Source organism: Balaenoptera physalus (assembly GCF_965194825.1).
Source record: "Balaenoptera physalus genome assembly, chromosome: X".
Taxonomy (NCBI): Eukaryota; Metazoa; Chordata; class Mammalia; order Artiodactyla; family Balaenopteridae; genus Balaenoptera; species Balaenoptera physalus.
The window spans coordinates 39676291-39748379 of NC_138903.1; the positions used below are offsets into that span (position 1 = coordinate 39676291).

The window sequence follows — 72089 nt, forward strand, 5'->3', positions numbered from 1 at the left end:
GCCACAAGTGACACTTCAGACCCCCAGGACGAATCCCCAACCACTGATGTTTGAGGCAAGGGAATGCAAGCCCTCTGCCCCTCATATGACCACACCCTCCCAATGCAATGTCCCCTCTACCCAGTCTTTCATCTGGGTGCAAAGTTTTGGCCAAATCTCTTCATCTATGAAAGATATCTGATGATTAGCAGGGCCATAATATTCTAAAGAAATGGAAATGGTACAATTGTATAGAAAAGAAAAAGAAAGAGAACTTTGACTCTTACTTCACTCCATTCACACACAAAAAACTTTTTGGGGATGTATTATAAGCATAAATGTAAAACCTAGAACTATAAAGCTTCCAGAAGAGGACCTAAGAGGATATTTTCACCACTTTGGGACAGGCAGATTTCGCACACAGGACAGAAAAAGCCTTAACCACAAAGGTTTGGGGTTGTTTAGGTTGTTCATTTAAATAGTTCTTTTATTCTGCCACACTGGTAAGTGTTATATGATATACTTGCCAAGCTGATATTTGAAATTCGATATTTGATACAGTCCCTTTCATTTCTAAAACCCCCAAATCTTAAAAAGTTCATACTTATTAACATCACCAGAAATGTTATCCTAGTGGATCCTGGATCAGAGGAAAAAAAAAATTGTTATAAAGGATACCATTCAGATAATTGCTGAAATTTGAGTATGGAGTGTATAATTTTACTCAGGTCATGTAAGAGAATGTCCTTATTCTTATGAAATGCATGATGAAATATTTAGGAATATAGGGATATTTATATGCCATTTACTTTCATATGATTCAGGGAAAAAATACGTATGAGAGAGAAAGAGTGAGAGAGAGAGAGACAGACAGAAACAGAGAGAGACGGTGAGCAAATGTGGCAAAATATTAACAACTGAGGAATCTAGGTAAACAGCATATGAGTGTTTTTTGTACTTTTCTTGCAACTCTTCTGTAAGCTAGAGTTTTTTTTTTTTTAATTTTAAAAACTAAAAAAAAAAAGTTCTTGCTGAAATTGAATTGAATCCTGTCCCCCAAAGACTCCCATCTCTTTGGATCTAATTCTGTCCCTTATGTGATCTTTCTGGACAAACTGATGTCTTTCCACTATGATAGCATTTCAGACATCAGAATGATGGTATCATGACTCTCCCCAACTTTTTCTCACCTGGTAATCTGGATGGGAACTTCACTTCCTTCCTGACCTTTACCCTGCCCTGCTCCCTAGATCTTCTTTCTGCTCCACTCAGGGCAGATATAAACACACATGTACACACACACAAACACACATACCCACAAGTATATATACTAAGTGTGGCGTCCTACTTTGGGAACCTCTGTCAGCTCCCACATGTGCAGAGCCGTCCATGGGAATGCACAAGGAGTTATTTTCTTCCTTGCATAAAAAACCTCAACAACGTCAAAGGTTTCTCAATGCGACCGTGACACAGCCTGTCACCCGCTGCATTGGCAAAGAAAAACTGGAGAGCGGAGCATTGTCTCTTTTGGCAGGACCATGAGACAAATGGAGCCTCAGGAACTCACAATGTGTAGAAAAGAGAAGAAATGACATAAAAGCCTGCCGTAGAAAGGTTGCTATGGTGTGATGTGTTTTTTCCCCCACCCTTCTTTTCAGAGCCAGAAAAAAAAAAAGAATGATGGTAGGTTTCACCAGTTCTTTCTTAAGTGAATGAATGAGGCTTTCCCGAAGAAAACTGTCTCACAACATGAATGGCTCCATCACACAATCTGGCGACACAATCAGACATTCGAAACCGAGATCGTTATAAGCTCTAGTCAATGCACGAAGACACAAGATGAATCTGAATTCTGAGGATGTAGATTCGCATTTGAAGTATTGACTGATGGCATGGATTGCGCGAGACCTGCCTAGAGTAGTCCGGGACATTTAGCATGACCCAAACCTTGCTATAGCAATGAACACCCCAGAAATGTATTGTTACCAAGATACCTCAAAACGTGTTTGCGAGGGTGTTCCCAGGGTCCTGGCAAAGGAGGTTTGAAATATAGCCAGATTCTTGAGGTCCCTTCCACCTCCTTGATTCTGAGCATAAAGGGTTCTTGCAGACTCTGTGTTAATAGTAGAACATGAGCACCATCTAAAGGCTACGTACCAGATGTCTTGCCAGTGTGAACGTTGCTTGAAATGCTGTTTGCTGTGATATATGATGCTTTGGGGGATTGACACCGAAAAATTTTGCCTACCTAGAATGAAGCAGTGGGCCACTATCACATGCTATGTGTCTGGGATGGTTATATTTCTGGAGAGGTACATGTTATCTGTAGTGCTTGCCTGTTTGAAAGAGTAGGCCACGGTTGGTTTGGTTTTTTTTAAAATTTTTATTGAAATATAGTTGATTTACAATGTTGTGTTAGTTTCAGGTGTACAATAAAGTGATTCAGTTATACATATATATATAAACATATATATATATATATATATATATATATTTTTTTACATTCTCGTCCCTTAAGGGTTATTACAAGATATTGAGTAGAGTTCCCTGTGCTGTACAGTAGACCCTTGTCGTTTATCTGTTTTATATATAGTAGTGTGTATATTTTAATCCCAAACTCCTAATTTACCCCTCTCCCCCCTTCCCAAGAGTAGGCCATGTTTATCAGAAGCTCTATTGGCTTGCTGTATTGTAGGTACCTGTTATTCCTTAACTCAGACGGCCAGTGGGTCTAGTCTGAACTTGGCCATTGGTGCAGTGGGGGAGGAGGCTGAAGGGAGGGGAGAATTAGGCAGTTATCCAACAGCCATCAGCCTTGGTGGGAGAGATGGGGGCTCCAGTCCTGCTTTGCTGTTTGCTAGGTTTCTGGCCTTAACCTCTCTGATCCTCTCATGCATAAAACAAGTCTGTTCAACTAGATTATCTTTAGGAACCTCTCCTATTTTACCATCAGTGTGGCCCTGGGTTCTGGGAAGGTGATGTAGACGACCTGGTCCCATACCTCTATTTTATATCATTGCAGGGAGCAAAAGAAAATGATCCAGGCAGGTTTCTGTTGTGTTAAACCCAGTTGAGTTTTACCCAAATCCTTTGTATTCAAAGCCAAGTGAAGTCTGACTTAAAGTTTCTTTGGGAAGTTTCCAGGGCTCCGGTGGTAAGCTGGAGTCCCCAGATTACCTAGAAGTTACTAAGGACCTATTAGAAATAGGAGCTGGTCTTAAAAAGACTTGAGTGGTAGGAGGTTTTTAAAATAGATTGACCTTAGATCCTGACCCTCTGATACAGTCCTCCAATGCGAACGTGACTTCTGAGGGTCAAACCTTGGTGGGTGCGGGGACAGAGAATGGATGGAGCAAAAAGAAAAAGAATCTTAAGCTTAATAGACAGAGATCTGTGGTTAGTTTGCCTCTGCCCCTTAACTGGTTGTGAGACTCAGGGCAAATCACTCAACCTCTCTAAGCTTTGGTTTCCCTGTCTGTAAAATGCACCTACCAACCAAGTTGTTGAGAGGATTAAATTAGAGATTGTACTCATCCGTGTCTAGCCCAATACTGGATGCAGCATAAATATTCCACGAATGATGTCATGGGCTTATTATTTTAAAATCAGACTCTCCTGTTTGAGGCAACACAGTGAACAAAGAAAGGCCTAAGGTTCTCGTGCATTAGCACGGGGCCCCAGCAATAGAATCGGAGTCTCAGATCTAACAATGCCCACCAGGTTCCTCTGACACACAGCCCAGGCTCTATGCTTTTGTCTTTCAAAATGGCCTCTCTGCTCAGTGCTTCCTTAGTGTCTGCCATCGGCTCATGCCTTTCCCCTGCACGATCTTGCTTCTGCTTTTAGCACAGGTGGTTTTGCTGTCAGGGTGTTTGAAGTTTTCCTTTGATGGCCCTGCAACTAAGCAACTTAATTACGAATGGGCACTCTGCCTAAAAGCCTGTATCGCTCCGCTCTCTTTTTTCCTCAAATACCCCTGGCATATAGCCAGGGCCTCGATACACAAAAGCAAAGGGATGGCTGACCCACCCTCCCACCACTGAACGACCCCCATCCCTTCCCATACATCTGCTGCTTGCTGCCTTTGTTAGAAGGGAAGAGAGGAAGAGTGAGCTAGGAGGAAAGGATCACGAAAATGTAATACATTTTTCATGAACTGTAACATGTTTAACCTTTTTAAAAAAAGTTCTCAAAATGAATGATGCATTATCAGCAATTCATTCTGTTCCGAGATGGGTCAAAGCAATATTTTAATGAGCTTACTTCTAGTTTTTGCTTTTTTTAAATTAATTTTTATTGGACTATAGTTGATTTACAATGTTGTGTTAATTTCTGCTGTACAGCAAAGTGAATCATTTATACATCTACATCTATCCACTCTTTTTTAGGTTCTTTTCACATATGGGTCATTACAGAGTATTCGGTAGAGTTCCCTGTGCTATACAGTAGGTTGAGCTTACTTCTATTTTTAATCACTTATATAAAATATCACCCATGTACAACTCTTGAAAAGAAGAAAAGGAAACATGGATAAGCTCAATAAGTAAAAATATCAGGTTTCTTAGTGGTGAAAGTACAACAGAAACAGACTGTTTAGAAGTAACTTTACCTTGAGAATAGGTGAGTGTTAGAGCAGGGCTCTGTGTGTGTGTGTGTGTGTGTGTGTGTGTGTGTGTGTAAAGAATATTCATGATATGGGAAGAGATCTTCATAATCTGGTCTACAAAACTGAGTATTGGAAAACGTAAGTGACTCACTCTGGATCACACAGCTGGTTGGTGGTGGAGCCAGGAGTGCATTTGGGTTTCCTGACCCCTAGGATACTGTTGAGCAAAGCCACGTGGACAGTAAAGTCTCTTAAATGTCCAAGTAACTATTGTTTGTGAGGCTCTAAACCAATTCAACCACAATTTGTTGCCTCAACCTCTTTGATCTTGTTCTTAGACTTGTCCACCATATTTGCCCTTTTTTTCACAGGGATTTCAGTACATATATTTCCAAAATAACGTATGGTTGGAATTGACATGCACTATGACTATAAAATAAGCACCAGATTTCAAAGACTTGTTGTAACAAAAAGAATGTGAACGATCTCAGTAATAAATTTGCATATTGATTACATGTTGAAACGATAACATTTGGGATAGATTCGATGGAGTAAAATATGTTGTTAAAATTAATTTTACCTGTTTAAAAAATTTTTTTTTAGTGTGGCTACTATGAAATTAAAAATGATTTATGTGGGGAATTCCCTGGTGGTCCAGTGGTTAAGACTGTGCTTCCAATGCAGGGAACATGGGTTCGATCCCTGGTTAGGGAACTAAGATCCCACATGCCATGCGGTGTGGCCAAAAAAACCCACAAACAAACAAGAAATGATTTACGTGGCTCACATTACAGCTTCAGTCATATAGAATTGGAATTTTCCAATTTTAAGTAGATATTCTACTCTTTGCTCAAATCTAATATTTGCAACAAAGGTTTCTGGCTCTGGGTAAATGACTGCTGTTTTGGCAAAATAGAAATTAATGTAAGAGATAGATGATTTAGATACACTAAGCTGTGCTAATCAATAATTGTGCTGTTTTGGGAAAATGTATAAATTGTGATAATCTGTAGGTGTACTATTCTGGAAAAGTAGAAATTAATGTAAGGAATAAATGATTTAGATGCATTAATTTGTACTATTTAATATAATTCTCCCTTCCTTGTGGTGGAACATATAGTCCGTGACTCTCTGGTGTCCTTAAATTTAAATTTAACCAAAAATGTGCCTTCATGAAGTTCTTCCAGCAGGCCACTACTCAGAACATACTTCAGAATAGGCTCGTTAACTCACAGCTGCAAGAGTTATTATTAAAGGGGGGTGTGAAGCAGGGGGAGAGAAGACAGCGTTTTAGAGAATAATTGAATGATGGGAGGAAGAGAAGGCTGTACATTATTTTAGAGTAAATTAATTTCCCAGAAAAATATTTAAAAACTTGCACATTTCATTGCTTTAGTTGTTTTCATCTAAGCCTGATTCATGCATGGAGGAGGGCAAATAAAATGATCTAATAAGTGTCTTCTGCCACTAGAATGAATGTAATTTTAAGGCAGAATACACAAGCTAAAAATTAAGCTGTAAAATAACAACCAGCTCTGATTTATTTCTAACAATTTAGTACTATAACCTTAAAAATGAAAACTTTTTATCGTATAGTAATGTAACAAGAAATGTTAAGAATGGATACATTTTTGCTGGGGAAAAATATGGATAAGAATAATGTTCGGCTTAACCAAAGCTCTATTAGAGAAGTTACAACTTGTTTGAACTCTGAATGCATAATGCAAATGGTTACTAATACTTGTGAGTGCTACTCAGTGCCAGACATGGTTCTGGGTTTCTACACATCAGGTATTAACTCATTTAATCCTCATAATAGAACCATGAAGTCTATACATAGACTCATCCTATCTTACAGATGGGAAATCCAAGGCACAGAAAGGCCCAATGGCTTGCCCAGGAGTCACATGGCTAATAAACATCCGAGCAAGGGTGTGAATTCAGGCAGCCTGGCCCCAGAGTTCATGCTCTTAACATGCAATGATACGTGTGCTGAGCACTATGAATTAGCGGGTAAAAGTGGGCAAACAGTTATTAAGAAGGTCTTAGAATGTTGGTTTCAACAGCAATAGTGAGAAATTCATTTTCATGGTTCATGGGAGACTGTGATGCAAGAAGAATCAAGAATAGAGCACTGGCCAATGGCATGAGCATTGGTTGAAAATTCAGGAGACACAAGATCAAAAACCTCTATAGAATGAGAGAGTTGGATGACATGCCTTCCATGTTCCTTTTTTGGACCACTGATTCCGTTAGCTATGGTTTCTCATGGCTTCTTCCAATGACAGTTACCTAAAAAGTCATGAATCACAAATGAAGCTGTGGAGTTTAATAAGGGCAGGCAAAGGAGACTGTCCCAGTGTGAAGAGGAAAGAATTGGATGGTAGTATTATGGAAAAAAACACACAGCTGGTGTAGAACAAAATTGAAGAGGACACATTGTTAAGAATTTAGTTATTTATAACCATATGCAGGGGGCTTCCCTGGTGGCACAGTGGTTGGGAATCCAACTGCCAATGCAGGGGACACATGTTCGAGCCCTGCTCCAGGAAGATCCCACATGCCGTGGAGCAACTAAGCCCTTGCGCTACAACTACTGAGCCTGCGCTCTAGAGCCCGCGAGCCACAACTACTGAAGCCCGCGCGCCTAGAGTCCGTGCTCCACAACAAGAGAAGCCACCGCAACGAGAAGCCCGCGTACTGCAACGAAGAGTAGCCCCCCGCTCTGCGCAACTAGAGAAAGCCCGCGCACAGCAATGAAGACCCAACACAGCCAAAAATAATAAATAAAATAAATAAATAAATAAATAACCCAAAACATACGCAGGGTTTGGAATGTCAGCTCTTACAAGGAAAGCTCTTTGCCTCTTTTTATTTCCACTGCGCATATGCATGGACAGTTACTTTACATACACTTTGCGATTATGATGGCAATATTAGGTTTGGTGATCATTTTGAAGATAATGAAGAATTCTAGGATACCAAAAAAGAAAGTCCGAGTGATTAGAAACCATAAGAATTTATTCATACTATCTGTGAAGTGGGGACAATATTAACCTCAAGGTCTGTTGGGAGGATTAAGTGAGATAAAGCAGAGAAAAGTGCTAAGCACGATGTCTGCTTCATTACACTCTGTTAATCAAGGTTAAAAATGATGCTGGTGCTGAAGACGACAATGATGAGGACAACCATGATGATGACAGTGACATGCCACACAAGTCAAACTGCTCCCAGGGAGCCGTGTCTAACTCTGAACAATTTTAAAATAAACCATTCAATTTACCATGTATGTATAACACTAGGATATTGAAGCTATTCAAAAGATTACAGCCAAATACAAAAGGGTTTTAAACTCACAAGCACAGCTTTGGTTTCATATATAATTTGAAACATATTTATTTTCTGCAGAAGTTTGTATTTGAATAGTACATTCGCTAAAGTTCTATTGGGTCAGGGCCCTGTATGCTTTGTGTCAACAAGCTCTTCACATTCCGGAATCGTAGTTTACTAATGAGAACTGACAGATACCAACACAAGATGGTTTGGTGGTCTTTTCCTTCTGTCTTCAATCTTTAGAAAAAAGAAAATGAAGGTGTTTGGGAATCGCAAAGAAAGCACAGACTTTAAGATCAGAAGACAGCCTCTGGTTTCTTATCCATGAGATTTTTGTAATAATTAACTTACCTCATAAGGATGAGATACCATCTGTGCAAGTGCTGTACCAATATAATGTTATTATTGAAAATCATAGCTCCTTACTTTTAAAGTGGCCACCTTAAAACCAAACACACAAGATTGTCGGCTTTGTGGATTATCTCTGTATATCACCAGTGCACTTATTATAGTCATCTCTCACCCTCTCTAGGTTGTGCACATATGAAAATCAAAGTTACGGCTTTTTCACCACAGTATCTCCAGCATTTAGCATTCTAGTTGGCACATAGTAGGTGCTGGTACATATGTTTAAGCTATGCATTTAGAGGAAGCAGAAACATTGATTTGAACCCTAAATATTATTGGCCACTTAAAAAGACAAGATGGCGTAGATACAATCGCTTCCTTTTACAGGTCAATAAAATATGTAAAAGTTACTGTTGCAGGTTTGGTTCCCAAGAGTCAGAGGCTGAGATGGAACTTGTGATGCAGGGTATTTATTAGGGGTCAGCACCTGTGGAACACAAGGAGGGAAGCAAGTGCGGGCAGGAAGAGAGATAGAGCTGACACGCCTCAGCCAACCCAGTTGGATGGCTCTGGAGAGAGAATTGCCCGCTAGAGTTGTCTTTCATCAGACTAAGATAGCCAGCCTCTTATTACCCCACCTACATATCAGTCATTGGATGTGAGAGCCACCCCTGGCAGAGGATGCCCTTGGGCAAGGTGACTCTGCAGCTGAGGCAGACCTGGAAAGGATTGACAGCTGAGGCAACAAATCCTTCCCTGGTGCAGGCATGTCCATGTTCACCATGGTCGCCAGATTTTAAATGTTCTGTCTACCACGTGAGAAGATGGCATTAATATTTGAGGGCACAGCATGTCTTTAATCAATGAGAAATTTGGAATTACATTCATAATTGAGTTAAAGAAATTACCCACGTTTTCATAGATTTATGGTAGAATATACCAAAATATTTCATTAATATAGTGAAGACTTACGGGCAAACATTGATTTGTTGGCATATGATGTCATTTTCTCATGAACTATTGTCCTTCAGCAAGTAGTTGCTGGGTACCTGTTAGCACACTGAAACAGGCTTAGTAATGCCTGTTTCAATGTGCAAATCGTCCTCCTGGGGTGTAATGATACAGCTAGGGGCAGAACCTCTCTTCCCAGATCCAAGTCTCTCCATTATTCTAGCTCAGGAAGGGAATGAGCTTGTCTGTCTACCAGGATGTGGCTCTGCCCTGGGGTCATGAAGAAGGCAGCATCAGCAGGATATGGCTTCCCTTTCCCATCTAAGCCTTCCCAAACCCCTGTCCCCCAGGCATTTGGCGTTCCATCTTGCGTAGCTCTCTTGCTCGAGTGTGTATGTTTCAACGGGGCCTGAAGAAGCGACCAAAAGCAAATCTGTACCTTAATTTCTCCAACGTCACAAAGAAGAAATCAACTTCCTCAAACAGTTCCCCAGTCATAATGTGTAGGCAGCCTGTTCTACCTAATACAAAATAATGTGTTGAGTGGATTAGCAAACACTTGAGTTTAGCAGAAAGCCAACTGCTATTTCCTCAGGACCAGGCACAGTTGATCTGTCCTTCATTCTAAACTTCTGGGGAAAGTTCAGGAGGTTACATGAATAAAACTGAAGTGATTGGTCTGGGAAACTGAGATCCCAAGAAAATCAGTTCAGTCCATAAACTTCTCCATTTTCCACTATACTATTAACTCATTATTATTAAATGCCTATGAATTATGAGAGCAAGATCAGTTTACAAGAGGCTTGCCCTGCACCATTGTGGATTATCACACAGATTTTTAAGATGTAAGCTACTGAGATTATAAGATATTTTAATTTCCCTTTATTCATACAGAGCAAAGGGGGAAGACATTCCTTAGGCATTCCACAAGTAGTGTTTTTAAATGATCAATGTTTTCATTTGGTTCTCTCTCAATCCTTAGGGGTAGACATTAACATAAGGCTAAATATGTTTAATTTTTTAAAGATATAATGCAAATTCCATAGTAACTTAATATCCAATAATGTCTAAATTCTCTCAGTTCCCAGGGCTATTTTTAGGTCTTTAGGAAAACTATAACTCTTTTTCCTCCTTCTCAGCCTTGATATGCCCCCATTAAATTTTTTTTAAAATAAATTTATTTACTTATTTTTGGCTGCTTTGGGTCTTCGTTGCTGGGCACGGGCTTCCTCTAGTTGTGGTGAGCGGGGGCTACTCTTCGTTGCAGTGCGCGGGCTTCTCATTGCGGTGGCTTCTCTTGTTGCGGAGCACGGGCTCTAGGCGCACGGGCTTCAGTAGTTGTGGCTCGTGGGCTCAGTAGTTGTGGCTCACGGGCTCTAGAGCGCAGGTTCAGTAGTTGTGGCACACAGGCTTAGCTGCTCCACGGCCTGTGGGATCTTCCCGGACCAGGGATCAAACCCGTGTCCCCTGCATTGGCAGGCAGATTCTCAACCACTGTGCCATCAGGGAAGCCCTGCCCCCATTAAATTTTACTCTCTCTCACTGTACTCTTTTCCAGCCCATTCACCATAATCAGCATGCAAGATCCTGAGAAAAGCGGGGCTCCTTTCACTGGCAAGGGGAAGGGAAGAACCCATGGCTGCAGAGAGCAGGAAGTCTGGGTTCTAGTTCCAAAGCCAAGATGACGTGTGTGACTCTGGGCAAGTTCCTGGATTTCTGCAGGTCTACATTTGCTCATCTATTTAGCGAGAGAGGAGAATGGAAGCTTTTTAATGGCCCTCCCAATGCCACCATTCTATGATTCTCTAATGTCCCAAGCATATTCTGCTTTTTGCCATGGGGGAAACTGTGACAATAGACCACATAAAAGAATTTGAAGGGAACACTTTCTATGGCTTCAAGAGAATTTGGAAAATAGTGACTAATATAGCTGCCCCCCTCCAGTCCCAAACTGGTAGTAAGGAAATAAAGACTGGAGTTTGGGGCATATGACTCTCAAAGCAAATCGAGATTTCAAAGCCAGGAAGAGATATTTTAAGACTAGAAGTATTATTTTCGCTTTTTGATTAGTGACATGAAAGAATAGCTATGAATGTGACCAGCAGTTAATACTTTCATTATTGGTTAAGAACTATAACCATTTAAATTTAGGTATTAAATTTAATTCTTTTTTTTATGGCAAAATTTCTCTTCATGTAATGGTCCAAATTACCATTTCACATTTGCCTTCAGAATGGGGAGAACTTCCAATTTAGTGGACTGGCTGGCTCTGTCACTATGAAGGTTAAGATCAAGGTCAAGGTTTAATAGTATTCGTTTCATTGCGTTCCAAAGCCACAAATATAAATTTAACCCCAGAGATGATGGTGTGTGAATTAATTTCCCACAGGTTGGCTGTACTAACAGTGGGGTGCACCATCACCTCTGGTGAACCAAGACAGCATGGTGTCAAGGTTGCCTTGGAAACTGAGTTGCCAGTCTGGGTTAGTGTTGAGGTGCCTGAAGTGGATATAGCACTATGCTAGCACCATGAGTATTCTTGCAAATGCTCATGCGTACCATTGGCCCTGGATCCCTGGACGGTCAATGACACAGAAACCATTGTTTGTGAACTATTTGTTTTCCTTCTGGTTCTTCAGACTTCATTTATGGATACTTATTTTCTTCTGAGAATAGTGGCTAAGGGAGCCAGAATGCATCAGATTTTGTGCTCATTCAGCAAGCTGAATTCTGAGACTAAAGGCCACATTTCATAAGCCCCCCCCCACCCTAGTACATTGATTTCAAAAAAATGCCTCCACCGTGCATTCTGAAACCCGATCTCCTTCTATTTCTGGATCCCCCCCCACACACACCATAGGGGATGCGCTCTAGTAGGATGTTGAGTAGGAAAAAACAATCCTTACACCGTCAAAATTTTGAAGATACTCTCTTTTTATTTCAAAACATGGGAATAACTCAAATTTTGAGCCTCAAGGACCAAAATATATTTGAATCAAATGTTCAGAAGACGAGCCAGGCCACCATTTTCGGCAGCAAGCTTCCCACGGACAAGTGGATATTAGAGAATGATGCCCACGACATGGCTAAAGCTATAGCACACCCACAAATAGATTCGTACTTGGTTGTCTAATTTGCATGCACGAGTATAGAGCATTCTCCATGCCACTAGTACATATATGCCTTTTTCAAAGTCAGTGCAGGATCCGTATTTGTGCAGGTCTTTAAAAGTCTGCTCCCTTACAACATGTTAACATAATTTATCTGAGAGAGCCTCAAGATGACAAATTCTTTAAGCCACTTTTACTTCCCCAAAGTCATTTCTGAATAATAATGATGGCTATCAGGAGTTCCAGCATCACATAGGAGAATCTGTTTGTTAGTGATTTTAATGTCAGTTAGCTGGCTGCGAATGAACCTGGCTAAACATATCCACATGCTTGGTGCCTGGAATTTGAAATTGGTAACCTTTAGCAACAATGGCAACCTTAGACCAAATGACAAGATTAAAAAAAAAAAAAAAAAAAAGCCAGAGGATGTCCCAGAAAGAATTGGGCTTTCCTGCTTTCGAAAGCAAATGCTTCCCTAATCTGCACCAAACAGTGACAGCCTGACCCACTCTTGCATGGGGGCCTACTTTTCCCACTAATGCTGAATTGTTGGAAACCCAAACAGCATTCAGCGCCAAGGGGGAAATTGCCTGAATCTGAAAAGGAACCAAAAGAAATTGTACCAGGGAAAGGAGATGGGAATGGAAAACAAGTTCCCAGAGTATCTCTGTCAACAAGCATGTAGAGTCTTTATTACTAGAATACGCAGAATCCCGTGGGAATTGCTACATACATATATATATATATATATATATATATATATATATATATATATATTTTTTTTTTTTTTTTTTTTTTTTTTTGCCTTAACTCTTCCCTTGCCAGTCCTTCCCTGGCTGGTTGAACTGCTTCAGCGAGGGGGAGGGACTGTCCCATCCAGAAGCCACTCAACAGCAGGCCTCAGGAGCTGCACTCCTCGCAGTGACAGGAGAGGATGTACCGGTAGGTGGCCGTGAGTCGCATGCCCCCAGAGCAGCGCAGCCGCAGTGCCTTCAGCTTGGACGTCTGGGGCCGGCAGCAGTGACAGGAGGAACGGAAGGGCTGCTTGAGGACAGTGCTGAAGGAGACCAAGGGCTCGGAGCGTGACGCCTGGCTGCAGTGCCCCTCGCACCGGGCCAGGAGTACCATCTGGGGAGAGAAAAGAAGTGGTTACCCCCACTGGGGAAGCCAAAACTTCAGCCAGGTCCCGCAGCATCCTTTAAAAGGCCCTAACACTCCCGGCTGGATGAGTTCCTGCTGGAGAAGACCAGTGGCTCTCAACCCTGGTCACACATTGGAATCACCTGGCAAATTTGCTTTTCTTTTATTTTTTTCCATGATTTTAAAGTTTACTTTAAAAAGGTAAATGTCTCTCAATATTTAACAGGTAAAGAAAATATGATATTGGTTTATTTTATGTGGTTGTTATATTTTATTTTCCAAGTAATACCGCTTAAGAATATTTATACACCTACTTTTAAGTCCACAGTTTAGCACTCTTATTTGTATGGCTTTAAAAGTTATAGCACAAGATCTTTACAGTAAGGATTGGAGAAAAAGATTCATTCAAAACAAAGCCTGATATAATATAAACATGTTTTTCTCTGTACTTTATTTTAAATACATTAATTTTTTTAAAAAATTAATTATTTATTATTTTTGGCTGTGTTGGGTCTTCGTTTTTTCTGTGCGAGGGCCTTCTCTAGTTGTGGCAAGCGGGGGCCACTCTTCATCGCGGTGCGCGGGCCTCTCACTATCGCGGCCTCTCTTGTTGCGGAGCACAGGCTCCAGACGCGCAGGCTCAGTAGTTGTGGCTCACGGGCCTAGTTGCTCCGTGGCATGTGGGATCTTCCCAGACCAGGGCTCGAACCCGTGTCCCCTGCATTGGCAGGCAGATTCTCAACCACTGCGCCACCAGGGAAGCCCAAATACATTAATTTTTAAATGATGCTCATCTGTTTTTCCATCTGGTGGTAAAATACTAGTGCAAATTTTTATCAAGATAAAGTTTACCACAGATATAAATAAATTTTTCCAGTTGAAAATGGCCCTTCAGCTGCCATTAAATGAAATTTCCCAACTTAAGTGAAAAAGAATTGGTAGCTGTCATTATAAGCAAAAATATAAAGTACTATAGCATCACCTACATTGCTGCAAATTCGCTTTTAAAGTGTCAACACCCAGGCCCCATCTCAGACCAAGTGAGTTAAAATCCTTTGGAGTTGAGCCCAGGCTTTCGTGGTTTTCCAAGCTCTTTAGGTGATTCCAAAGTGTGCTGAGGGTTTAGAACCACTGGACACGGCCCACCACCACGATGTGCAAATAAAAACCAAAGAACAAAAGAAATTTCTACTGACAGGTGGTAGTCTACCGTTGGACCCATGCCAGTTCTATTAGTCTGAAAATGTAGAAAGTCATTCCAAATTGCCATCAGGGGGTAAATAAAGAATGACTACAGAGAAAAGGAATTTGCTATGTGCAGAGAATTACTAAAGAAAAGGAATATGGTTTCTGAAGAAGAAAAAGAGGATAAGTTAGTGATACTTAGGAAGAAATATTCTGGGCACCACAACTTGAAACAAGAGAGTGAAATAGAAAAAGGGTATGTTTTGGGACCTGGAATCACACTTCTGGGCTTATACACTGAAGGATCCTGAGATTTGTGCAATTGAGTTTTCAGTCATTTAGGGCAAATACTAGGATGCATTCCTTCTGACCATCTCCATTTCCAAATGTAAGTTAGGATGATAATAAAGCTTGGGTTGAAGTAGCAGAGGTTGCATGTTCTTTATAGTGGCTCTTAGTGTGGCTATAGTAAACAGATCCTTTAAGAATCTGGTGCAAACTACCAAAGGTATCCCCCAAACAATGGACATAAGCACACACTTTATATTTTGCATATAGATTAAAGGGATGGAGCAGAGGCTCATTTATGCATCCCATACATAAATGGTATCCTGGGAGTGGCAGTCATGGGGGGGTAGGGTGGGCAGCTTGATTCATTAAGCTATACAACCCTATACATTGAGGCACAGAAGGTGGGGGGAAACCTGAGGTTATTGGTGTATGTTTATGTGGGAGGGTCTTGCTTGGTGAACTTCATATTAAGTGATAGAGAAAAAGTTGCCCTATAATTCCAGAACCCACAACAAGAACATAAAAAGTAGAACTACTCAAATAAAAGATTAAAAGATACATAAATATGCATGAAACTTTTTGACATTTACCTCATGGTATTTTAGGAATTAGCAATTATTATTGAAACTCACCAGCTATTAAGTCTGATATCATCCTATAGGATAGAATTTAATGCCCAAGAATTAAAAGTAGGAAATGGCCTGCCCATCTCTCCAAAAGGAAGAGAAGATGACTTCTGGTAATTATAGATCATTAACATCATTATCTGAAAAGATGCTGGGATGAATCCAACAATCTCTTAACAACAAACAAGACAATATGAGATATTAGGAAACGACTAGCAGGGCTTGGTGAAGAATAAGTTGGACTAGACCTACTGATTTATTTTCTCTGAGAGGCCACAGAGCCAGGGAGAAAATGGTAGCTGTAAGTCATTTTGATTTTATTAAAGCTTCAATTCTATCCTGCCTGCCCTTCACATGGATAGGGAAAACAGACATGATCTGAAATGGGTTTTGAGAGATTATGCCATAGGTCTATATTACACAGGCCAGTTCTTGGTGCCCGCCCCATCCCTCTAATGAGAGAGAGAGTTCGAGGTCTTCCCAGTCCCTTCTCACCCTTTCTAGTATGTGGAAATAGTTCCTTGACATCTCACTTTGGAGTAATGTTAAATTTGCTCATCTCTAATGTGGATTATATATTAGGCAGATTAAGCGGTTCTTCAAAGAATCACCTCCCCAAATGGAGTCTTTAGAGATTCAATTTCAGTCTGGATGGGTATATCTAACCTGTGCCAACAGACTTCATTCAGAAGGGCAGAGACATGGCAGTGCATCGTACCCAAATGATACACGTACAGGTGAACCAAATGCTGACCTTGAATGACCAGGCAACTAGCACTGTCCATAATATGACCAAGTCAGCAATCTAGGGCCATTTGTAGAACTAACCTAATAGTGATTTCACTAAAAGTCTTCACGGTCTCAAGCTCTGCCTTCAGCTCATCCTGAAGGACAAGAACTCCAGCACTGAAGACTCTGGGGCCACCTCCAGTGGGTCCCTCTTCCTCAGGAGCTGGACTTTCTGGGCAAGGAGAATGCAGAGACATGTACAATAAACACCTTCAGTGGCTGCCACCAGCCTTCAGAATAAAATCCAAAATCCTGGACAGGCATTAAGGCCCTCCATGACCTGGATTTCACATATCTTTCCAATCTCACCAACAACTGTTCTCATTCTCATCACCCACTCTCTATTTGGATCAAGCTTAATTACTTAGGAGTCCATGGAACTGCCCTGAATTTCCCTGCCTCTTGCCTTTGCCTTTCCTCTCTCAGGAATGTCCTTTTCTCCTGGCTGTACTTAATGAAATACCAACTATCCTCCACTGCCAAATTCAAATGCCCTCTCCTCCAAGAAGACACCATGAAATGATTATCTGGCCCTTGACGTTCTCAACATACATGCAAATCCCCTCTCTGGGAGATTCCCAGTACAGTTGACCCTTGAATAACATGGGGAGTCAAGGGCACCAACCCTCCGTGTATTCCCAAATCTGCATATAATTTACACTTGGCCGTCCCTATCTGCGGTTCCACATCCGAGGATTCAACCAGCCACAGATCGTGTACTGTGGCAATATTTCCTATTGAAAAAAAATCCGCATGTAAGTGGACCTGTGCAGTTCAAAGCCATGTTGTTCAAAGTTCAACTGTATATAGATGCCAGCTCTATCTAGCCCTGTTTTGTGTGTGTGTGTTGCAGGAGTCAAGCAGGGAGTTTGGAAGATAAACATCCATGAATGAGTGTCGTTAGGAACGGAAGGTATAAATACCTGCTTCCCAGATTCACTCCTTTTTTAAAAAATGTATCCATACATATATATGAATCATTTTTTAAAATTAATTATTAATTTATTTATTTTTGGCTGCGTTGGGTCTTTGTTGCTGCACGCGGGCTTTCTCTAGTTGCGGCGAGCGGGGGCTACTCTTCATTGCGGTGCATGGGCTTCTCATTGCGGTGGCTTCTCTTGTTGTGGAGCATGGGCTCTAGGCACGCGGGCTCAGTAGTTGTGGCACAAGGGCTTAAGTTGCTCCACGGCATGTGAGATCTTCCTGGAGCAGGGCTCGAACCAGTGTCCCCTGCATCGGCAGGTGGACTCCCAACCACTGCGCCACCAGGGAAGTCCCCAGATTCACTCTTGATATTCACATTTTAGTCTTGGCCACGCCTCACCTGTATTACAGATTTAATGAACAACTTCTGACCTCTTCCAGACCAGAGCTTCTCAAACTGTAATGGGCATGTAAATCAGCTGAGGATCTTGTTAAAATGCAGATTGTGCTTGACTAGTTCTGAGTGAGGCCAGAGATTCTGCGTTTCTTGTAAGATTCTGGTTGATGTCGGTACTGCTGTGCTAACGTCCACACTTTGAGTAGCAAGGCTCTGGACCTGTTAAAGTTTGAGAGGCTCTGCTCTAGATACATCACTAGATAGTGATCATTTCGCTAATAATAATGATGGCAGCCAACATTTATTGAGTGCTTACAACATTTAATCTCATTTAATTCTCATAACAATCCTATGTGAAAGGTACTATTATTATCTGTACTGTTATTACAGATGAGGAAACTGAGGCTTTAGAGAATTTGAGTAAATTGCCCAAACTCACATATCTGGTAAAACACAACACTGAAATCAAACCCAGGTCTGTCTAAAACCAAACCCCTGGTCTAAACCACTATAATATCCTGCTTCCTGATATTAAGGTGCTTGCCTGAGGCATGTGCCAACTCACACCCTACTCTAATCTTCTTTGACCTGCCTCTGGGAGTTGTAACCATATCATAACCACACGAGTCTGACCCTTTTCTTATGGGCTTCTTGGGACACATCATCACCACCTCCAAACTTAAGCAGAGCTGAATCTTCTAAGAACCATGGCAGTCCTAAATAATATCTCCTCCACTGTCAAGACCCTCGCCCGTTGCTCCATCCCCCAGGGATCTGAGGACTCCCAGGGACTCCCAGCAGTTCATTGGATGATACCACATACTCTCTAACTCCTTAACCAATTCATCCTTCAGTTCAATAAAACTTTGACACCTTCAGACATCTGTTCACCTGCCAAAACACATTGGCCCCCAGTTTATGGTCAATGCACATTCCTCATACGTGGGTGACTTGGCTGTATTTATTAGCTGCTCTGAATTTTGCACTGCGCTTAACTGCTCTTAATGAAGAGCATACACGCTACTCCACTATCAAATCAAGAAATGAATATTTTTGGACAAAGAACCCACATGGAGCTCCACCACTAAAAGAGTGTGTTCAATAGGTGGTTATTGCTCATACAAACTTCTATTGAGGGGCTTCCCTGGTGGCGCAGTGGTTAAGAATCCGCCTGCCAATGCAGAGGACATGGGTTCGAGCCCTGGTCCAGGAAGATCCCACATGCCATGGAGCAACTAAGCTCGTGCGCCACGGCTGCTGAGTCTGCGCTCTAGAGCCCGTGAGCCACAACTACTGAGCCCGCGTGCTGCAACTACTGAAGCCTGCGCGCCTAGAGCCCGTGCTCCACAACAAGAGAAGTCACCATGATGAGAAGCCCGTGCACCGCAATGAGGAGTGGCCCCGCTCGCCGCAACTAGAGAAAGCCCGTGTGCAGCAACGAAGACCCAACACAGCCAAATAAATAAATAAATAAATAAATAAAATAAATAAATAGAAAAAACAAAAACAAAAAAAACCTATTGGGCTTCCCTGGTGGCGCAGTGGTTGAGAATCTGCCTGCTAATGCAGGGGACGCGAGTTCGAGCCCTGGTCTGGGAAGATCCCACATGCCGCGGAGCAGCTGGGCCCGTGAGCCACAATTACTGAGCCTGCGTGTCTGGAGCCTGTGTTCCGCAACAAGAGAGGCCGCGATAGTGAGAGGCCCGCGCACAGCGATGAAGAGTGGCTCCCACTTGCCACAACTAGAGAAAGCCCTCGCACAGAAACGAAGACCCAACATAGCCATAAATTAAAAATAAATAAATAAATAAATAAAAAATTAAAAAAAAAAAAAAAAAAACCTATTGACTTTTCACGACTCAGGTGGGTGACAGATACACGTTATCTGCTTTTGGTCCAGTTTAATTTTTGCTATCTTATGTTTCCCCCCCAACAACTGGCTTGATGTTAGGAAGCTAGGCAACTTCTCCAGCAGCCCTTTTGTATCCCCCCAACCCTGGAGTCACTTGGCTCCAGCTGGATATGATACCTAGTTCCTTCTAACACGAACAGAGCTGCTGGGTTCAGGGTATTAGCTCAAGGATAGACTCTTTCGCGTTCAATCTGATTTCCATGTGCTGAGGTTAAGAGTAATGGAAGGTCCTTGGGTAATAATTAAGGAATAGTAATGATGATGATATGTAACATGTATTGAACGTTTACTAGGCTCCAGGCACTGTGCCAAGCCCTTCACAGGCAAGTTAATACTTAACAACTGTTTCAAAAGGTAAACTCTCCCCACTTTACAAATTAAGAAATTCAAAGGCAGAGGATAAGTTACCGGCCTGAAGTCACATAGCTGTACAATGGAGGGCCAAGATTCTGAACCGAGACAGCCAGATTCCTGAGCTCTCTCTCCTAACCACGGTGCTATACTATTAGGCCATGAGAGTCAGCCTTTCAAGCCTTCGAGTTTCATAAGATGCTAAAGTCGGTCAAGGGCAAGTTCAGGCTACACTGTGAGGGTTGTAGCCAGCTGTGATTCCTGGGTCCAGACCAAGGACTGCACCCGGAGACCTCAGGCTCCTTCTCTCTCTGGGGACCTACCACAGTTCTTAGACAGTCAGGCCTTTTGATGCAATACACAACTGTCTTCTGAGTGAGAGAAAATCCAAACACAGATGGTTTTCATCACCCCTTGTTGAAAGACTTGCCATCTCCAAAGCCACTTTCCTTTCCTGTCACGTGGGGCCCCTGTGAATTCCTGGCTCAGGCCATGGTCTCCATCAATATCAGAATAAAGACCCACCTGTCCCATCCTAGAATAGAGCTTTGGCTATTTCACCTCAATCGAGTGAGAAACATATTTTGCCTTTTTCTCAACAGTGAATACTGTGCATCCCTTATTCCATGGCACCCCTTGAAGCACCCGCCTTTCTCCTCAGGAACATGATTCACCTCTGCTTCTCCCATTCCTCACTTCACCAGCACCCTCAATAAATGACTGTTCAGCTCATCTCCAGAGAGCCAGGTCAACCTGCAGCTAGAAGCCGGTCCCTTCACTCTGGTTACAACTCAAACTGACCTGAAGAGACCTTTGCACCCAGAATGCTTCCCTTCCCTCTCTCCTCCATTTACTTGGAAGCTTTATGAGGGCTCAGCCCTGCGCATGACAGGTCCCCTTTCCTCAGGGAATTTCCCCAGGCTTTGTGCCCCGAACCCTCTTCCTCCTTCTCCTCTGGGGCCACCCCCCTAGCTGCTCCTGTGGCCCTTCAGGGTTCAGACAACCGTATGCCTTGGTTCTTCGCTCTCCTGGCTCGGGGCCACCATCTGCTACTCCTCACCCAACTCAGACTTCACAGGCCTGCCCAGCTGGCTCACTTTCCCAGTCTCGGTTCCTGAAAACCCCTCCTTGGCCTGAATCCAGAACGCACCCCTTCCAATCCCTCCTTCCTCCTCTCACGTGGGAAGGGAGGTCAGACAGCAGGATCTGTTTCTCTCTGCCTTTGATCCCCCCTTTTAGCACCCAGCACAGTGGCTTACATTTACTTTGCCCTTCTGCGTGCTCCCCCAGCCCTGCCAGGTTTCTGTGTTTAACGAGAACCTCAGTGAGGTTCATTTTCCTAATCCTTTAAGGCTATAGGAGATCCCAATAGTTATTGAGGTTTCAGTGGTTGACTAAAATAGAAAAGTGAGTCTAAACACCTGTCCACTTTATAACTTCATCATCAAGATCATACTATCATCTATTAATGTCTATTATATGCCGAACACTAGGCTGGATGCGTTACAAATATTATCACCAATACCCATACCCACACTTTTAGGGAGACAGCATTAGCTCCATTTCACATGGGAAGAAACTGAGGCACTAAAGAATGACTTCACTTCCCCCTAAGTCACCCATTTGGCCAACTGTGGAGCTGGAATTTGAAACCAGGTCTCTCTCACTTCAAAGCCTGGGATCTCAGTTCCCTTGAAGATTCCCCAGATATCTCATTTCCACTAACCACTGACCCTTTGCTTGTTTGCTTTACCACCTTTACTAAAAAATTCAGTGAAGATTGTCAATGAAGCTGCCACTCCCAGAATCTTTTGTACCCACTCCTAGGAGGTGTTACCACTGAAAGCCACCAGGCGCATCCTAATCTGTGGCCACACTGACCTCCTTCGTGGACCACTGTGGCCAGTCTTTTCTGCCTGACTCCATCTCAGCCCTTTCCTGAACTGCTGGGAGATGGGCGACAGGTCCCCGGCTCTGGCCAGATGCAAGTTCAGATAGTCTCATGGAAGGCTCCCAGAAAAGCTTTCACTACTATTTTTATTTTTCTACAAAGATTGCTGAGTGTAAATCATGATTTTTCAACAGACTGGAAGTTGAGCCTGAACTTCTAAATAGTGGCTCCCATTTGCAGCAACATGAATGGACCTAGAGATTATCATATTAAGTGATGTAAGTCAGAAAGAGAAAGACAAATATCATATGGTATCACTTATATGTGGAATCTTAAATACGACAAAGGAACACATCTATGAAAACAGAAACAGACTCAGATATAAGAACAGACTTGTGGTAGCCAAGGGGGAGGGGGTTGGGGGAGGGAAGGATTGGGAGTTTGGGGTTAGCAGAGGCAAACCATTATATATAGAATGGATAAACAACAAGGTCCTACTGTATAGCACAGGGAACTATATTTAATATCCTGTGACAAACCATAGTGGAAAAGAATATATATATATATATATATATATATATATATATATATATATATATATATATATGTATAACTGAGTCACTTTGCCATACAGAAGAAATTAACACAACATTGTAAATCAACTATACTTCAATAAAATTTAAAAAAATCATAATAAAAAATAAGTGATGGCTCCTACATTCTATTTGCATTCCTCCAGTAGGAAGAGCCAAGTGAAAGATGAATGAATTGAATGAAATGAATGAAAGATGAATTGAAAGATGCATGCTCTGAGGCAGACATTGCCACTCCTGGGCTAAATGACATCGAACAATCTACTTAATTCTTCTTTCAGGTTTCAGTTTTCCTTACCAATAAAACGGGAATGATAACGCTTTCCATCACAGGTTTGTCAGCAACGACTAGATCATACAGTATGAGGTGCCTGACACCTATTACGTGTTCAAGCAGATGCTTTCCCTTCCCTGAGCCTGGGTCACATTCTCGCCTTTATCTGTCTTCCCGAGACCAGACACTGGATAAATGGGAGTCGGGAAGCATTAACAACTGACAGGCAAACAGTAGTAAATAATGGGCTTTGAACCTCACGTTGAGGGGAGAATTTTTGCAGAGAGGAAAAATCTACCCTAGTCTCCTCTTTGCAAAAATCCCCATTGGTCGTTTCTGAGGCACAGGCTACATGTTTTACATCCCAAGTCTGTAAAGATGAACAATTTTTCTAAGTGAAACCCATTAGAGAGAAAACCAGCCTGAGTCTGGGAGAATTAAGAATTATAGAATATCTCAAAATGAAAAACAGTTTTTGTTCCCGGCTACATAGAGAAAATCTAATCCAGAAAAGGTCTGGGTAGTTGAGATTCTGCCAGGCATATTTTATGGCCAAGGAAGAAAGGTTTATAATTGCAAGCACCATTTACATAAAACTATTGCTATATTTGGGATAGTTTGGGATGTTTGAAAACAGATTGTTCCCATGAAATTACAAACATTTCTCTACAATCACAATTTTGCTCTATTTATCATGGTATTCTGGAAGAAACAGAGGTGAACAAAGGTAAACTAAAGTCTGTTTGTAGGACTCATGCTCAAGCACTGTGGGTTTGTTGCGTTTGAGTTAAGGCTATATCTTCTTTGACCTTTCCTTAACTAATGTGATAATTGCTAAGGCGCTCCTCCATCTTTTCATCAAATCTTTCCAGATTGTTCTTTAGTTTTCAGAGATGCTCCAATTTTCCTGTTCCTTCCTATCACCACATGAACACTTTCTTTGAAATAATTTTATTTCCTTTCTTTTTTAAACATTTTATTTATTTTTGGCCAGGCCGCGCGGCGTGTGGGGTCTTAGTTCCCCGATCAGGGATCAAACCCGTGCCCCCTGCACTCGAAGTGAAGTGCGGAGTCTTTTTTTCTTTGTTTTTGAAGTGAAGAGTCTTAACCACTGGGCCGCCAGGGAAGTCCCTGAAATAATTTTATTTCCTTTCTTTTTTTAAAGAATCATGATTATGGAGGACAACTCAGCAGAGGGAGAAATCATCTGTGGAATAAGAAACACTAAATACAAGTGCTCTCTACAGGGGGAGTGGAGGAGAAACTAATAATTGCTCTAGTCAACCTTACCTCAGGCCTACAGTTTCTGAGCAATCAGTTGGAAAAACATGTCCTATCTTTTTTTCTCAGTTTGTTTTATATTTTGTCCTAAGAAGGGATTGCAGGCTTGCAAAAATTTATCTATTTACTCTTTTTTTTTGGTTCGACAAGTACAAATAAGAGCCAGGAAGTTTGGGTTAAAGTGAGTTAACCCAAATTCTGATCTCCCTAAACTAAAACAAGCCATCATCATTGAGCTATAATCAGAGAAGTTATGGAAATTTTAAAGGCAGACAGAAATCGTAATGTTTTTAAATGGAGGGTAGAGCCATTAACTTATATGGTCTCAAGTTTAGTGGTTGATATTACCAAAACTTCTCAATTATACTGGTAATTTAAAAAAATACTTGCCATGTGAGAATATTTAAGTGGTTTTAGTCTCAGGACCGGAAGTGAAAATCTCTGAGGTTGGGCTAAACAAATTCTTATTTACCAAATGTGGGCAAATTTCATTCGTATGACTGGGGGCAGTGAGAGTCGTGAGAAGTCTGTTTCTGGGTCTATTTTTCCCTACTATGTGCCTCCCTTCTGGGTGGTCCAGGTGGCCTTGGAAGCATAGTATTCCTTCATACACCCCGTCTCAACACTGAGACATCACTTTTGCCTGTGCAAAAAGACACACAACCTACTCCAAACAAGAATGACGTGGCTGATCAAGGTAAACATGATAACTTATCAAAATGCCATTTCTGTTTTGAAACCATTTTAACATAAACATGGCAGGTAGAGAAAGGCATGGGCCAGGAAACACTTTGAAGAGCCCCCCCCCACCCCCGCCAAGAAGTACGTTTCACTGCTCAATCATATTTCTTGTATTCCCTTCCTCTTTATTGCTGGTGGAGATAGAAAGAGTTACGATAACCTGTAGATGCCATTTTCTTTCTTGAAAAAGGACACCACTGCTCCTACACTTTCACAGACAGGGACGACACACACCCCTCCAACCTTGTGCCTAGCAACCATTTTATTGTGAGAAACTTCCAGCCTTTCCTATTGACTTTGAGCAGGCTGAAAGGAGAGAAGCTGGCTGGGTGTGTACATGGTCAATTAGGCAGCTTTACTGACAAAAGTTCAAAGCATGGTGGGAAACCCTAAAAGGATGATTCTCTGGCAAGCCCTGTGGGTCAGCCATATAGTTCTCTGTCCCTTGTCAAAGGAAGAGGGCTTGTCTCCTGTTTCTGGGAGTAAGGCTACTCTCACGGAGATCTCGAGCTTACCTTGGAGCTACACTTGTACAACGGGTGACTGATAGAATCGACATAGTGGTGTCTCATGCAGCGTCGAGGATCGGAGTCCATCATGAATGAGCTGTCTGTATCTCCCATCAGCGCCAGCAGGGAGAGCATAGAAAAGGATGCAGCTAGTACATGATTTCTCATTGTTGTAAGGAAAAACTTCTCAAGAGGAACAGCAGAGGGAGGCAAAGGACTAAAAATTGGAAATGCCTTCACCTCCTAGGCTCCAGTTCCTTTCAAGGAAAGGGCAGGATCCGGTTGGAGCTTTCTGGTTGTCATTGTTCTTTGTATGCCGGAGTTTTCGTCTTACAGTTTGCACTCGCAATTCATCATCACTGTATCTGAGGCACAGCTGGAATGAAAACAGAAATTATTTTCCCCAGAAACGTTTACCCAGAAAAACTAATGGAACCCTGGAGGTATTGAGTAGAATTTTTCCATGTCATTTGGAGTGGAGAATATTGGTTTCTAGAGTGTCATTAGCATAAGCTATCATCCATTTCACACCCCTCCCCCATAGCTTACGGTACATATTTATAATCATTTGGAAGTGGACACAATGGTTTAATGGAAGCGCTTGTTGACTTTAATTGCTGGAGGATAGTTTGACCCCATAGTCAAGTGGTTCTGGCCAGAGCATAACTCGATTGGGTGCTTTCATCCTTATCCCTGGCTGGTGGGGACGAGAGTGTCTATTCAGTTTCTCGGTAAGCTTTGATGTCAATGTCAGCTTACAGGGCTAGAGAGAAGGCAGGTCAGCGCTAACAAGCACACGCCACGTCCCACAGGAAGGAAGTACATTTTCCATGTCCAAGTCCAACCCACCCATCCACCTAGTTTTCCACTTCTATGCTCTGGGCTCATCCTGTTTTTGTGTGAAGCCCCGTGCCACCCAGCACCAATGATAAGCTGCATCGGAAATACACATTACGCTAACTGGCCTCCAGTGCGGTTAAGGCAACACATGTGTATTTGCCAACAGACTCACGCATTTCTGAAGAGCCTTTGTAGCCCAAGCACACGTATAATTTGAAAAAGTAAGTGGTTGCTGGAGCAGAGACTTATCATTAAAGTGGGATCATGCCATATCTGAAATTTGCCTTGTTCTTTTAAGCATATACCTCTTGGACAAAGGACTTGGGTCCAGAATCTCCTCAAATCACCTCACTAACCCCACCCCCCAAGGCATGGCCAACACTATCACACCAGCAAACAGAGAGCATCAAAAATATTTTCAAACATTTAGGAAGATTGGGGGACTTGACATTACATCTAAAGCAAAAGGAACACAATAATTAAACCTTCAGAAAAACTTTCAAAGTTATTTCAGATAAAAGTTTGATTATTTTGCTTCATAGTACCTTTTTTTTAAGCTTGCTATGCATGGACAGTCTGAATAAACAGAGCAAAGCACTGATAAGATGAAGAAGTTCAAGTCCATATAAGTCAATTAGATTTGCTCTAATATAGTGGCCCCAGACCCCCTTAACCTCAGTTTAGCTGTCTTGCGAGAGTGGGGCAGGGGACCCCAGGAGGAAAAGAGTGTGTGACACAGGGCTGTTTCAGAGTGGAGCATCCCTGGCAATGGCAAAACTTCAGCACGTGTGTTTCAGGGAAGCCCTGTAAATTGCAGGAAGAGCAGGGAACAGTAATGAGGGGACCCACCTGGACTCTAGCACTTCCATTGATTAGCTGGGGGACCTGGTACAGGTCATTTAAGCTGTTCCAGCCCCAGTTTCCTCATTTGTAGAATAGGGGAGTGGGAAAAATGGCATCTGCAACCCTCTCTTGCTCTAAAATGCCAACATTTTAGATACTTATGGATTCAGTTACTGCCATGTCCATATGCAGAAGATAATCCTAAAGTTGAGGATACCATATTTTCATGCAACTTTGCACCACTTTCCTTTATGTGCATGCTAATGGCAATATTTCATTAAAATTGATCAAACCTGAGCCTAAAGCTCCAAATCAGCAGAGGATGCAGAAGAGCATTTTTTGTTTTCATTTCAGCTGCATATTTTAGGTTTTCCTCTGCACATTACATTGAAACTCAGCAAGACTTCAGCTCAAAGAGCCAGAGCTTTCTTGGGTTCCATGTTCAGAGGCTACGGTATTGCTGACCATTTCCTGAGTTTCAATATGACTGTATTTTCCCAAATGGTTAACTGTCTCTTTGAAGCCTTAATTAGTCTCCGAAAGAGAATTTATTAGATTTCTCCTTTCACCATTCCAGTTCACAGATATTTCCCCCAGGAGTCAATGGCAAGAGGATGAAGGGGAAAAGCAGACATTCCAGTCCTGACCTTCCCTCTCCACTGCCAGCAACTTCTTTTTGGAGCCATGGCCAGGAGATATGGTTAAATGAGCAACGCAAATGAAAGAAAAGCATGCATAGCATGATGATAAAAACAAGCAATGACATTGACAACAAAACCCTATATACGTGTATGTATGGTTTTATGTGTTGGCATTTGCATTTATTCCACAGAAAAGGAAATATAATCGGCCCTTAAATGTAGAAGATGGGCACCCTCACTCACCTAAGAGAAGTGAAAATTAAAGCACTTTGAGACACTTTGTTCAACCAGTCAGAAGTCTGATCATGCACCCTGTTGGCAAGGCTGTGGGAAAACAGGCCTATTTTGGAGAAAGTACAGTAAAAATTGGTACAAATTCTGTAGAGGCCAATTTGGCAATATCTATTAAAATTGAAAATCTGTATAATTTAGACCCAGCAATTTCACTTCGGAGAACTATCCTACATGTGAGATCACACAAGCATATGGTTATTCACTACAGCATTGGTTGTCATGGCATAAAATTGGAAACAGCACAAAATTTCCATTAGTAGGGGACTGGTTAAATATATTACACAACGTTAATACAGTCGAATACCATGCAACTCTATAAGGAAGAATGCAGAAGCTCTACTGATTTGTGTTAAAACAAGGAGGGATAAGAATATATATTTGTGTTAATTTGTATTTACATAGAGAAGCTCTGGAAGGATACTCAAGAAACTGTACAGTTAGTTACCTGTGGGAGTTGGAGGACAGTCACGGGAGAAAGACTTTTCGCTGTATAACTTTTTTTAATTTGTAGATGTCTGAACTTGTATTGCCTATTCAGAATTTCATTAACAAATAATACTTTCTCTTTTCAAATCAAAGCTTGGCTTAAAAATAGTAATTAAGTTAATGGATGTTTAAAGTTTGTGCCAGTTTGAGTATTTTAATAGTATTAAACTTTTATTCCTGATCAATATGGGAAGACATGCTAGTCTCTTAGTCAAATATTCTTCCAGGTGGACCATTTTGTTCTTGTGCACTACTGCCACCTAGTAGCAACGTTCTGAATTGCAAGCACAGTTAAAAAAATTTTTTTTGCCTGAAAGGTGAATAAAATAATTTTGCAAGCAAATGTTATGACATTTATACTGATAAAGAGCTAGTTAATGTCACACAGAATGTAACTTTATTATCTGATTTTCTCTTTAAAGATGATAAGCTGAACCCAGAAGTAGTGATAAAGTATAAAAGAATGACAGAAGAAATATTGCTTCACCACTAATAAGAAATAGATTTTTCATTTCAACACGCTCATAAAGCATGATACTTTTTGTTCAGTTGTTATATTAAACTCTGAAATGAGAATGCCAGCAACAGTGTAAATATGCCACAGAACTCACAGAACCCTCGAAGCATAAAGGTATGATCCTTGCAACATAACACTGAGATTTTTGCCTTGTGTTCAAATTGAATGAACCAACACTGTTGTGTTGAAGAAGAAATGAACAGAATGCTCAAGAAAAGAGTGATGTTAATTAAGTCAAGTTGCCTTAACATTGTGTTGGTCCGGATGTGCACAGGTGAGGTTGTGCAGAGTGCCCAGGGAAGCACTCGCAAAGGGGAAAATCAAGAATGAAGGAAGTTTTCATCACTCGAGATCCCAATTTTATGGCAGCCCAGGGGTATCTTCGTCTGTCTTGTAGGAGCTTCTGTCATTTTTCTCAAAATTAAATTAATTCTAACTTGCTTTAATTTTGTGAAAGCCATGTAGCATAAAAATCAAATGCTGCCTATCAAGACTTAGAACCTCAGCCCAGCCAGTGATGGATTGAATGAGAAAGCGACTCTCTTGTTGAACTCAGTAGACCTGGGCTGCTCCGTGCTCTGGGTACAGTCTCTCTGAGACATGGACTTGGCCGATGTACAGAGCCCACATTCTAATAGCTCCAATGTGGAGCCTCTGCTGGAGGAGAGGCACGTAGGCTGGCGTGCCCGACTTTGGAGCTACCCTCCAAACGATACCAGTGGAAAAGAACAACTGGTGCCCAGATTTCCCCACCTGTCATTCTCAGCGAAATAATATAGCAGAGCTTACAGCAGACCCAGCCTCCTGGGTGAGAGATGGTGTTGTATCTACAGATCAGCTCACTCTTGGGCTGACCTTCTGCCTGGCAAAGGGTAAAGTGCTGGTTTCACACAAGTTATTCCAGCAACTGGCTAAGACAAGTGGCATGTGCCAAGAGTGGCCTTATTCTCGCCCTGCTTGCCAGACAAGGGAGGGCCGTGCTCAGTATCCGTATTTCCCCCGGGGGCTGTTTTCAGTATAATACATGCAGGTATTGCCTCCCGTGGCTTCTTTCTACAAATATATATTTAACACATATTCACTGAGCACCTACTATGTGTTTCCTTTTGCTCTAACAGATGAGACTCAAGGGTCAGGGGAGAAAATAGGTCCTATTCTAGTTCCCTCTTCCAGCTCACTGCATCCACAAGCAAAGAGTCTTGGCCCGCTGTTTTCCTGGGCAATTTTTTTAGACACACTGATGAACTCATTTAACATCTAATTCATATGCAACATCCTTTGCTTCATTTCTAAGAAGATCAAGCTAAGCAGATGAAATATAGTGACTTTGGAATGCCATCAGTGTGCCAGACAGAATTATTTGATATTTACTATCATTTAAAACTATCATATCAGGCATGAGTAAGGTAAAGATGGCAGAACATAAAGCCTCTCTCAAAGGAATTGCAAAAAAAAAAAAATCAGAGATTTAAATGTGGAAGAAAGCTTGCCACTAGGTAACACTTCATACTGGGATTAGAAAAGCAAGAAACTCAAAGTCTCATCAGAGAGTGTGAAGTGCTAAGTAGCCCCTTCCCAGGAACTCAAAGAATTCCAATTGGAACTAGTCAACTAGATGCCTTGGAGAATAAGTCAGATGCCTCTTCCGAAGGCACTTAATTTATAAACTGTAAACAGCCTGTTGGATTTTATAAAGCATCTCATGTGCTCAATGAATGGTTTTTGATATTATTCCTATCTGGCAGCACATCAGTAGTGGCCAAGAAGCCAAGCCTGGGCTGCCCCAGAGGCAGCCGTCCTGACCACACACGCTGCCAGCCCTCCAGCCTGCCAGCCCCTGGTATCTCCAAGGATGGGCAGCTACAAGGTCAGTGGGGAGGGAGCAGCTCCTGCCCCTGTCATCTCATGGTGTCTGTTCTACAGTTAGAGGTGGCAGAGCGTAGGAGGCAATGCCTGCCCCCATAGAGCCATCTTAGGAGAAAGAGGACATCCTTGGGATTAAACCACAGTTCTCCAGTCTGGGATGGTCTGTTTTCTCCCAGCCTGCATTACTAGGCAGGCATGGCCAAACTCAGCGGTGATGGTGATGGAGGAAGAAAAGAGATGGGAGAAGCAAAAGGGAAGGAGAAATAGAGCCCAGGGAAGAAGCAATAAATCACAAGCCTGGGGTAAAGAAGGGTGTGAAAAAGAAGGATTAGGAATAGAAGTAATTTCTGGTCAACTGTCAAGTGGCCCCATCTGTGTGTGTGTCCTTGGATTGAATAGTTTTACTGTCTGGGGCAAGACTGGTGTGGGAGGACTGGACCTAGAGACTGACTGAAACTTCAAATCCTGATTTTTTCAGGAAATCCAGAGAAACCTCTCATTGTGATCCAAACTCCCACTTCCCTACAGGTTTCATCTCTTCCTCCTCAACCCATTTCTAGCCTGTGTTCCACGTCCCGGTGTTTTGCATTCATTTGCCAGAAACATTGGATAACTATTCCGCAACTTTCTGAAACCAGAAGAGCATTCTACTGCTGTCTGCTCTGGTGGAAGGAAGGCTGATCTGAGGAGCCGCAAGCTCTGAGCCCTCCCTTCCCGTCATTGGCTGTGTGATCTTGAGCAAGTCACTTGCCTTCTCTGGACTCAGTTTGCTCATTCACAAAATGTACGGATTGTTCGAGATGTTTCTATGGTTCTATCCATTTCTAACATTCTCTAACTCTACCCAAGCTTCTCAGAGTACTTGCCTGCTTTGGGGCTACATGTTCCCCAAAGAAATATGACACAAAGAGTTCCTTGCTTACTCAAGAAGTTAATGATCACAGAAAAGTCCAAACAAGTTCTAATGTGGTGCCTAAGCCCCTTGGTGAGGCTGTATTGGTGGCCCAAAATAAAAATAGCCCGTCATAACCAGTTGACTTGGTGTTTGAATGTACCAAATACGGTTTATAAACTAATAACATGTTGTTAATAATAGGAAGCAGTTAGCGAGGATACTTAACCAGTTCTTATTTCTCTTAAAGCTGTCTTAAAATTTGTAGTGTTTCTTTCCAGTCTCTACCAAATGGGGAGAGGAGAAAGCGAATAGTAGTCAATCATGGTAGAATTAAACTTCTTTCAATTGGTGATGATGAGGATATAGGCTGAGTTCAACCCTCTTGCACCTTTCCTAGGAATGACCCTTATTCCTAACAGATTGAGCCGCAGGTCCTCATGCCCTAGTGGGGCCATTTATGATGCTCTGGTTCAGGATAGAAGAGGAAGATTGGTTAGAAGAGTTTTCTTCTCTGCAGATGTGGTTAAGAGCAAGGCAGTCCGCTTAGTAAAGCATCTATGGAACCTTTGTGCTAGGGTACCTGAAGCTCTAGGCTGGGACTTGGGTTGAAAAGAGTTGCCCATTGGGTACGGGTCTTGTTTCCTGTGCTGGGCTTCTGCGGGCTTCTACAGTTTCTGTGGAAAGACTCATTCTGAGTTCTTAACAGTTGACATAACTGACTTTTAGAGAACAAACCTTGCATAAATTGGAAATGACCGAGTCTGATTACCCATGTGTCAAGAAGCAGGATACGACTGAAGTCTTCTCCTCTGGGGGTTTGGATTATTTCTGTAAATCTACCACTCCACTAAAAGCTGTGACTGATATGGTGACGAGCTGTCAGAAGAGGCTTAGGGGTGGGCTTTCTGGGGTGCCAAAAATCAACAATAGCCCTAAACATGGAGTCCCCTTCCGTCCTTTCACCAATAATAGGGAGAGAGAAAGCCACAAAAGAGGTAACAGAAGAGACGGAAGAAGGATTATTTTTATGTTTCAAATCTGCCACTACCCTTTCAGTGATTTCAAATAGCAAAATTCCAGAAAGGGAAGGTTCCCTTCATTTCACCCACTCCCTCCCAGGAAGGGGGTTTCACATGAGGAATGAGAAACACTCTACCACTTACCTTGTGTAAGACCCTTTGGAAGGAAAGCAGGAAAGTTCTGAGACACCCAACCCAGGGCACTTGGTCTCGCCAACACATGAATGTACACTCTCCCTGTGGAAAAGAAAAGGTGCCCTGGTGTTCTGGGGACCCTGGTGCTGAGTTAATTTGACACTTGCTCTGCCACTGGGCTGCTGGCTGTGGTATGGCCTTAGGAGAAGAGAGATAACCAATGTTAGCTCAGGGTACAAGCTCCCCTTTACCCTGGAGCCAAATGAGTATGTTGGCTTTTCTTCAAAGTGTCCAACAAAGTGTTTCCAAAGCTGCGTTTGAATCTCCTCACCCACACTTTGGAATGATGGGTAGTGATCTCACCTAACAGCTGTAGAGCCCTTAGTTAGAAATTGGGCATAAACAATAGAGCAACTCAGTATTTCCGTTCCCCATTCAATTTGCCTTTTCTGCCCAATGAGGGGACTTGAATACTGGATTCAATCCGGTGGCAATTTGGAAGCAACACTTGTGGACACAGACTCATGTCAAAGGGGCAAGGTTAAAAGCACGGGGAACTCTACTCAATGTTTTGTAATAACCTATATGGAAAAAGAATCTGAAAAAGAATGTGTATATATATATATATATATATATATATATATATATATATATATATATATATATATATATATATAACTGATTCACTTTGCTGTACACCTGAAACTAACACAACATTGTAAATTAACGTATACTCCAATACAAATTTTTTAAAAAATGAAAAAAAAGCCAATCACATAAAAATATGTTTCCCTTATTGCTAATCACTCTGAATTTATTGGGCTTTTGGTTTTCTGTTCGTAGTTTGCTTTGCTTAAACCACACACACTCTGGCTACGTCTTTTGATTGCCAGTTCCCCTGTGACACTTCCATTCTGCTGCCTTTGGATTTCAAACCTCAACAGAAACATTTTAATTCTGAAAAAAAGTCATTTTCCGTAATTTGGGGGGGAATCACAGAAATGTATGAAGTCCTTGAATATTGCCTCGCGCTTTAAAGAAAAATTGGATTTTAAGAACTGGATTTCTTGGACTCTTCACATCCATATGTGTGCCTACATTTTACTTCGAGTTAAGGAAGGGAGATAGTTTCTTCACTGTAGGAGTTGACTTCCTTTTCTAATGTCAAGTAAAGAAGGCAACTTCAGAGTTCAAACCCCTCTTCCTGGGAGGGAGTAGGTGAAATTAAGGGAAGCTTCCCTTTCTGAAATTGTGCTATTTGAAAATCTCCAGTGGCAGATTTTAAACATCAGAAATAATCCTTCCTCCTTCTCTTTGCTTCTCCATGGTCTGCTCTTTGCCTATTTTTATTCCCTATTGATGGGAGGATGGGAGGAGTCTCGATCTTTAGGGCTATTGTTGGTTGGTGGCACTGCGGAAGGGTCGCCCCTGAGAATTTTCTGACACCTCATCAACTTTCTTGAATGTATTAACCTGTTGCCCTTTCATTTTTAAAGAATCTGGCAATTGGTTGGATCACAGCTTAAAAGAAAAAGTTGGGATTGAGCCCGGCCTTGGAGGAGAGAAAATGGTATGAAAAAATTCTTAGCTTTTGTAGAAAAACAAAAAGAAAAACATATCTACTGCAAATCTTATAGAACTGAGTTTAAAGCTATATAGTCCATGTTCGTGTGCAGATTTGGACATGAGGGTGAAATAGATTCTGATTGGATGAATTCCTGATTCTAAGCATGAGGGATATATTGCCTCCTAAAGTTACCCATTCTTTGCATTTTCTGAGTCAGCAGTCTTTCTAACAAGAAAGTGGTTGTCCCAGACTGTGAACCCCATCCAGGGTGTTACATTCGGACTATGGAAAATGGGTCTGGGGGTGTGACTCTCAGCAATTATAGGCTCACCCATCAGACTCTGAGACCCTCTGATGAGGGGCACAGTAAGCGCGAAGGGGCACCAAGCAAGCTATTGCCAGACACACAAGAAGAAAGCTTTGCAGATGTGAGAGCATCTGGCATCAGAAAGAATGCCATCGGCGCAATCTTCCTCAAAAACTCAAATGTGTGGGTGTGTGAATTTGCAGCACGCAACCTGCGCAGCCAAGCCAGTCCCTGCCTCGCCCACCCCACTGCACATGCACGGGGGTTTCAGCAGGATTCGCCACCCTTTGTTTTCTCCTGGACGCAAACAGAGAAGTTCTATGGTTGCTGATCTGAAGGGTGAGGAGTGGGTACTACCAGCTGGAATGTTGCCACTGGCAGGGGCAGACAGGAAAATAGGAAGGCTCTTAATGTCCTCCCAAAGAAAACCTTTGATGGACAAAAGAGTGGTTGTATTTTTACCCTCTCTCTTCATGCTGCCAGGCGTCTTTAAATAGATTCTCTAGCCTAGGGACTTGTATGGAATAATTCATATTAAAACCCAAGAAGTGGCAGAGGAGGGGAGTTGGTTCTTTCTTCTCTTTCTTTTCTTTCCTTTCTTTTTTTCCCCCCCTTCTTGTCAAGCTAACAGGAAAAGACTCATTTTAATTCAGCTGTGTTCAATTTTTCCTTTTGGGTCTCTTAATGAACTTTAGCTAATTCGGAAAAGACTACCAAAGCCCCCAGGAAAAGAAAAGGGCTAGGAACCTGCATTGTAGAGCGCTCCTTAATACCTTTTGGCCCCGAGGACATTAGCAGCATCTTTTAAGGATGTTGCACACGGGGGGTGACACGAAGCTCTTAAATGGGAATGTCTAATTGAGAAGTCCAGTTCCTTCCATTTGCAACTCATAAACCGATCTGTTGTTCGGCTGTTAAAAGAAAGAAAAAAAAGAAAAAAATCCTCCCCATCTCCCCAGCCCCATGCTGGGTTCGGTTCAACCCAGGATCCATTTCTCCCCTCTCCCTTTCACAAAACGGGTTTCATAAAGACATTCAGGCCCGCGCTAGCCAAATTAAAAGTCCCGTCTGTCCTTCTCTTTCCTTGGGAAGGGAAGGATGTGGGAAGGACAGAGAAAGGGGGCAGGGCGCGGCCCAAGGATCCAGGGAGCTTTGTTTCAAGTCACTTGTCTCTCTCCCTTGAAACAGAGAATAACCACATTTCTCTTAATGTAGGCCGAAGTGCATCCAGGCGTTCCCATAGCACTCCCACCCCCGGCCCTTTGCCGGAGATGTGCGGGTCACTGTGATGGTATGTTTGTCCCTGCCAACCCGGTTCACTCCAGCCCTGCTCCCAGCAGCCTAAAGGGCAGCCCGAGCCATGAGGCTGCTCTTCTCTGCGAGTGGGTTCAGGCTCGGGGCGCTCCGAAAGGACCCCCGATCCTATCAGCCCGGCAGAGCTGCTGCCAAGAATGACATCCTGGGAATACTATGGAGATGGGGAGACCTCATGGGCTGTTGTCCCCAGATGAAACAGGACCCAGGCTGTCTGGAAAACAGGCAGAGCAAAGAGCGAGCTCACAATGGAAGGAGCTCAGGCGAGGGGAAAAGGGGGCGGGCTGGGAGTGGTGGAGAGCAAAAGCAAAGAAAAGCCACATGCCACCCAGGAAGATTCCAGGGAGGGCGGGAGGAGGTGGTGGAGGAAGGACTTGCAGGAAACAAGTACCCAGACATGGCACTGCCAGTCTAGCTGGATTCTTTTCTGAATTAGATTATGCGAAAGAAAGAGGGGAAATATATAGCCTGCCAGCTGTTCAAAGGCTTACAACCTTGCTTTTATTGTCCGGGTAAGTTGGTGAGGTGGGGCATCAGAGGAATTCCAAACATACCATCCCAGAGAAATTTTAATATGTTCCACAGTGTCATACACGAAGAGGAAATGACAGCTGATCACAGCCAGGGCAGGCCACAGCAATCTGGGCCTCGGAGCTCACCCACCCTCCCATGGCCCAGCTTCCCTCTTCTGCTTTAGCCCTTCTCCGTTCTGCCACCTGCCGTCCCATCCCTCCTGCTCCCACTGGCTCAGGCAGGGGGCCCGGACAAAGTCGCCTTAGCTGACTGTCATGGGAGGAGGTGAGGATGGCCTGGAAGGCCGCTGGCCAAGAAGCTGAGGGCTGGCTAGGGTGAGTCAGGCCCCCCAGGGAGTCAGAGGCATTTTAATCCAACCACAGGGGATTATCTGCTGATAAGGACCAAATCAAGGACTCTGGTGATGCTGTCTTCAGGATATTTCCCCCCAGTAACCTACCCGAGGCAGAAAACACAAGATCGGATTATTTGAAAGCAACACTGTTAGTGGCTCTGACGGAGACCTGGGTTTGGGGAACAACTTCTGGCAACTCCTTCCCAGGGTCTTCTTGAATTTAGGCCAGGCCCAGAGGTCACTGGTTTCGATCCTGGGGGTGGGACTCGATCCTGGGGGCGGGACAAGTAAGTGGTGGGAGATAGTGACTACATCTTCCTCCATGCATGTTTCTAATTCAATGATTCATCAAGTGGCCCTGATGTCAGTCGCTGAGTAGGTGACTCACAGCCATCCCCGATACAGACAGCACGTGGTCCTTTCCAAAGGGGGCTCAAGGGAGCAGAGAAAGGATAAACTGCCCCTTTTCTAGGCTTCTCCTGCCCAGGAAGGAAAGATCCAGGCTGTGCTAGCTGTGAGTGACGTGTCCCCAGGATCCGGTGATAAAGGCCTAAGGGGAACCCCTTTATCATAAATGGAAAGAAAACCCACCGATAAGCGACAATCATTTCCAGTAAATCTGGGTACCAGCAGATATTTGAAAGAGTTCTTTCTAACAAGGAACTCATTGACCAGTCTACCCACTGGCCAAGTCTATTTCTGTTCCAAAATCTAACTGGAGATGGCATACAGACTGAGAATTAGGGCGCAGGACAATGTCTCGTTCACCTTTGCATCCATCAGGACTAGCATAAGTTATTGAAAGAATGATGGCATGAATAATTAACCAATAAGAATAATAGTGCTCGAATTGTGAGTTCTTAAAATACAGTAAAAATTGCCAGCCACCACCGGTGGCTATAATTCCGAGAAACTCGCCACATTTTTCAAGGGCCGAGGAAAATAAATGAGTTGGAAATTGTTAAATGTATTGAAAAATGATTTATTTTCCCCTTGACAGTGTCATTGGAACATGAATTAAGATTGAAAACTCCACAGGCGTGTTTCCATCTGTGGGTGTCAGCTGCTTGGTACATGGTCATCAGGAAGGCTTCAGCCAGCACTCCTTTTACCTGAACTAAATGTATTTTAAAGTAAATGATGCAAAACATTGCATTTTGTGCTCAGACCCTCTCATATAATGGTCTGAATCATAGTTTAAGAAAACTGTTTTGGATCGGCTAAATGCTTTGTTAACAGCAGTAGCTTAAAATTGTACAGCAATAGAATCCTTGGTATCTTTTCAGGCTTTCTCAAATAAATAATGACTATCCCAGGGTTGTAAATTACCTCATTCAAAAGCCAGATTCTCATTCAACAACGCTTGTTAGGTTAGTTATTAGAGAAAATCAGAGGAGTTCCCCCATAAACCAAGTTCCCGTTCCACGATGAATATTGGTCTCTAGGAAGCTAAGAGTTTACTTTCAGAAGCCAGACTGGTAAGAAAAAAAAAAAAAAAAAAAAAAAGGGCAGATATTTGCATTTGGTCGAAACAATTGAGAAGCATCTTGTAGTCCCCACTGCATTTGATAGGCACCTAGAGCCAACTCTGCATTTTAGGCGTGTCTACATTTTCAAATGCACCTGGTATTTAATGTTATGTGTTGGAGCAATCTGCCAACGCCGGCTCCTTGTAATTAAAATACACTAATATCATACATGAAAAGAGACATGTTTCACAGCATCCATATCTGCTATTCATGACAGTTACAGAGCATAGAACGCGGGACTCCCGTCTTGCCAAATAGCTTCCTTCTCTGCACCTGAACCTCAGCAGAGGAGGGAGTCTACCTCTTTCATGCAGGTTTATCTCGCCTCCTCGATCACAATGAGCCTCAGTTACAGGGTGTTCTGAGTCATTAACATTCTGTACACAGTCAAACTTCCCGTCCCCCAAGAAAGAGTTATGCCCAGGCCTCCTACAGCCCAATTGTTCATTTAAAGAGAGAACTTGTATTCAGGAGCTTGCAAGAAGCCTCCGAATATTCCTCAGGTGTTTGTAGGAGTCATTCCTACAGGTCCCGGTCCCTGTGCTGGTCGCGAGCATCCTTTCCCGGTCACTGCTTGGACTGGGGAGCATCGGTCGGCTGCAGGGACGAGCTGATTACTAAAAATAACCCTTTGCAATAAGGCCAAGGCAAACAGCATGCATTTCCTCGGACTTTTTGCCCAATCAAAATCCTATAGTAAATCCATCCTCCTCTCTCCCCGGCGCTCCTGACTGCATCTATGGAATTGAAGATGTTGCAAGTTGGGAGAAAGGTGCAAAGGAACAGGATTCCTGTAAAGCGTGACACAGAAAGCTGGAAATAAATGTTGCCTATTGTTTGAAGTCATCCTAAGCGCTCCGGCAGAGCCCTGGCAGGAGATCAGCAGCGTACATAAGTAGTAATAAAAGTAAACAGTGCGCTTTTAAACTTGCAGTCTTGCCCGCGTTCATAGTGCCCCCGTTCTAAGAGGGATGAGGGCGGCGGGGAAGATACTGGGGCTCCAGGAGTCCATGTCGGCGAGTAGCTGCTTCTCAGTCTCCTTTCACGGGGTCAAATATAAGAACCATTACAAAGTTACATCTAACTACGCAGAGTTTGAAAATCCAATCTCTTTCAGTCAAACCCAAAGAGATTTTCCAGCCTCTCTGTGAGGCTCCCCTGCCCTGTCACCGACTTCAAAGACCCGTTCATTTACAAAACACAATGCTAGCCCACTACAGATTAATGCAAATTCAATTAATGCAAATTTAAGTGGTATTTAAAGGTTGTCTCTTTGTCTGAGAGGAGGATGAAATGCTCCTTTTGGAAAGAAGTAATTTCCTAGGCAAGCCGTCAGCGCTGTTTTCCTGCTTACCTTGGGGGAAAACGCAGGGCTCCTTTCTCCCCAGACTTTTCTGAGAGCTAGAAAGAGGTCCTGTTACTTCCAAATGCTTTTGTTCTTCTGTCCCTCTGTCACATGGCTTGCCTTTTATATTTGCAACACACAAAAGTTAGGACTGTTGTTTAAGCGACACAGGGAGAGAGAGAGAGAGAGAGGCAGAGAGAGAGGGAGAGAGAGAGAGAATGTCAAATGGAAAAGTGCCATTGCAGTCATATATCAATCAGGCGTGCGGCCGCAGCAGCGCACTAGCAAATGGGAATGCCACGGAAATGTGAGGCGCCCGGTATCGGGGACTCGCAGCCGCTGCCCACCGCTAGGCTCCCTTCCACGGAGCATCTTACGATGGGAACGGCATAGGAGTAACAAGGGCGAGGAAGTCCCCCACCCCCTTCTTCTTCGTCTTCTTCTTCTTCTTTTGTGGTGTTATGGAAATAATAAGGGGCTAAATGATCTTCGGGATTCAGTTCTTTGGCAAGCATGCGGCCGCCCTAAAGAGGTGCCGTCCGCACGAAAGACACGGAAATACAGAGTGGCATTCTGCTTAATGATTCAGCAGCTGACCGGGATGAAGTTGAAATTCTCAGTAAGAGAGGAGAAACATGGGAATCAGAACTCTTTCTCGGGCAATGCTGTGGAAGCAAGTGCAAAACTCTGCCCTGTTTTATTACGGTGTGGGTGGGTGGTGTGAGTTCTTTTCTGAGCTGTTCATCCAGTGAATGATTTTTAGCAGCAGATCCATGATTAAATCCACAACAGTACTGACATCAGCGCCTTCTTTGGCATCATTTAGAATAAAACACTAGATCTGATTTAGACACAATGACAAAGTGGGAGTCCTTGACTCCTCGAGTTATGTGAGTGTGAGAATAACAGGTAAAGCCAACCCACGGCACCACAACTAGTAGAAAAATGACAAAGGTAACTACGTGTGTGGGCTAAATGCCTGCTAGCTGGATAATACTGTTATGAGCTGTAGGAATACAAAGGGAACTATTTCCTAATTCTTGCCCTTAAAAGCTGAAAATGAAGACAGAAAGCCATCAGCAACTTCTGTGGAAAACACAATGAACCATTGAACCATTTATAATTTTTTTTTTATGTCAGATGAACCCAGCTCCAGAATGTTTTTTTTTTAATGAACACTGATGAAGAATTAAACTGAGAATATAAAAAAGTGATAGATATGTCATAAAACTTAATTATTGATGCTGAAACTGTCAGGTTCAGCTAGATCATGTCATTTATTATTCATTCATAAATTGGTAATCACATTATTACTTTTCCACAGAACCTTTACTTCAGTCACTGATGTTTACAGGAGGTGTCTTCAATTTTTCAGTTTGATCTCCACCCTTTAGTAAGAAGCCCCTTTTCTTTTGCTTTACCAGGAAAACCCTGTCTACCTGGGACCAGCCAGTCACAAAACAGAATCCACCTACAAGGATAAAGGATAAATGACAAGTTCAAAGCCTTGAAAGAAAACCTGGCACTTGGCCAATGATGATATTGGCTGAAATGTCTTAAAAGCAGAAGATCAAAAAGCAAATGGAAATTGGAGCTTAAAAATGGAAATAATCTGAAAGGGGAAATGACTTGTAGCTGAGTAAGAGCCATGGAAATAGTCATGAACACATTTTCTGGCTCAATTTTGTGGGTCAGATCGAGAGGGTGGATAAATCCTTTGGCCACCAACATTTTCAAATATCAGAGCTTGACGTCCATCAACATTTTCATTTCTCCTGATAATTTGTGTTTTTCTCTCAACATATGTTCACCACTCCACTCTGCTATCTTTTGCCTTTGGGTTCTCAGAACCACTCTATCTGCTCTGAAGTAACATGAAAAGGTGTGGTTCTTCCTGGTTGGAATTTTCCAGCCTCCTACAAGCTGCCCTTCTGCAAGGCACCACAGAAAGTGTAAAAATTGCAAACACATTGATTGCTTGGCCACAGAAGACAGGCTCTCTCCCAGATGGGGCCCCACTGCTCCCTCCAGCCGTTATTCTGTCAGGGGTGGCGAAGAATACCATCTGCTGCCCCTTTCAAGAGGGAGGCTTGCCTCCGCCTCTTGGGCTCCAGAGGACCTGTTTCTGAGCCTATCAATGGGTATCTGGCACCAGCAACTCTTTTCATCACATCACCATGCTTTTCGGAAAGGTCACTGTGCCACATGTGGTTACTTTACCAGCCGTCATTAACGTTCCTGAGAAAGAAGGACTCTCTTTACATTTCTATCTACGCCAAAGGGGATGAAAATACTCCTGCTGTTATTTCATATGCACTCAGGATGGGAAGAGTTTGGAGAAGAAGATGTCTATCAGCTGGATGGGAAATTCTTTAAGGGACCCTCCTGAGCCTTTTATTTCTGGTTCTGCTTTTAGGTTGCCTCTCTCTTTCCTGGTAGCTCTAGTGGATATTTACAGGAATTGCCCAGCATCCAAATACCCCCGAAGGGATGGGGACTCCCAAGGCAGGTGGGAGGCAGGATCTGAAGGGAGCAGGTGTTTCCTCTCCCCTCCTCAGAGCAGCTGGAGAGCCAGGCGTGCCCAAGCCTGGCTCACCAGATGTGCCATTCAGGAGGAGTGGCCAAGACCTGCAGACATTCAGAGGTTATTCCCTATGGGCGCACTGGAATCAAGAGCCCAGAGGTTACGGCAGCCAATGTCAAGTGCAAGAGAGCCCAGCCATGTGACAAAGGGTGTTCCAGGGACACAGGGTCCACCCATGATGGCATTTGGAGCATTCTGGTCTTTTGGGCTGCATCCGTGTTTGTCACCCTTTTATGAGCCTGGATCTCCAGCTTTCCTGGTGATTCTGTGAAGTGCCCCCCATCACCACACCCACAAATCCTGCCAATAAATTCCTTTCTGCTTTAATTAGCTAGAGACAGTTTTTGAGGTTGGCAACCAGGAGTCCTGACCTGAACACTGCATTTTCCAGATTTAGGTAAATTAACATCATTAACATACAAATGGAAATGTAGCCTCTCCTTCTTCCTAGCTACTTTTCCAAACAAACAAATGGTCTCAGATTCATTGTCAGTCTGCTATAGTCTCTGCTACAACATTTTGAAAGCAGAAAATTTCTAGGTGGGTACATAACAAGATACATATATATAATATGTACTTATCAAGACACCCACCAAAAGCCAATAACATTTGATATCATATCTACATGGATACAGATAGGGGTGTGGCGGGGATGTGTGTGTGTGTGTGTGTGTGTAAAATCCCAACACACCAGCACAGTCTGCTAGGCATGATTTACAATTATCTATGAGAATACTTGTCTTTACCATGCTCATGAATATAATAGTATTCATTCAAACATATCTATTAATAATAATAGCAACTATTTAATGGGTGTTTACTCTCTACTGGGCTTTGCGCCAAATATCTATATGCATTATCTCTTTTAGAGAGATACACAGTAATCCTATAAGGTAGATACTATTATTCTTTATTTTGTAAGTGGAGAAACTGAAGCTCTGAGTGGACAGGTGATTTCCCTGAGGTTGACCAAGCAAGCAAATAGCAGATAGGAGCCCTGGCTTTGCTGTCTTTAAAAGGCCAGGACTTAACCACTATGCCACGCTGCCCCTATTCAACAGAAATTCACTGAACTGTGCTTTTACAGTAATGCTCTATTATTTGTGGGAGATGCAACTAAAAGTAGGACATAAATCCATTTCTGAAGGTGTTTGTGATACTGTAAGGAAGAAAGAAACTTTCACTTATGAAGACACTGCAGGGTATAACGTGATCAGGCTGGTTCATCCAAGACAACACCCCTGGGTCTTGGCTTTGAAGCCACAGGGTGGGAACCAGAGGATGAAGATGAGTTTGTGGAGTGACACACAGTCCGACTTTTGGCTGGGCCTAAACCTATACTGTGGTGAGCCAGGAGGATGTGGGGAGCAGAGGAGGAGCCAGGCTAGGAGCTGGGGCCAGATGAGGTTAAAAAAGAGAGAATAGACTAGGAAGGCAGTCTGAGAAAAAGGAGAGGTTTTGTAAGTGGAAGAAGACTGAGTCAGAGGAGCAAAGATAAGTAGCATGGCAGGGATGCCAATAGGTACTTTCATTCATTCATACATTCATTCAACAAATATTCTTTCAGTGTTTCGTACCTGCCAGATGTCATTCTCATTGGGGTCCGGCATTGGATAAGACAGACAAAGTATCTATGGTAATGGTCTAGGAGTATGTCAGCAAGGGCACTTTCAAGGCAAGTAACAAAAAACTTGAATATCGATGGCTTAAAACATAGGGAAATTTATGGCGCTCAATCAGGAAGTAATAGTTTTAGGGTTGGTACAGTAGCCATGGCATCATCAAAAACTCAAGCTCCTCCCACTTCCTCAACATTGTTGGCTTCTGTTCTCCTCTAGCAGATCAATTCATGGACGCAAGATGGCTGGTGGAACTCTAGAAATCACATTGAAATTCAGGAGTCAAGACAGAAGGAGAGAAGAGCTTGTTTTTTGTCTGCTTCTTCAATCAGGAGGAAAGTCTCTCCAGAAACCCCAAGGGCTTCCCCTTGCATCCCATTGACCAGAACCCGGCCACATTCCCACTCCAACAGTAATCTCTGCAAAGGGAAGCACAATTGCCATGACTAGTCTGACCCAATCATGATCCACGCCCTAGAGCTGGGTGCATGGCAGACTAGACATAGTCAGATTCTTGGTGATGAAAGAGGAGGAATGGTAGGAGTAGATAACCAGTAGTATCTGCCACAGTGAGAGAGACAATATAAACACCAGGTGACTTCAGAGTGTGACAAATGCTATGAGGAAAATGAAATAGTAATGAGCTAGAGAGTAACTGAAGTAGTGCAGGAAGAGGGGTGAGTTAATAGCGTGACCAGAGTTGGTTTCTCTGTGGACATGACATATGAATGTAAATGCTAAGAGCAAAGTTGGCAAGCAGAAATGCCAAGGTGGCTGGAGCAGAGTGAGATGGGCAAGTGGTAGGAGATGTGGTCAGAGATGAAAGCAAGGGCCATATATATTATGTAAAGCTTGATTGTAGGCAGTTTGGGTTTTTGTTCCTGGTTGAATTGTCTCCCCCAAATAAAATATTTTGAAGTCCTAACCCCCAGTACCTTAGAATGCAACCTCACTTGAAAATAGGGTTTTTATAGAGATAAATTAGTGAGGTCATTAAGGTGGGTCCTAATCTGATATGACCGGTGTCCTTATAAAAAGGGGAATTTTAGACACAGAAACAGACATACACAGAGGGAAGATGTGAAGACACACAGGGAGAAGATGGCCGTGTGACTGGAGTAATGCATCATAAGCCAAGGAAGACCAAAGTTTGCCAACAAACACCGGAAGCTAGAAGAGCCAAGGAAGGATTCTCCCCCTGAAGCCATCAGAGAAAACATGGCCCTGCTGACACCTTGACTTCAGACTTATGGCCCCCAGAACTGTGGGACAACACATTTCTGTTGTTTAACCCACCCAGGTTTTGGGACTTTGATATGGCAGTCCTTGGAAACAAACACAGTTTTGTTTGCAAAAGGATGGCAATTCATTGGTGGGTTTTAAAGCAATGATTTACATTTTTTTTAGAAACTCACTCTGGTTCACATGTAGAGATGGATCACGGGCAGATGAGGAAGTGGGAAGTGACAAAGAGTGGAAGGAGGGAGGTCACTGAAGTCTCCCAGGGAAGAGAAGGCAGTGGCTTGCACTATGGTTGAAGTAGTTCAGGAGGAGTGGAGTGGACCGATTTTGGATATACTTGGGGGTGTGTGTAGAATATACAAGACTTACTTCTGAATTGTTTGTGGGAGAAGACAAAAAGAGGAAACTTCAATCTGATTCTTGCCCCATGGTGGACTAAGGGAAGCACAGGTTTTGTGAAGGTTGGGGCTGGAAGCATAGAATTCAGTTTGGAACAGGTTCTGTTTAACATTCTTATAAGACATCCAAGTTGGAATGCAGAAAAGATAATGTGATATACAAGTTTGGATTTCAGGGGCAGTTTCAGAGCTGGAGAAAAGACATTTGGACATTGTCAACCTATGGAGGGTATTTATAGCTATGCAGCTGATGGAGATGCTGAGGAAGAGAATCTAGCTAAAGAGAGATGGGGAACTAGGATAGAGCTCTGGAGGTCACCTATGTTGAGTGAGATTGAAAAGAAGAGATCAGAGCGGTAAGTGGAAAATTAGGATATTGGGCCATCTCCAGAAAAACAAACAATAAGTTTCGTTTGTCTGTTTTTTAAGTATAGAAAGTTGTTACCTAAAAGTAGAGAAAGGAAACTATGGCATTAGACCTCTGCTTCTCAAATTTAGAATTAACTAGAGAGCGTTAAAATGCTGATGCCCAGGCCTCGCTCAGGTTAACCAAAACAGACTCTTTAGGGCTGGAGACTGGGCATTTGATATTTTTAAAAGCTCTCCTCTCTTCCTCAAAAAATTAAAAATAGGACTACCATATGATCTGGCAATCCCACTCCTGGGTATTTATCCAAAGGAAATAAAAACAGGACCTTCAAAGAGATATGTGTACCCTCATGTTCACTGTAGCATTATTCACAATAGCCAAGATATGGAAGCACCTTAAGAGTCCACCAATAGATGAATGGATAAAGAAGATGTGAGATATATATATATATATATATATATATATATATATATATATATATATATATATATATTTATATACTCACACACGCACACACACAATGGAATATTACTCAGCTGTGAGAAAGAAAGAAATCTTGCCATTTGGGATGAATTGATGAAACTTAAGGGCATTATGCTAAGTGAAATATGTCTGACATAGAAAGACAAATAGTGTATAATCTCATGTATATGTGGAATCTAAAAAAGCCAAACTCTTAGAAACAGAGAATAGAGTGGTGGTTATCACAGGCTGAGGGTTTGGGGAAATAAAAAGATATTGGTCAGACAGTACAAACTTCCACTTGTAAAATGAATAAGTTCTGGGGATCTAATGTACAGCATGGTGATTATAGTTAACAATATTGTATTATATACTTGAAAGTGGCAAGGAGAGTAGACCTTAAACGTTCTCACCATGAAAAAGAAATGGTAATTATGTGACAGGATGGCGATGTTAGTTAATGCTATGGTGATAATCATTTTGAAATATATATCATATCAAATCAACATATTGTGCACCTTAAACTTACACAATGTTATATGTGAATTATATCTCAATAAAGCTAGGGGGAAAAACAAAAGGAAGATGAGGAATATAAATAAATACATAAATACATAAATAAAGCTCCTCTTACAACATCAAAGGCACAATCCATTAAATAATTAATTTATGAGTTGGACTTCATTAAAATTAAAACTCCTGCTCTGCAAAGGCAATGTTAAGAGAATGAAAAGAAAAAAGCCATGGACTGGGAGAAAATATATGCAAAGGGCACATCAGATAAAGGACGATTACCCAGAATATACAAAGAAATCTTAAACTCAACAGTAAGAAAACAAACAACCTGATTAAAAAATGGGCAAAAGACCTGAAGAGATACCTCATTAAAGAAGATACACAGATGGCAAATAAGTATATGAAAAGATGCTCCACATTATATGTCATCAGGGAAATGGAAATTAAAACAATGAGATACCGTTACATGTCTATTAAAATAGCCACAATCCAGAACACTGACAACACCAAATATTGGTGAGAGCAACAGAAACTCTGATTTATTATGGGTGGGAATGCAAAATAGTATAGCCACTTTGGAAGGCAGTGTGGCAGTTTCTTACAAAACGAAACATACCCTAACCATGTGATCCAGCAATTGCGATCCTTGGTATTTATCCAAAGGAGCTGAAAACTTATGTCCACACAGATATTTAGAGCGGCTTTATTCATAATTGCCAAAAACTTGGAATCAACCAAGATGTCCTTCAGTAGGTGAATAGATAAACTGTGGTACATCCGAACAATGGAATATTATTCACTGCTAAAAGGAAATGAACTATCAAGTCTCGAAAAGACATGGAGAATCTTCAATGTGTATTTCTTTACAATTTTATATATCAATTACATCTCAGTAAAGCTGAATTTTTAAAAAATGCATCTTACTAAGTGAAAGAAGTCAAACTAAAAGGTTACATACTGTATGATTCCAAAAATATATGACATTCTTGAAAAGGCACAACTATGGAGACAGCAAAAAGATAAGTATTTGCCAGGGGTTGGGGAGGGGAAGGGATGAATAGGTGGAACACAGAGGATTTTTAGGGCAGTCAAAATACTCTGTATGATATTATAATGATAGATACATGTCATGATACATTTGTCTAAATCCATAGAATGTACAACTCCAAAAGCGAACCCTAATGTACGCTATAGACTTTGAATGATAATGGTGTCAATGTTGGTTCATCAGTTGTAACCGATGTACCCTCTAGTGCAGGATATTGATATCGGGGGATGTTCTGCATGTGTAGGGACAGGGAAAATATGGGAACTCTCTGTACTTACCACTTAATTTTGCTGTGAACTTAAAACTGCTCTAAAAATTAAGTCTTTTTTTATAAAAAACAACAATATGGCATGCTCCCTTCTTTCTGCAAAAATATTACCCAATTAAAGGAGACAGCTTCAGGAAAACAACAACAACAACAACAACAACTCCCCAGGCAATTCTAAAGCTCAGTTAGAGTCAAGAACCAGTCTTTAGCCATTATAAAAGTACCCAGTCAATCAATTCAATAAACCATTTTATAATGTAAATTCAAGCTAATGAACCACTAGATATATGCTAATTTTAGTGAATAATCTTTTTTGGCATCTTTTCCACCATTTTATGAGCATCTTCAAAGCATTGAGAGGACATCTTTTCTTACAACATACTGTACATCTCATCAAAGGCATAACTCGAGACAATCTTTGGTTTATAAAAAGACGACGAGAGAAAAAAGACTCTCAGCTCTAAATTTAAGCACCTTTTGAACTTTATAAAAATCACTTTAAGAGCCACATAGTTAGTGTCATAGAAAAACTAAGATGTTTATCTAGCCCTTTTCTTTTAAAATACATCTTTCTGTCCATGAGTTACTCCATAAGGATAATGAAAAATTATTTTATACCCAAAATTAAAAATGCAAGGATTCAAAGCAGCCCAAAGAACGTTTGAGAAAAAAAGGACTTATATTTAAGGAGGAAACAAATCCTCTAACAAAATGTGTTGTCTTGCTTCATTATGGTTCTAAAATTAGCCCTTCTTTAATTAGGTGAGAAATAGGGCTATTAAAATCATCAGTACCCTGCCAAATCGCTGGGGCTCCTTGCTAGAGGTAAGGACCTCAATGTCCATTTTATTTCAAAGACCTTATTCCCCTCACCCCGTAGAACCCCTCAATAGTATCTGACACAAATGAGCGACTCTTCCTTAAAATTCATCCTTCTCTTAGTCTTCATCCTGTGATAGGATCCACTCCTACCATGGCATCCTTTCCTTCATGGCCTCAATTCTCTTCTAACCCACCTGAGTGATTTATCTAGTTCATGGCTCAAATATTACCTCAAGGTCCATTTCCGTTCTTAGTCTACTTTCTGAACTTCAAAACAAGAATTTCCACTTATTCCCGAGAACTCACCATTTAAATATTTCATTGGCACCTCTCACTGGGTTACTAAGTCCAATTGATTATCGTCTCCTTTCATGTTGCTCCATGTTTTGCATCCTTAACTCAATTGCACCACAGTTGCCCCAGCCTGGAAAATCTTATTAGCTCTGTAATTTGGAGAAAGTTGTTAGCTTCTTACAAACTCAGTTACTTCATCTGTTTTATGGGTAAAGAAAAACAATTTAAGAGGCTCGGTGTGAAGGTTATTTGAGACATTGAACTGACACTGCTTTAGATTTCAAAGATTATTGCTCTGTGTCGTTGTTAGGCAAGGCCCTGCTGGAGAACACCTAAGGAAATGGTGAACTCAGTCCCAGCTATAAACAGGACCAAGGTCTTCGACTCCCATATTATGATGCCTATAAAACTACTGGCAGGCTGGGAAGTAATAACTTTCTCCATAGTGAAACAGAATGGTTTCAGTCATATTGGAACTTCAATTTCTTATGTTCTTGCTATAAAATAATAGACTCTACTGTCAAATCTTAACTTTCTCAAATTCTTAAATTTCACAAGACTGAAAAATATTCCCTTCCTTTTGTATAAAATGTGACCTTCATTTAGAAATAAGGGATTTTTCATTAACTTTGCATGTCTCAGTGATCATGGACAAACTACATTCACTAGTAGCTCAACAAATTCATGTTAGGTCAGTTTTAATCCTATTTAAGGTCAGTTTCACAGAGAAAGAATTATTGTAAGAGTTTGTACTGACAGCTTGTAATTAATGTATGCTTTTGAAAGGATGAACAGTCATTGACTGGATGTTCAAAGAAAGATTTTTTGATCTTCCCCCTACACACAAATACATGATACTACTCATCATATTTGACACTTCTTTATCTTTCCCAAAAGAATTTTTTCACATATTGAACAGTTTGTCTTCCCCAAAAGTATGACTTTTTCAATTAAAACTTAATTTAAAAAACATATTTGGTGGTTTGAGTCAAGAAAAAATAACAGGCTTAGAGGTATTCCATAGTTGTTCTATGCAATGAATAAAGGCAGCTTCATTTTATCCATTTACTTATTCAATCTGTATTTATTAAACACTTACTGAGTACAGAAAACCCTGCCTTTCCTTACCTAATTGATGAATCATTATATTTTCAGAAAGATCCTCCGATTTTCCCAGATATCTGAGAAATGATTTTCAGAACTTTTTTAGTCCCACTCATTCATTCATTCAACAAATAATTTTTGAGCAGTGCCAAGCCCTGTTTTAGGCCTTGGAGATAGAGTAGCAAACAAGACGGATAAGGTCCCAGCTCTCATGAAGCTGAAAATCTATTAGGGAGACAGGCAATCTCATAAAGAAATATATAATATACTTTCAGGTGATGATAAGTGCAAGAACAAAAATCAGACAGGATAAGGGGATCTAGCAGGAAGGAAAATGCTACTTTAGATTGGGTGGTCAGGAAATGCACCCAGGAGGAAGTGGTATTTGAACTCAGAGATATGGGTGAAGTAAGTCATGCAAGGGCTAGGGGAAGACCATTCCAGGCAGAGGGACAGCCTTGGGATGGGAGCAAGCTTAGCATTTTCACGATGAAGAAAGGAGGCCACTGTGGCTGGAGCAGAGTGAACAAGAGCAAGAGTAGAAGAAAATGAGATAAAGGCCAAATCATGTACAGCCTCGTAGCCACGATAGGACATGTAGAGTGTATTCTAAATGGAATGGGAGGCCACTGGGGAGGTTAGAACTAGATGGTGACATGACCTGATTCAAGTTTATGAAAGATGACCTTGGGTGTTTTGTGGAAATAGGCAGTCGGATTAGGAGGCCAATGCAGTGAAACATGGTTGAATTCTGACTATATTCTGAGCATAGAGCTCTTGCAGAACTTGATAATGGATCGGATTTATGGTACGGATATAAAAGAGGAACTGACGATGACACTTAGGTTTTTGGTATGAACTGGTGATTGATTGATGTTCTTCATTTAATTGAAATAGGGAAGATTAGAGGAGGAATACAGTGGATGGGAGTGCAGAATCAGGAGCTCTGATTTGGACAGAACAGAGCACCTATTGTGCAACAAGTACAAATGATCTGCTGGCACGTAGATCAGACCTGTAGGAACATCATTCATGAGGAAAAACTCAAGAAGACAGGACCAGGGCAGATATGTGAATTCCCTGCTGCCCCTCACACTCTGGGGTAGCTTCACCACAGATGCCAGATGTGGGAGAGGGATGTGACTTTTGGGCTGTGGGGCTTTTAAGTTGAATGGTTAAGGAAGAAACAGGTTCTTCCCTGATATAATGAGGGGCCAGGATGTAACAGCAATATAACACAGTAGAACCGTGCTCCATCTCTATCCTGCCAGTCTCTCCTTTGGGGTGATCAGGGACCAGGATACAGTGGCAATTGGATACAGCAGAACTTTTTTCCATCCCTGTCCTGACAGCTCCTCTTCTGATGTTGTTGAAGTAAGAGAAGGATCCAAGGTACCTGTTGCAGCTGTATGATAAAGACAAGCTAACAGCGGGATTTGCCTCATCAGTGCTCATGACTGGAAAAGTACCAGCCTCTTTCAGGGCATGCAGGGAGGGCTGTGGTCCAAGGCTTGTTGTTGACCAGGATTGATTGCCTTAAGCACTAGTCTTAGCCAATTTCTATGGAGATTTTCAGGAGGCCAATTCCTTCTCTACAGGGGATAATTCATGAGCAAATTAACACTTACCTCTTCATAAAAACTTGGATTGAGTTGGTAGTAGTGGAGCGGTGAAATGTGATTGGATTCTGGAAATACTCTGAGTTTAGATTTCCCAAAGAACTTGCTGGTGGATTGACTTTATGATTCAAAGAGAAAAAGAGCAGTCAAGAAGTATGTATAGGTTTTTATCCTGAACAACGGAACACTGACAGAAATCAGGAAGGTTGAAGGAACGGGTAGTGGGGTGGAAGTGAAATCAAGAGTTCTGATTTGGAAATGCCTAATAGACAGCCAAGCAGAGAGGCGGACAACACTTGGAGTTCGGGGAAGAGATCTGGATGGAGGATATAAATTTTGGAGTCGCCAGGATGTAGGTGCCTTTTAAAGCTGTTACTGAGTCCAAGCTCACATTGCTCACCGCACGACAGGCCAATAAGTCAAAAGATGAGTTGTCGGGGCAAGGAATAGTGACTTTATTTCGAAAGCCAGCAGACGGAGACGGTGGACTAGTGTCCCAAAGTCAGCATTCAGGCTTCTTTTGTACTAAAAGGGGAGGGGGTGTGGCTAGTCGCTGCAAACTTCTTGGTACAGGAATCCTTTGTTCTGGCAACTGTCCATGTAGGCCTGATCACAATGTTCCTATAAACCTCCAACGAGACAATTGTTATTTTCTGTTCTGCAACTTTTTATCTCTGTATGAATGAAAAATTGTTATACCTTTAAAGGTCAGAGCCCCGAGAATGGGCTATCCTGTACATTTCAGGCTCTAGGCAACGTTCTTTTACAACGGTGTAAAGCCAGCACAGGCAACATAGCACAAGGGTTAGAGCTGAAGGAATAGATTCAATATGAAGTCAGGTTTGTTCTCTGTTACAAAGCCATGGGACTGGATCAATTTAGGAGCAAATGTAAGAGAAAAAAGGAATGCAAACTGGCAAACTGAACCCTGCCTGGGTTATGTCAATATTTAGAAGCCTGGAGCAGGCCTAATGTCTGCTTCTCCAGGCAGACTCTTGGTTGCCTACAGCAAAAAAAAAAAGAAGGAACATTCAAGCACAATGTAATCTAAAAAATAATACCTGCGATTTACCGCATAAGGCAGGTCTGAGATAGATCTGAAGTGTCATTTTCCAAGGTAAAGGGGGTATATTTCTACACATACAAAACATGATGAACATAAAATTTTAAAAGCATGGTTTTCCCCTCACTCAGCTAAGGAGAATTACCTGTCATTTAAATATAAAATTGACAAAATTCCATACTTTGCTTACTGTTTCAGAGACTTCAATTAAAATCATACAATTATTCCAAAGCTTTTTGAGCAAGGTTTGTTTTTCTTTTGAATGCAACATTTTATCCTATCTTTAATAGGGCTGTATTTTACTCTCTTCTCCCCCAAAACTATAGAACTATTAAATTATTGGGCATTCCCCTCACATGATATGTGTATTTTCTGTTTCAAGTCTAGGTTTCTAAGACCAGTGTTTCAGTTACTCAGCAAATCATCAAGGAAATTTGAAGATGGCATTGACCTTTCCTCAACTTTTGGATCTAGAACCAGGAATTGGTTATGGCCTATGCTAAATGAACTAGACATTAAATCATGATTAGTAATGCTTAATCAGGAACCGAAAGAGTCTTGGTTGGTAGGAAGGGAGCAACAAATGTCCAACAGTAAAAACAGGGAACCTTTCTTGTCCCTCTTTGTTTTAGCTTATTCCTTCCCCCCAAAATAGAAGGAGCTGATTTTTTATAAAAACAATTAGGACCTAATATATTGGATTTCAAAATTTGTCAGGAACTATATATGCGTGAGAATAGCCAAGAAATTTCTGGAAAAATAAACAATGAATAATAAAGGGTGTGGCAAAACATCTATTACTCACCCCATGCTCATGTACTCTTCCACATTTCTCAGCCCCCTTGCTGTGCATGGGACTGTGTGACTAGTTCTGGCCAATGGGCCGAAAAGGTGTCACTTCTGGGTCAAACCATTTAACATCCTGATACACACTCTTCACTTCTGTCTTCCCATGCTTCAGTGACCTGGAGGCCATATACTGAGATTGTGGCATCACACAGGGAAGCAGCCTGTGCCACTGAATCTCCAAATGGAAGACAACTGGCCTGGAGAGTTGCCTGACCCACAGTGGAATTCGTGTGAATGTGCAATAAGTCTGATATATTAAACCATAGAGATTTAGGGGGGTTTTGTTTTGCCATAGCATTATATACGTATACCCTGATACAAAAAGAAACTTTCCTCAAAAATATGACTAAACAGATCAGTGAAATATAAAAGGGTTCATAAATAGACCCATGTCTATTTGGAAGGTTAATATGTGACAATGTCTTAAATCAGTGGGGAAAGATGGGTTACCGGTACATGTCTCAGTTAACAAGATTAACGCAAAATTTAGTGGTTTAAAACGACAACAATCATTTGTCATCTCTTGTAGATTTGGTGGGTCAGGAATTCCGAGAGAACATCACAGAAAAAGCTTGTCTCCGCATCATGCATGATGTCTAGGGCCTCAGCTGGGCAGCTCATAGGCTGAGGGCTGGAGGCCTCTAAAGGTTCATTCACTTGCATGGCTGAGGCTGACGATGGTGGCCATGGGCAGGGCGCCTAGTTGGGACGGTCAGCTGGAACACCCACATGTGGCCTCTCACATAGCCTGGACATCCCCGCAACATGGTGGCTGGGTTTAAGGGTTAAATGCAGCAAGAAAAAGAGCTATATTGCCTCTTGTGACCTAGACTCTGAAGTCACACAGTCTCACCCCTGTGAGAACACAGGTAAAGCTTGAGGCAGGGAACACAGATGTCACCTCTTGATGGAGAAGTGTCAATAGCATATTGTAGAAGGGCACAACGAATGGGATATAGGTATAGATATAGATAGATATAAATATAGATACAGATAAAGATATAGAGGTGTATATGTATATATACACATAAATAGCAGCCATCTTTGGAAAGTACAATCTGCCATAGTGCAAATGGTTGTTTGTTAAGGCTCAGATACTACTTTTGGACAAGCTGTATGCCCTCCTACTATAGAGATGAGAATAACAAATATATTCTCATATACAGATATTATGGTTTGAACAGATTGCTGAAACTCTAGCTAATAACTGTATAAAGAAGAGATGCAACAGATAATCTTTTCTAAAATTAAAGACATGATTTTTGGTAGACTTTCCTCAAATTACAAACTAGTATATAGATTAAATTTCCATAACCATTATTTTATTTAGTTATCTTGTATTGTTGGAAATAATTTGGGTCCTTTACTGAGATATTTTTAATGTCCAAAGCCTTGAAAAATTCCAGGCTAAAGATATTTTTGTTAAATTATATGAAGTAGAGCTTCAGGCTCTTTTTTTCCGTGTGTCTATGCACCATAGTAAATGAAAAACAATTTTCTAGGAGAATCTTGGCCTTGCCCATGGTTTTCCCATGTCTCACCTTAAAGCAAAGTTACTATAGCTTTCCATGCAGGCACACATTCTTGTTAGCTCGTTCCTCGTTTTTCACAGAAGGATATCAACCCTACTCCCAGGCGACTGATCAACTGATCTCTGCCAAAGTATTCCAGTATGGGAGGACTAAGCGTCACAACTTATCAGAGAGCACAGTCTTAAACTCTCTGTTGCCCTATTTTAAACTGAATATTTGTCTGAAATAAACAGTGTCTAGCAGGATTACTTGAGGGATACGGAATCCACCCTGTAGCAAGCCAGTACTGTCATTGCTCTGCCCACATCCCCTTGGATACCTTTTAACAGTGTGTAACCCCTCCCACAACTTTTGCAACTCTTTTTGTGAGGACTGACCTCAGGCCACCCGAACCACTTTCCCACAGGCATTAGAGCAGGAATTACCAGGAAGTTTACATCACTCCCACCTTACCCTTGGACCCCACAGCCCTTAGCCGGTGCAGGGGAACAAAGCACAGTTCCTTTGCCCGGAGTCCGGACAAACTTATAACTCCTCCTCCAGAGCTCCCTGTGGGATCAAGCTGAGGCTGGGACATCACCTGAACACACACCCTTGCTCAGCTTCTTCCTCTCCTCTATCCTGTTCCCCTCACTCCCATGCCAGTTTCTCCTGGGAACACTTTTTAAATAAATCACATGTACATGAGTCCTCAAATTAGCGTCTGCTTCTAGAGAACAAGACCTAAGACATAATCCTTCTCCTTAGATATTCTTCTATCTTTCTGTGAATTCAAGTGACTCTCTAGAGAGTGGGATACTTGAACTACCTGGTACAGTTTTAATGAATCAGAATCTACATACCAATGAGATCCCTAGTAGATCTGTATGCACGTTAACGTTCCAGAAGCACTTTTCTGAGAAAGAGTCCTGTGAACTGGTTCAAGAAGTAAGACGTTGGAATAGACCGGAAACTGGAAGAAATCACAAACCTTGTCAAAAATGAATTACTGCATTATTTTCATTTTTATAATATTCCAATGCTATTTAAATAATTCTAAAGTAGGGAAAATGATGGAACGCTTCCAATTCATTTTATGAAGTTAGCAAAACCCAATATTAAAACCTGATAAAGATTAAACACTCAGAGAGAAAGCTTATTAAATAATCTAGTGAATATATAGAAACAAAAATCTTTAAACATAGCATTGGCAAACTGAATCCAGCATGGAAATAAAAGAATAGTACACCACAATGAAAAAGAGTTTATACCAGGAATGCAAGGATTATTTAATATTTTAAAATCTACTAACATAATTTATCACATCAAGAAGAGAAAACCCAGAATTTCAATAGATGTCCCCAATTAATTAATAGATGATAAAATTAAATATCCATTAATCATAAACATGTGTAGTAAACTAGGACTAGAAGAAAACTTTCTTAAAATGATAAATGGCGTATTTTGCAAACCAACACTTTACATAATTCTGACAGGCTGTTCAACTGAGGTCAGGAATAAGATAAAGATGCTTAAAATAATCACTATTCTTTTTTATTTCTTGTGAGTTCCAAACAATATAATAAAACAAGAAGAGGAATAGGAGGTATAAATATTAGAAAGGGAACAAAACTAACGCTATTTTCATTCTTTTTAACCTACCTTGAAACCTCAAGAAAATCATTCATGAAAATGTTAAAACTACTAGGAAGTGGTGGATAAGAACATAAGTATACAAGTGTCAATGACTTTTACATATTAAAAAATAAATATTTCATCTACAAAAGAAGCAAAACAATATACCATAGTTTCAAAATGTGCTATACTGTGTAAAGAAAATCAAAAAATACTTTACCAAGAGTTTAAAATGGAGAAAGACACTGTATTTCTGGATAGGAAAATCCATTATTATTAAAGTGTTAATTCTTCCCAGTTTGCTTTATAAATGTGATACATTTCTAATCTAATCCAATACCAACTGAACATTCTTGCAACTTGACAAAATGCTTTCAAAGGTTATCCAGAAGAATAAACATGAAAGAATAACCAAGAAAATTTTTAAAAGAAAAATGAGAAGGAATCTGAAACCAAATGTTGAAATATATTATAAAGCCACAACAATTTGAGCAATGTGGTATGGGCACAGGACTAGATGAACAATTCAAGGTAAGAAAAATAGAAAGTCCAGAACAAATGCAGGAATGTTTAAGAACTGATTCACTTTGTTATAAAGCAGAAACTAACACACCATTGTAAAGCAATTATACTCCAATAAAGATGTTTAAAAAAACAAAACAAAACAAAACAAAACAAAAAGAATTTAGCATAGGATAGTAGTGTCATTTAAATCATATTTATTATATAATTTGACTAAATACTTGTGGAAAAAATTAAGTTAACTTCATTATATTCCAGAATAGCTGGGCTAAGAATGTAAATTTTTAAGATAAAAACATGAACGTTCCAGAAGAGAATATAGATACACATTTATCTAATCTTGGAGTGCAGCAAGCTTTTCTAATCATGACACTGAAAGCAACATCATTTTAAAAAAATGGTCTATTTGACTATATAAAAATGTTACACTCCTATGCATAAAGGAAAAGCAGTATATATTAAAAGTTTAAGCATATTGTGCTTTTCTATTGGAATAGCATAAACAACATTGGGAACACATCACTGCTACACATGAAGTTTAAAAGTAAATATATACAATAAGGAGCTTTCAGAAATCAAAAGCAATTAAAATTGGCAAAGGCCATGAAAGTGTAATTCACAAAATTGCAGAGCCAATCATTTTATTTTTAAGAAAATTTTAGCTTCTTTAATAATAAAGTACAAATTAAAACAACGGGGTATATATCACCTTTTGTGTATCAAAGTGACAAGAATTAAATAGAATTATAGTACACAAAGTTTTGTCACGTGTGTAAGCAACTGGTACCCTTGAACACAGCTGGCCAGAGTGTAAATTTTATGAAGTTCATACAGAAAAGTGGTCAGTTATGTTTAAAAACTTTTAAATGTTGACCACTGGTCTTCTGGGAGTTTGTCCTAAGGAAATAATTATAAATTTTTGCAATGACTTACCTGTAAGTATGCCCACAGCATCATTTCTTATGGTAGCCAATCTTGGAAACCAATTAATTATCCAACAATCGAAGATTGGCTCAATAAATAAATGCCTTTAATGAAATACATAGAAGCTATTAAAAATATTTTTAAAGAATATTTAATGGCTTGGGAAAAAGTGCATGAAATATAGTTTAATTAAAAACAGATTGAAAAGTAATATGCAGTTTGAAACGTTTGTTAAAAATTTTATTCATGCATAACATAAAACAGGAAAACACGCGCCAGAATGTTAACAATGGTTTTTTCCTAGATGCTGGGACTTTGGGTTATTTATAATGCCTTTTTTGTGCTTACCTGCAAGTTTCATATTTTCTTCAATGAAAATGCACTCTAATATAATCAGAAATTATAAATACCATTTGCAGCAACATAAATGGACCTAGAGATTATCATACTAAGTGAAGTAAGTCAGACAGAGAAAGACAAATATCATGATACCACTTATATGTGGAATCTCAAAAAAAAAAAAAAGATACAAATGAACTTATTTACAAAACAGAAACAGGCTCACAGACTTCGAAAACAAACTTAAGGTTACCAAAGGGGAAATGTGGAGGGGAGGAGGGATAAATTAGGAGTTTGAGATTAGCATATACACACTACTATATATAAAATGGTTAATCAACAAGGGCCTACTGTATAGCACAGAGAACTCTACTCAGTATTCTGTAATAACCTATATGGGAAAAGAATCTGAAAAAGAATGGATATATGTATATGTATGACTGAATTACTTAGCTGTACACCTGAAACTAACACTACATTGTAAATCAACCATACTCCAATATAAAATAAAAATTAAAGAAAAAAAAAACCAAACAGAAGAAAAAAGAAATTATAAATGCATTAAAGTTTGTCATGATACACAATGCCACCTTCAGGGTATCACCCAGGAGAAATTCTTGTCCATTCTTAACACCAACAGCCAGTGGTAATTGCTCTTGTCCTGAGCAGTTGACCTGTTTTTATCTGATGGACCCTATGAACCATGTAAACTAGAAAGCTTGGAGACAACCTATGTCCACCTCTGTAAACAAGGGTATGAATCTATGTGACATGCAATTGTTCCACTTAAAACATTGTCATCTTGTAGTTTGTGTATTCCAATAAGTCAGCTGACGTGTTTCCAGGAAAGATGCAGGGTCTGTATAAAGTAACGACTGTACCCACTAAGGACCCTGAAGCAATAAGAGAATTCCCCAGCATACAAGAACCACAGGGCCCAGAAGAGAAAGTTCAGTGCTAGACCTGCAGGGTAACTCATCCCTTAAACAACTGGGAAGAGTAGGTCATTCGTTCAGTCAACTAACATTAGCTGAGGTCTATTATGTGCCAGATACTGTTCTAGGTGCTGAGCAGCCATACAGTGAATAATGAGAAAATTACACAATTCCTGCGTTATGGGCTGAATTGTGTTTCCTCGCCCCCTCCCCCAAATTCATATGTTGGAGTCCTAATTCCCCAGTACCTCAGAATGTGACTGTATTTGGAGATAGGGTCTTTACAGAAATAATCAAATTAAGATGAGGTCATTAGTGTGGGCCCTGATCCAATATGACTGGTGTTCAGAGAAAAGGGGGAAATTTGGACACAGACATCCATAGAGGAAAAACAATGTGAAGCCACAGGGAGAAGAAGGTCATCTACAAGCCAAGGAGAGAGTCCTGGAACAGATCCTTCCCTCATAATCCTGAGAAGAAACCAGCCTTGCCTATACCTAGATATAGGACTTCCAGCCTCCAGAACTGTGAGACAGTAAGTTTTTGTTGCTGACGCTATCCGATCTGTGGTACTTTGTTGCAGCGCTCCTAGCAAAGAAATCACCTGCCGTCAAGAGGATAAGGAGCAAATAAGCACAAACAAAAAATAGTTACAAATTGTGGACTGTCCACATTGAGTCCTCAGGAAAGACTGCTGTGGGGAAGCCCAGTTTAAGCTATAACCTGAAGGATGAGAAGGAAGTGGCCTGCGAAGAGGGGGAAGCATCCCAGGTAGAGGGACAACACACATGCAGGTCCAGGGCAGAGAGGGATTGAGCTGCTTTGAGAATTCAAGAATCAAGTGAGGGTGAATGGGTCCTATAAGGAGGCAATGGCAACAGACATCGGAACCCACTGAGATTCTTCCGTCACTTGTGTTCGAACAGGTGTGGTGAAGTGTAATGAGTCCTCAGTCCCAATGTGGACTCTGTCACTTATAACTGACCTGATTTCTTAATCGAGTCCTCCATTATAAAAAATCTTGTCAAGGGAACCCTCCTATACTTCTGGTGGGAATGTAAATTGGTGCAGCCACTATGGAGAATAGTATGAAGGTTCCTTAAAAAACTAAAAGTAGAGCTACCACATGATCCAGAAATCCCACTCCTGAGCATATATCCAGAAAAGATGAAACTCTAATTCAAAAAGATACATGCACCCCAATATTCATAGCAGCACTATTAACAATAGCCGAGACATGGAAGCAACCTAAATGTCCATTGACAGATGAATGGATAAAGAAGATGTGGCATATATATATATGTACACGCACACACACACTGGAATATTACTCAGCCATAAAAAAGAATGAAATAATGCCATTTGCAGCAACATGGATGGACCTAGAGATTATCATACTAAGTGAAGTAAGTTGGACAGAGAAAGACAAATGCCATATGATAGCACTTATATGTGGAATCTAAAATATGACACAAATGAACTTAGTTACAAAACAGAAATAGACTCACAGACATAGAAAACAAACTTATGGTTACCAAAGGGGAAGGGGGGGAGGGATAAATTGGGAATTTGGGATTAACAGATACACACTACTATATATAACATAGATAACCCACAAAGACCTACTGTATAGCACAGGGAACTATATTCAATATCTTGTAATAACCTATAGTGGAAAAGAATCTAAAAGAATATATACATACATATATATATATACATATATATATATAAAATCTGAATTACTTTGCTGTACACCTGGAACATTGTGAATCAACTATACTTCAATAAAAACATCTTCAATCACAGATACATGAATCCAGAAAGCCTGGTGATGAGAATAGAAAAAACTTTCAGAATTCATACTTTATTTTGGTAAAGGTGTGCTTCATGATACTCATTCTCTGTACTTTTCAGACTCTTTTCCCCTTCCTGAAACTTCCTGATGCCTCTCAAACTTCTAGGTCACTGCCTGATCTTGGTGAAATGTATGAAGGAGTGCGGCCACTAAGTCAGCGCTTAGCATAGGGAAAGTAAGCAGAAAGACTATGACCCCCATGGTCATGTGTAGATGGAAGTTGGTACCTGAGAACTTCTCTAAATAAATTTCATTCTCTTCATGTCTCCACAGTCATCCATCAGTCATTCGAGTTCACACATTCAATTACACACTCCTCCTCTTTCTGTCACTGAGGACACACCGCCTCATTTTGCCATGAGGTCTAACTCCCAATCACCCCATGGAGCTGTTATCCAGCTCTTGGGCAGGCAGGCACTTAACTCAGCTCTAATAGTGTCCTGACTCAGAGCAAGATTTTATTCTTATCACTAAGTCCCCAAAATGCTTATTTGGTTAGCAGAAAATGTCCACCATGTAGTTACTTCAAAATGGATGTTATTTACGGTTCCATCACATATCCAGCTGATCATTCAGTAAGTAAATTAAAATAGATTGGCCCTTTAAAGCTATAGATTTTTCAAACTCGTGATTTTGAGCAGATTTCTGTATTCACTTTATGTACAGTACAAAGACAAGACTAAAATGGCTTCAAGATATTCATTCTAGTTAAACCAAAGCTCATTTTAAAATAATCTAGTGAAAGTCATTTTTCTTTTCAAATAAGTTGAACAGAAAGGAATTCTTTAAAAAGAAAAAAAGGAGATCCAAGAATATTATGAATGTGCCATGCAATTTAAAATTTAATACTGCAGCTTGGTTCTCTGCTAATCCTTTTGTGCATTTCTGCTGCAGACATATGGCTTTGAGAGCCCATCTAGAATACTAATAAATAAATAATGGTTGAGCACAGCTGATAGAACTCCCAGTTATAAGCATAGATTAAAGTAAGGTTGATTTTACACATACTACCTTGCCAGTTTGTATTCAGACACTAATATTATTACTCCTTTCTTTTCATTTGCATGCTTATTATAAGTCAAATAGATCCCTTCCCCGCCGGGGTATGTGATTATGGGTACAGAGCCCCAGGGACCAGTGGAAGTGGGCTCTGGCAGTTTTCTGGGTCAGGGACCATTTTCCAACATGACTCCAACATGTCTTGCCCTTCTTTGTCCATTACTACAATCTCCATATATCCAGCTCTGCTGAGAATTCAATAACTTCGAAATATCAGGGAATGTTACTGGATGCCCTTCCAACACCAATGCATGGGAACTTTCCAACTAACACCATTGCCTTTTCTCAATAAGTATTTTCTTTTACTCCCCTATAGCTTTTAATACAGTTGACCATTTCCTCTTTGAAATCTTCTCCCCCAGCTTCTGTAACACCACATTTTGTATATTTCCATTTCTGTGGTTCAACATGGAATCCACTAGATGTTCCTTTCCACTGATTTACATATCACAAACCAATCAATCCTCCTCTCCTCTTTGAAAACCCCTGAGACCATCCCATATTGATTTGACCTGCCACTGACTGCACAGTATTTATACCATTTTGGTCAATAACCAAATACGGCTCTGTGACATCTTTTGTAACGTAGCCTTATATTTTAGTTAATCTTTACACTCTTCTTAGAGAGAGAAACACACTCTGCTGAGACACAGAGAGAGAAACAAGTTACCAATTTGAAATATGATCTGAGGGTCCTTCCCCTTGCCCTTCCAGTGACAGGCATCATCAACTCAGGAAAGAATGAATTGTTAGAGCAGAGTAAAGGGGCAAAATGGACTCAGTTTTGGGTTTTAATTTAAAAATCAGCTTTTGAAACTTGTGGCAGAGACAATGGTTTGAGAGCAAAAGATTTGACTTCCAAGAGTATGGTCTTTTTCTGTTTTAAAAGCCAAGGCATCTCAGGGCACAAAGTCTATGCTAAACAAAAGAAGTGGACGGACGGTAGGACCAGCCTGGAGAAGAGATCACAATGACCTGGACTGGGCAAAGCAAAGAGATTCAGATCGGAGGAGGGGCTTTTGCAGGGAGTGAGAGATGAGTATGGGAACCTGCACTCCCTTTCCAGTTGGAGTAAACCCTTGCAAGGAGGCTCCCCAAGCCCTCCTCTGTGGAGTGAGGATAGACAAGTGACAGTGGCTCTTGAAGGTTGAGAGGTCCAGGCAGAAGGACCTAAGGGAGACTTGGGGGCCCCCATGCACTCCAGCATGGCACAAGAAGCCATGCTAGGTCTTCCCAAGGGTAGGGGTAGCTGAGAGAATAATGGTGGAACTTCAGTATTCCCAGTTTGGATAAAGATGAAAACAAGTGACCAGCAGAGACCATTGACCAGAGGCCAGATGGAAATATCTGGGCAGGTGCCAGTGAGTGCAAATGCCAATGATGTGCAGAGACCAATAGGAGCAGGCCCACACTGGTTCCCCTGCTGAAGTTCTTTCCCCCAACCTGGCCTCCTACTGAGCCTGTTGGAACTTAGCTACTACGCCAAAGACAAGGACAGAGAGGGAAAGCTTTGAAATGATCAAGAAAACCCTCGATTGACTAAATTTATGCAAAACTAACTACAGTTGAGTTTCTTTTACCAAGCAGGGTGAACGCTAGAGAGAGCAGTTATAGAAAAGAGGTTTGGAAAACTACAGTAAATCAATACAAGTTGCATGTTTTGGGTACTTGGGCTTAATCAAGCCTAAAGAACTTTACTAACTACTATGCAACATCTCTCAAACTAAGACAGGTATCTTCTTTAAAATTTTATTTTGTTTGTTTTCCTAGAAAGCATCTAGAAGACTTGGTGATGGCTGCCAAATAACCTTTGAATGGCTGAATGATCAATTAAATAATTTGAAATTTTCAGTTAGTGGCTATTTTAAGATGAAAACAACAATGGCCTGAAGTTTTGCATTTCACACAAAGATGAAGAGGACTACATTTTAAAATTAGATGTTCTCCCTTTTTCTTATAACCCATTCATTATTCTACTCAAAAAGCAGACTTCTTGTTTCAGGGAGGTGAGGAGGTGTAGCATATGCTTAGTCTTCTACTTTTATGGAAGCCATAATGCCAACCTTGGAGAGATGAAGCGACCCAACAACAAAGGGTTATCTGAGCACCTGTAAGGAAATATCTTTTCAGTTCATCTTCACAGTCATGAACTAGAATGTTTTGACGCAGATGAGTAGGGAAAAAAAGCTCAGGTAGTCATCATTAGGGGAATAGAGGACAATAGCATTAAAAGTGGAACTATAGAACAATTCTGTAGAAATCTGTCATGCATATCTGCTGATAAAAATATCTGAGCTGTGAAAACAAGGCTTTAAAGAACCATTTAAAATATCCCATTAATTGCAGCAACATGGATGGACCTAGAGATTATTATACTAAGCGAAGTAAGTCAGGAAGAGAAAGACAAATACCATATGATATCACTTAGATATGGAACCTAAAATACAACACATATGAACCTACCTACAAATCAGAAACAAACTAACAGACATAGAGAACAGACTTGTGGGAGGGGGGAGGGATGGATTGGGAGTTTGGGATTAGCAGATGCAAACTATTATATATAAGATGGATAAACAACAAGGTCCTACTGTATAGCACAGGGAACTATATTCAATATCCTGTGATAAACCATAATGGAAAAGAATATGAAAAAGAATAAATATATGTATAACCAAGTCACTTTGCTGTACAGCAGAAATTAACACCACATTGTCATTCAACTATACTTCAACAAAATTTTTAAAAAAACAAACAAAAAAATAAATTAAAAAAAATCCCATTAAAAAGCCGACATATGATTGTGACAAAGGTACCACTTGGCGGAGGATGTTGATAGTTGTGCGTGTGTGGGGACAGGGGGTGTATGGGAACTCTCTCTGTTCCTTCTGTTCAATTTTGCTGTGAACCTAAAACCTCTTTTAAAAATAAAGTCTATTAAAAAATAAAGCCACCATATTAAACCTGTAGAAATAACAGATTGGTTGTTGCCAGAGGCTTGGGAGAGGCGGGAATAGGGAAAGGTTGCTTAATGGGTACAGGGTTTTCTTTGGGGAATGTTGAAAATGTTTTGGAGCTAGATGAAAGTGGTGGTGGCACAACAATGTGAATGTACTAAATGCCACTGAACTGTTCGGTTGAAAATGGTTTATGTTATGTGAATTTCACCTCAATTATTGAAAAAGCCACCATACAATAGATGAGCTTCTTCAAACTTATATCTCATGGAATTAGAGTTTCCCAGCATGGTCCTCAAAAAGGACTTCCGTGATCCAATTTGTTTTGAAGCAGTGCACGTGTGTCCTCTTCTTGGCTATCCTTCTCTGCATTAGTGTATTAAAGCCTCTGAATTGTCCTGCGGTAAAGCTCTTAGTGTTTGCTTGAACAAGGACCCTCATTCCCTGCTCTCTGCATCATATCTGATAACACCACACAGAACCCGTTTTGGGAAATAATACTCTAGACCTTTGCAAGAAAACACCCCAACGCATTCTTGTTTTAATTGTTCTAGGAAAACGATTTTCACACAACAACTTTTTCTCAGTATTTGCTGAAGACCACTTAGCCTTCAAGCTGAAATAACATGATTTCTGAAGTCTTTTGATAATACTCAAGGCAATAATAGGTGGCCTTAATAAACCCAATTCTAAATAAATGATGAGATGTTAGAATAATAAAGACAATGACGCTCTTGACTACCACTTGGTTTGTAGGCGGGAGTACCGTACTAGGAAAACTTATTATCCCAGCCATATATAGATCAGCTAGCCATATAATTTGAGATTTTATTCATTTGCACAAACTGCATTTTATATATACATCAGAAAATATGACACAGTGTGTGGGCATATCTCAAATAGCTGACTTTTTAACAGCAGATATAAAAATGTCCAATACAAGGGCAATTTAATAAAATGAAATGGCTCAAGGCTATCTCTTCATTGCAAGGAAATGTATCCCCATGAATCTTCACCCTAAGGCCATTTCTTAGATCCCAAAAGTGTTGATTTAATAATAATTACCACGAATAAGAATGTCTGTGGAATGGAATTGACTATTTTATGATTGAAATCAGTTATTCTCAACCAGGGGTGGGATACAGTTGGTGTGGGGCAGGGGACAGAGCGTTCCATTCTCCCAAAGAGATGCTTCAAAATCTCCCGGAGGGATGTTTATTTAGAAATGAATGATCCATATAATCATTACAGATTTGATTTGAATCACAATAATTAATTCACTTTGAAGATGTAATCACAATTAAAAAGGCGTGGGAGTTTTGATTCCTCAAATGGAGACATGCGTTAGGAAAGGTGGAGAAACAAAGAAGAGCATGTTGTCTAGAGACAGATTAAACACAGACAGGCTGTCTGTTTCTTCACCACCCACACCACACATTCAGCTTCCTGAATGCCCATGCCCCAGATGTCCCACTGGTCTGGACTTCCCCGAGCTGAGAGTGAGTGGGTGGCGTATGAGAGTTCCAGGAAGCAGCATCCCAGGAGCCCATGCTCTGACTCAGGCTTTCCCTGGACAAGTATCTGGCTCTATACTCCCAGAATTCCTGGCTTTGGCATCTGGGACCACCTGCCCTGCTCTTCTGACTTTCTTCAAAGTTACAGCCCCAGGAACAAATAGATTCCTATTGCCTAGACGAGCTGGGTCACAGGAACATCTCTAGCGTATCTGCCTGCCTCAAAATGCCATCATACTCATGCATGCGCACACAGCCACACATGTAGGTGCCCCCTCCCTCCCCCCCCCCCCACACATACACACACTGGCCCTATTGGCCATGTTTATTCTAGCTGACCCTGCCCTCCTGGCCACTGCTGATTGGACCAGGGCTGCATAATTGACCCACCTGGACCACTTTCTTTCTCCAAGGAATTTAGAATTGAGACTCAGAGGTACTGGCCATTGTACTGGGAGCTAAGACTGCAAATGAAGAAAAGCTTGGGCTAGGACTATCCTATTTGACCCAGAATGTCTGAAAAAGCAGAGAAAGTCATCCTGGATAGGGAGAGAGAGAGAGAGAGAAAGAGAGACAGAGACAGAGACAGAGACAAAGCAGATAAAATGAAGCAGGTTTAAGAGAGCATGTGGCCCTGGAGGGATGGAGGAGCCCTGCTGTGCTTCTGATGGCTTTTCAGGTCCTGGTTCAAGGGCCTCCTGTACTCTGCCTTGGTTTCTTGGTTTCTGAGATGCCTCTGTATTGTTATAATAAATCCTCCTCATGCATTTTTTTTAAACCTAAGATAGTTTATGTAATTTTCTGCTACTTGCCATCAAAAGATCTGTCACAAAAAGTTAAAATTTAAATTACTGATATGAATTTCACCATTTATCTTTATACTGTGCAATACCAGTTTTTAATGCACATACAAGAGCACTTAATTCATATGAAAAATCAGTAATATTACTCTATTCATATTTTACAGCCTGTTACACATGTATACATTTTGTTCTTACCAGCACAGCGGATAGGCTGTATGACATTAACATGGAACATAACATGTAACATTACACATAGTTTAACATATTCCCGGGTTCCAAAGATTAGGACCTGGACCTCCTCAGGGGCCATTATTTTGTTTAACACAGTGAGTACCTTGGCTGCTCCACATGGCCAGCTTCCTGACAGCATAGTGATCTCAGGATAGTCAGACTTCTTACATGGTGGTCGGTTGGCTCTTAGAGCGAGCTTTCCAAGTAGAAAAGCCTCAGTGTGCAACCATTTATCAAGCCTCTGCCTGTGTAGAGCTTGACAATATCCTACTGACCAAAGCAAGTCATATGCTGAAGCCCAGGGTCAGTGTGAAAGGGACTACACAAGGCAAGAGTACAGGGAGGCGTGGTTTATTCAGGGCCACTATTGCAATCACAATTACAATTAGAATGTTCTGTCCAATAAGCTTTGCACATCATCCTCAAATGTCCAAAATTACGAAAGAGGGAGCATTGTAAATAGTACAAAATGTTTGCTAATTCAGGAAATGATTGTTCCTTTGAAATACAAACGAGAATAGACATATTGTGACACCACTGACTTGCGCACCTAACACAGATTCCCTGAGCACCTCTTGTGCCTCCGGTCTTGTTGGATGCTAAGCTCTTGACCAGCCACTGAGGGCTTCAGTGAGGAAGGCTCTTTTATTCCTTGTACTTATTTTTAAATTATTGTGATAAAATATGCGTAACATAAAATTTACCATGTTAACCATTTTTAAGTATATAGTTAAGTACATTGCATTAAGTACATTAGCATTAAGTACATTCACAGTGTTCTGCAGTCATCACGACCATCCATCTCCAGAACTTTTTCCAAATTGAAACGCTACGCATTAAACACTAACTCCCTATTATCCCCTCCCACAGCCCCTGGCAACCACCATTTCACTTTCTGTTTCTATGAATTTGACTATACTAGGTACCTCATAAGTGGAATCATACAGTATTTGTCCTTTGTGACTGGCTTATTTCACTCAGCATAACGTCTTCAGGGTTCATCTATGTGGCGGCATGTGTCAGAATTTCATTCCTTTGTAAGGCTGAATAATATTCCATTGCATGTATATACCACATTTTGTTTATCTATTTATTCATTGATGGACATCTCTTTCCTCCCTTTGGCTATTGTGAATAATGCCGCTATGAATATTATTCTGCTGCATTCTTTTTTAAAAAATTGAAGTATAGTTGATTTACAATATTAGTTGCAGGTGTACAGCATAGTGATTCAGTATTTTTGCAGATTACATTGCATTATAAGTTACTACAAGATAATAGCTGTAATTACCTGTGTTATACAGTATATTCTTGTTGCTTATCTATTTTATACATAGTAGTTTGTATCTCTTAATCCCATACCCCTAATTTGTCTCTCCCCGCTTTCCCTCTCCCCTTTGGTAACCACAAGTTTGTTTTCTTTATCTGTGAGTCTGTTTCTGTTTTGCATATACATTTATTTGTATTATTTTTTAGATTCCACATATAAGTGACATCATACAGTATTTGTCTTTATCTGACTTATTTCACTAAGCATAATATTCTCTAGTTCCATCCATGTTGCTGCAAATGGCATTATTTTACTCTTCTTTTTATGGCTGAGTACCATTCCATTGTATATATATATGCCTCATCTTCTTTATCCATTCGTCTGTTGATGGGCACTTAGGTTGCTTCCATGTCTTTGCTATTATAAATAGTGCTGCTATGAACATTGGGGTGCATGTACTTTTCGAATTAGCGTTTTCAGTTTTTATGGATAGATACCCAGGAGTGGAATTGCTGGATCATATGGTAGCTCTATTTTTAGTCGTTTGAGGAACCTCCATATCATTTTCCATCATGGCTGCACCAATTTACACTCCCACCAAGTGTACAAGGGTTCCCTTTTCTCCACATTCTCACCAACATTTCTTACTTGTAGACTTTTTAGTGACAGCCATTCTGACAGGTGTGAGATAATAGCTCACTGTTGTTTTGATTTGTGTTTCTTTAATAATTAGCAATGTTGAGCATTTTTTCATTTGTCTGTTAAACATCTGTATGTCTTCTTTGGAAAAGATATCTATTCAGGTCTTTTGCCCATTTTCTGATTGGGTTGTTTGGTTTTTTAATATTGAGTTGTATATGAGCTGTTTGAATATTTTGGATATTAACCCCTTGTCAGTGGCATCATTTGCAAATATTTTGTCCCATTCCATAGGTTATCTTTTCCTTTTGTTGATGATTTCCTTTGCCATGCAAAAGCTTGTAAGTTTAACTAGGTCCCATTTGTTTATTTTTGCTTTTATTTCTTTTGCCTTAGGAGGCTGATACAAAAAAATATTGCTATGATTTATGTCAAAGAATGTTCTGCCTATGTTCTATTATAGGAGTTTTATGGTTTCCATTCTTGCAGTTAGGTCTTTAAACCATTTTGAGTTAATTTTTTTATATAGTGTGAGGAAATATTCTAATCTCATTGTTTTACATGTGGCTGTCCAGTTTTCCCCAGTACGACTTGTCAAAGAGAATGTCTTTTCTCCACTGTATATTCTTGCCTCCTTTGTCATAGATTAATGGACCATAGGTGTGTGGGTTTATATCTGGACTCTCTATTCTGTTCCATTGATCTGTGTCTGTTGTTGGGCCAGCACCACACTGTTTTGATTACTGCAGCTTTGTAGTATAGTCTGAAGTCTGGGAGGGTTATACCTCCAACACTGTTCTTTTTTCTCAAGATTGCTTTGGCATTTTGGGGCATTTTGTGGTTCCATGTGAATTTTAGGATTATTTGCTCTAGTTCTGTGAAAAATGTCATGGGCATTTTGATAGGGATTGCATTAAATCTGTAGATTGCTTTGGGTTCAGGATAGGGACAGTTTACCAGAAAAACCAAGCCATGATTAGATGCTTGGGACTTCCAACCCCACCCTCCATCTTCTGGGAAGGTGAGAGGGGCTGGAGATTGAGTTAATGATCTATCATGCCTATGAGATGAAGCCTCCATAAAAACTCCAAAAGTATGGAGTCAGGAGAGCTTCCAGGTGGGTGAACACTTTCATGTGCTAGGAGAGTGGCATACCTCAACTCCGCAGGCACAGAAGCTCCTGTGCTTGGGACCCTTCTGGACCTCACTCTATGTATCTTTTCATCTGGCTGCTCTTTTCATCCTTTAAAATATCCTTTGTAACAAATTGGCAGTAGTAAGTAAACAGTTTTCCTGAATTCTCTGAGCCAATCTAGCAAGTTATCAAACCCGAGAAGGGGTCATGGAAACCTCTGCTTTGTAGCTGGTTAGTCAGAAGTACAGGTGGCGAGGTGGGACTATCAATTGGCATCTGGAGTGGGGGGCAGTCTTGTGGAACTGAGCCCTTAACCTGCGGGGTCTGTACTAACTCTGATTAGGGTCAGAACTGAATTGAATTTTAGGGCACCCAGCTGATGTCAGAGAATTGGTCAGTGTGGGAAAAGCCTCACACATCTGGTGTCAGAAATATTCAGTGTGAGAATGAAGGAAAACAGAGAGTTTTTCCTAGACACATGGACACATGGATTCTTATTTTATTTAATGGTTTATAAGCCTTTATTATCATTGTTTATTTTAAGCTCAAATTGTCTCAGATTAGCTAATGGTAGGCCTTTCAAGGTAGTTCTTATGTCCTCTTGACCTGTCTCCACAGCTCTTTGAGCACTTTGTTACTTTCTGGCATAATAAGATGTTCCAGACTCATCTTGTACTTTCTCTGCTCCACCCTGGAATCACCTATTTCTTCAAGGAGTCCAGATTTCTTTTTTGGAGATAGAAACCAAAGCTCTCATGCAAGGTATACTCAATTGCTACTACAGTGTCATTGCTTCTAGACCCTC

General features: G+C 41.1%; 1 protein-coding gene across 2 annotated transcripts; it reads right to left on the reverse strand.

Moving 5' to 3' along the window:
- Positions 1-12130: 12130 nt before the first annotated feature.
- Positions 12131-42260, reverse strand: NDP (norrin cystine knot growth factor NDP). 2 transcript variants are annotated; one of them, XM_082446702.1, is made up of 4 exons: positions 39707-42260; positions 32777-32869; positions 25238-25607; positions 12131-13455 (listed from the first exon to the last, which is right to left on the reverse strand). In XM_082446702.1, exons 3-4 carry the CDS (start codon positions 25397-25399, stop codon positions 13228-13230), a joined length of 390 nt encoding a protein of 129 aa, XP_082302828.1. In that variant the 5' UTR covers positions 25400-25607; positions 32777-32869; positions 39707-42260; the 3' UTR covers positions 12131-13227. The 2 variants fall into 2 exon arrangements, with proteins under 2 accessions (XP_082302828.1, XP_082302827.1); XM_082446701.1 differs by lacking the exon at positions 32777-32869.
- Positions 42261-72089: the final 29829 nt, after the last annotated feature.

Excerpts from the sequence above, each read along its gene's own strand:
- NDP (XM_082446701.1), bottom strand. The coding sequence starts at position 25,399 with ATGAGAAATCATGTACTAGCTGCATCCTTTTCTATGCTCTCCCTGCTG. Across the intron at positions 13,456-25,237 it reads TGTACAAGTGTAGCTCCAAG|ATGGTACTCCTGGCCCGGTG; the intron begins GTAAGCTCGAGA and ends TTCTCTCCCCAG.